General features: G+C 48.1%; 1 protein-coding gene across 1 annotated transcript; it reads left to right on the top strand.

Annotated features, from left to right (window-relative positions):
* The first annotated feature begins 15,887 nt into the window (after positions 1-15,887).
* Positions 15,888-41,812, top strand: FGF9 (fibroblast growth factor 9). Its single transcript, XM_027116792.1, has 3 exons — positions 15,888-16,369; positions 24,350-24,453; positions 41,027-41,812. Exons 1-3 carry the CDS (start codon positions 16,093-16,095, stop codon positions 41,270-41,272), a joined length of 627 nt encoding a protein of 208 aa, XP_026972593.1. The 5' UTR covers positions 15,888-16,092; the 3' UTR covers positions 41,273-41,812.
* The last annotated feature ends 29,382 nt before the right edge of the window (positions 41,813-71,194 follow it).

Here is a 71,194-nt window from a genome sequence, read left to right as displayed (position 1 = left end):
GTAACATTATGCACACGATTGAAAATGAAAGCCTGTGAACTAGAACACAAACACTCGGCAAGTTCAAGATCGTAACAAGCAGGGCCTGGCATTCCGTTTGTCCGCCAGGCTTCCCTCCTGAGCCCCTACCCCATTCAAACGTGGGTTTGTATGGTGGGGATCACACTGTATTACAAGGATTTTTGTTTTTTTGCTTTTCCCTTTGTTATTACCTAGTCTCCATAAATATCATTTCCTCTTTATCTTTCCTTTGTTGAAAATAGCTTTACTGTTTATGTAAAATTAATTTCTGCTCATTAATAAGACGTACTTTTATTGAGCCTCTTTTAGGTATCAGGCATTTTACATGGTCTCTCTGTTTTTATTCTCAAAACAAGTACGGGGCAAATATTATTATCGTCCTCACTGTACAGATGAGGAAATTGGTCTTAGGACCATTAAAGAGCTTGTCTCGTCTGCCAGGTGGCAGGGTTCTGAACTGTCCTCTTTCTACTTTGCTATAGTGTCTTGTTTTGCTTATTTGACTTTATCTTTCCTTTTGTGGATACAGGGGTTTGTGAATTGTGGGGGGACATCCCTTTGCATATTGTTCTGTGGAAAAGCGTATGTCAGAGATTCAGGCTCTGATTCCATAGTTTGTCATGTAGTGTAAGTGGTTTTCTACAACTCAGCAAAGGGGAGCACACCTTTCTGTAGGTGCGTGAATATTGATGTTTACTTCAATTTATGTTTGCAAATTTAGTTCACATTCCAATAATTTTTACAGAGGAAAAAGCCATAGTTTTTAGGTTTGGGGTCAGTCACTGGTAACTATCCCATTCGAAATCCACATAATCACATACGTACTTGAAACCGACAGAAAAAGTGCTACATGAGCATCCGACCCAACTGGAAAGACAGAAAGTAAAATAAATAAGTAAAATTCAGCTATCGTTAAAGAAATGTTCAAAGATTAAGAATGGGCACTATCACATGGATCTCCTTGTAGTTTTTCACATGAGAACTGATTCAAAATATAGCATTCTCTCCATATTAGGGTATACTTAGAAATACTAAGAACTTTTTATTGTCCTTTCCCTGTGTGTATTAATGTATTGAAGTAAATGATGCCATACTAAAGGAAACACCCCAAATGTGGGCGGTTGATTAAAATACGTACGTGAACAAATTACAGCACTGTGGAGAAGGGAACATCACCACTGCTGGTGTTTAAAACATGCTTTCAGAGAAAAAACAAATACCGTATGCTAACACATATATATGGAATCTAAAAAAAAGGTTCTGAAGAACCTAGGGGCAGGACAGGAATAAAGGCGCAGACGTAGAGGATGGACTTGAGGACACAGGGTGGGAAGGGAAAGCTGGGACGAAGCGAGAGAGTGGCATGGACATATATACACTACCAAGCGTAAAATGGATGGCTAGTGGGAAGCTGCTTCATAGCACAGGGAGATCAATTTGATGCTTTGTGACCACCTAGAGGGGTGGGATAGGGAGGGTGGGAGGGAGGCTTAAGAGGGTGGGGCTATTGGGATATATGTATACGTATAGCTGATTCACTTTGTTATACAGCAGAAACTAACACACCATTGTAAAGCAATTATACTCCAAAAAGATATATTAAAAAAAAAATGATTACAGAAAGAAAAAAAACCACTTTCACTTCCTTTGCCCTCAAGTTGCTCCTGTATATTGCAAATAAGAACGCCTCACCAACGTTAACTGTCTACCGTGATGTAGTGTTCTGGGTGTCTCTGTATTTTCTTGCTTTTCTTTAAGCCCATGCTATTTAATTATTCTGTATAAATGCTCACACACCACTTGATACTAACGGTGTCTTCTGGGTCTGGCTAGTTCATGAATAAGACTCCCTCTCTTTTCCCCTCTGATTTTGTTGTTGTTGTTGTTTGGTTTTAATTGCAGTAGTGTGAGGGGAGAAGTTTTGGGCAGAGAGACTTTCTGGATTTCGTTCAGAGGCTACTGCAGAAATCCTGCGCACCACCATGCTGAGGACCAGCTCTGAGGACAGCTGGAGGCTGTCCAGGAGCAGCCGCTGTGCCCCAGGAAAAGGGCTTTGTGGAATTGGCCAAGATATCTACAAGAAGATGCTTAAAGATGCTGTGCTTTCCACTTTCTTGCAAGGTTAGCTTGGTAAAGTTCTCTAGAGAGATTGTAAGGATAAACAATATTCTCTCTGTTTTATAATATCGAGAAGCCAGCATAGTTATCTAGAGGTGAGTTTACATACCAACGTAATTCATGAAATTAATGTGCCAGGAGGTTCATATAGGGTACAATTTTACTGCCATACATATATCCTTAGACAAATTTGGAATGTAATTTTTGATTTTGTGTTTTCTCTGTTCAGTAACTCAGTGGAAAATGCTGGTTGAGGTGATTGTTTCATGAATGTTGTAAAGCTGCCTTTATGAAGACCTAAGAAGGTAATTCACTGATGACCTTAACCTTCACCTTGAACCTGTCTGCATTCATGCAGTCTTATAAATGAAGGCTGGCAAGACTAAGTTAGTTGTTGAAGGCTATGCTTTTAGCCTAGTGAATAACCTCTCATTTATTTTTATGTCCTTAAATTAGCATCAGTGCAGACAAGCTAGGTCTTGGAAGAACTTGGACAAGCCCTCTTGGCTTTTCTCATGGACAGTCATGCCCAGGGGGTAGGACTTCAGTGACTCCTCTGAGGCAGGTGCCCAGGTTTATCCATGTCCCAGACTTGGGAAAAGGTTCAGTTGAGATAGTGGATGTGTAAGATCTTTGAAAAGTGGAAGACACTATGAAATAGACGGTAGAATCCTTGAAATAATAATTCACCACTATTTTTAGATAGCAGGTGGTTGGTTGAGGCAGGACAGTCGTCCTACTGCAGCTAGGAAAAACTGGAGAAATTACAAAAATGATATCTTTAAAGACACAGAACGTTGTGGAAGAAACTAGATGGAACTAAAATTACAGAGCAGGGACATTGTTCCAAGGTAAGCTGGTGATTTATATATATATATATATATATATATATATATATATTTATATATATGTATTTTTTATAAATTTATTTATTTATTTTTGGCTGTGTTGGGTCCTCATTGCTGTGCGTGGGCTTTCTCTAGTTGCGGCGAGTGGGGGCTACTCTTTGTTGACGTGCACAGGCTTCTCAGTGTCGTGGCTTCTCTTGTTGCGGAGCACGGGCTCTAGGCGCGTGGGCTCAGTAGTTGTGGCGCACGGGCTCAGTAGTTGTGGCTCGCGGGCTCTAGAGCACAGGCTCAGTAGTTGTGGTGCACGGGTTTAGTTGCTCTGCAGCATGTGGGATCTTCCCGGGCCAGTGCTCGAACCCGTATCCCCTGCATTGGCAGGCAGATTCTTAACCACTGCGCCGCCAGGGAAGCCCTAAGCTGGTGATTGACAGCTGTTTTTGGCCCCGGCGTACTCGTTGATTTTGGACACAGGTTGAGGCTCAGACTTGGCTCAGGCAGAGGGTCCTTGTGAAGGAAAGAGAAACTGGCAAAGCTTTAGCACCCATGGGACAAACTGGAAACTTGAGCGGCTTCAGACTCAGAAACTTTCTGGGGCCAGGAGGCTGGAGAGCTGGTTTTAATACCTCTGAAGGGTAGAGAGAGATTTCCCATAATCTTTCAGGGTTGAGGAGACTGATACCCACCAGCCTGCCCTTCAGAAGCATGGGGTCAGGGGGCTACACCAAGGAGCAGCGATGAACCACAGGTCCAGAGTCTGCCTAAAAGTGCAACCCAGCACCAACCTAACTCAATTCCTGGTTGGATTAAGGTGATCAGCCCCTCACCCAGTCCTTCCAAAAGAATGGAATTCAGCATCGTCAGGATCCTCCCATTTTTTATATATAACATCTGGCCTACAATCAACAACATCTAGACATGCAAAGAAGCAAGAAAATGTAAATGATGATAAAGAGATAAAAACCAGACAGCGGAAGCAGACCACTTGCTAAAACTAATGGAGTTAATAGATAAGAACTTTAAAATAATATTCAAGAATATATATATATACACACATGTATATAGGGGGATGGAAATAACAGATGAAAGTATGGTAATTTCACCAAAGAATGGGAATCTATTTAAAAAAATTCAAACGGACATTTTAGAACTGACAAAACCATTACCTGAAATTAAGCACTTGGTGAGTGGTTTAATAGCAGAATGGACTCAGTAGAAAATGGGATTAGTGAATTGGAAGAGAGACCATTAGAAAATACTCAAACTGAAGTACAAAGAGAAAAGGAATGGGAAACAAAACAAAAAATGTCTAACATACACATACCTGTAGTCCCAGAAAAGAGAGAACAGGGAAGAAGCAATATTCAAAAACATGACCAAGAGTTTTCCAAAACTGGAGGTCATCAATTAGAGATTTAAGAAGCTCAGTAAATCCCTAGCAGAGTAAACACACACAAAATTGTGTCTAAGCACAACGTATTAATGCTTCTGAAAAGCCAAAGACAAAAAGAAAGATATTAAAAACATCTCGAGGTAGAAGACACATTACCTGCAAAGTATCGACAATAAGACTTACAGATGACTTCTCCACTGAAATTACAGAAGCTATAAGACAAGAAAATGAAAGGACTGTGAATCAGGAGTTCTATACCCAATGAAAATATCTGAAAAGATGACAGTGCAATGAACACATTTTCCAACAAACAAAAACTGAAGGAATCTGTGGCCTATAGGCTTCACTGAAAGAAAAACCACAGAGAGTTATTTAGGTAGAAGGAAAATGTTCCCAGACGAAAGCAGGGAAATGCAGGAGAAAATAAAGGAAAAGAAAAATGTAAATGAATAGGGACTGTATAAAAACAAAAGAGAGGAAGAATCCTGTCGTTTTTGTATGCATGTCCCGAACAAACTCTAGTACAATGTCTTGTACAAAATATGTTCTGAATAATATTTTTCTGGATATTTTCTCCTACTCTAAAAAATTCTGATGTAATTGGAAAAGCAATTCTTTAATGAAGTATGAAGTTTTTGCTAGCAGATAGATAGTGGAAGTTAGATGCCCTTACTTTCTTTGTTAATAGTTTTCTCTTTACCCTTCCTTTCTTTTTCACTCATCCTTCACCACGTTTGATACATGGCTTCTAGAAATTTAAGTCACACCTCTAATACTGTTTTCTCCTTAGTATAATCCATGCTTTTATAGTTTTTCTATTCTTCCTATGTCTTATGTTTTTAGGTACTTGTTATAAAAATGGTGACTTGGTAATCACCGGTTGAATCACGAAGAAGCACAGGACAGTGAGGCAGATAGATGTTCCCTTAAGCTCAGCATCCTATTAGAGAGCCAAGGTGGAAAAAATGGAGCAGAGAATATGGACAGATGACTCAGTGGGTTCCTGGTTACAAATTAAGCTTAAGCTGGGGAGAAGTGGGAGTGGAGAAACCAGGGGGAAAATATAGTCTTGGGAAAGAATAAGGAGTTACAGGAAGTATTGGGAAAGATAAAGACTGATTATAATGAGAGTTAATAAAATTCCAGAGGACTTTCATTGTGTTTTTAAACACCGCTCAGCGTTTGTTATGTTTGAAAAGTGAAGTAACTGCACTGTGTTGTCCATTGTGTGGACCCTTTCGAGGGAATCACTATCAGTCACAATGGTCGTTCATCACACCTGGAATGACGCCCAACTCCTCAGCAAGGTTCCCCAGGTTCTGTAAGATCCGGCCCATCTCTCCCTCGTCTGACACGACTCCAGCCTGCACTTATGCTGCTGCCGCCATTGGCCTCTCTTCCTTAGTCATTTCACTCTCATTCTTGCTGTGGCCTCTGTACAGCTGGAATTCTCCTCACTCAGGTCTTAGCAAGGTCAGCTCCTTTCTGTCATTTTCTTAGAAAGAAGAGCTTCCAGGCACCTCTGCAGGACTCTTATTTTCTGATAGCTCACGATACTCTCTAGAATCACCTTCTTTACTTGTTTGTTCTCTGCTTCTCTGTATGGAATGTAAGCTTCACGACAGCAAGGGCCTTGTCTATTTTGTTTATTGTAAACATATTGGCCAGTAATGATTATTGTGACAAAAACTAATGACAGTGGGTGACAGAAGCGCTGTTTTAGGTAGAGTGACCAAGGAACTTCTCCCTAAGAGGACGGCAATTCCATGGAGACCTCCACAAAGCCATGGGGTGTTTGAGAAAAGTGTTCCGAGCAGAATGTCAGCCAGAAGATGGAAACGTACTCGGCACCTTAGGGAAACTCAGGGAGCCGGCTTTGGGGAAGTAGAGGGACCATGTGGGAAGTAGGAGATGATGTCGGGAAGAAGTCGGGGCTCAGGCGCTCACAGGTGTTGTAGGTAATTAGGTGTAAGGGCGACGGGGGAGTGACAGGATCTGACGTGTTGATGTGGCCTGGATGACACACTGAAGCAGAGGAACCAGAGGGGCAGGCATTGCAGCATGTGGGGAGATGCTGGTGTGAAGCCAAAGTGGCATCAGTGAAGACGGTGACAGGTGGCTGGGTTTGGGATGTGTCTTGAAAGTAGAACTGTTAGGGTTTGGATGAAGGGTGACTCGCGTTTGGGGTCTGAGCAGCTGAGTGAACGCCGGTGCCTCGGACTGAGACAGGATATACCTGGGTGCCCAGATTTCCGGGGGGAGTGGTAGTGTAGGGTGTTGGAGGCCCCCTGGACAGTCAGGCGGAGGTGGCAGGGAGGGGGCTGGTTACACATTATTATTTAGGGGAGAGGGAGGTCCAGAGAGGTAATTTGGGACGTCTCAGTTCCTGGACCGTATTTAGAGATCTGGGAGGAAATGAAATCGTCTAGGAAGGGAGTATAGAGAACGGCTCTGGACGCTCCAAGTGTTGGATGCTGAGAAGCAGAGGGGGATGCGGCAAAGGAAACCGAGAAACTGAGAAAGTGATGCTGGAGGAGGAGGAAACCGAGGATGTTCATAGTCGTGGAAGACGCGAGACAAGTGTGTGCAAGCCGAGTGCCATTAGCTCTGTCAGGTCCAGCAGGGTCAGTGCAGAAGGCTGAGGACCTCATTCATTTCAGAAGAATTTGGGTGGCACCAATGAGACCAATGGGTAGTGATTTGCTACTTGTTTCTAACCATCCTTGGAGAATACTAGGTACGTTCCATCAACTATAAAGGAAGAAGCAAATATTGAAGAGGCCTTTAGAGAAAAAGGGAAGCTTTTTTTCACCTAATTGGTCGAATGGAAGAATCCCTAAGTTAGCTATTTAAAAGGACCCCACCCCCGCCTCAGTTTTAAGTTATTGTTAAATTTCACGAGATATTAAAGGAGAAGAAAACTCAAGATTTGGTGTTGGAAGGTCTATGTTAGAATCCTCTCCCTCACTTAGCTGTGTGACTTCAGTCAGGTGTCTTAACCTCTCTAAGCCTCAGTTTCCTCCACCTTAACAGACAGATAATAATGTCTGAGTCACACTGTAATGAAGTTTAAATGAAATAATGTATGTGAAGTTCTTTCTGTAAATATATATCTCTATAAATATTAACTTTCTATAAATATGTTTTATACATATTATTGTTTTGTTGTTGTTATTGTTTGACCTCCATCTGTATTCTAAAATTTAGGGAAATAGGCAAGAAAAGTTAAAATGGGCTACGCTGGACTGACCAAAATGAAAGTGAAGAAAATTGGAGTTAAAGAGGCAAACAAGAAGGGGAGACCCTGTGAGGAGGCTGGCAGCTTGCTGGCCACGAGGATGCCCGCGGAGTGGGAGGTGGGCAGCACAGTGATGTAACGTTGGGACAATTGTAAGTGAAGAAAGTCCCCGGCTTTGTCAGCCACGTTTTGTGACAGGAGAAATAGGGACAGGCAGGAAGGCAAGATGCGCAGGAAGAGAGCTGAGCACGGCTAAGGAAAGACAGGCACTGCAGTGGAAGAGGCAGGGAGGAGAAGCCACCCACAGAGCTGCCCTGGAGCCTGAGGGGTTAGACGTTGTCACGTTTCCAGAGATGTGTCAGTTCACGCTCCTGGGGTTGTGTGTGGGAACGTGGTCCCTAATCACAGCATCTTCTGCGGTTGCTCCCAAGATCTTTGCATCAGGCTCTGTGCTTCCACCCCTTTGAAGGAGGGAAATGTAATTATTAAAAAAATTAAACCGGGCTTATGCCTTTGTAAATAGATACTATATTCACGTGGTTCAAAAAGGTAAGAAGGGTATATAGTGAGAATTCTCCCTCCTACCTCTTATCCCTCAGCTATACAATTTCTTTTCCTGGAGGCAACCAAAGAGATTGCATGTATTTATAGAGATATTACTTACATGTATAAATAGAAAAGCTTTCTTTTTAGGACACAAATGATGGCATAACATATGCACTGTTCTGCACTGTACTGTTTTCCTTCACAATATTCTTTGGAGATTAGTTCATAGCATATACAAAAAGCTTCCCTTTTTTTTTCCTTTAACAAACTGCTCAAGAGTTTACTTTATGGATTTATTATAATTCATATGACCAGTCATTCATGATGGACATTCTTGATGGGCTGTTTCCAATCTTTTGCTACCACGAGTAGTGCTTCAGTGAGGAATCTTCTACACACACGATTCTGCACATGTGCCCATAGACATCTAAGATAAATTTCCAGAAGAGAGATTGTCGAGTCAAAGGACCTGGGTATTTGTAATTTTAGTAAATATTACTGAAGTAATAAATGCTGTCTCAATTTCATCTCCACAGTAATGTATGAAAGTGCCTGAATCCCCAAGACTCTAACACCAGTTCATATTATTTTTAATATTTGTCAAATTTATAGGTAAGAAATGGTATATCAGCACAGTTTTTTTTTGTTCCTTTTTGTTATGAATGGAGTTGAGCATATTTACTAATGTTTAAGAACCATTTGCATTTCTTTTCTTGTAAACTGACTATTTTATCCTGTTGTTCGTATTTTTCTTTTTTCTTTCAACACTTTAAATATTTCATTCCACTCTTTTCTTGCTTGCATGGTTTCTGAAGACAAGTCTGATGTAATTCTACCCTTGTTCCTCTATAGATAGGATATTTTTTTCCCTCTCTGGCCCTTTTCAAGATTTTCTCTTTGTCTTTGGTTGTCTACATTGTAGACATGGAATATGATATGTTGAATATGATATACAGCATAGATTTTTTTTTTTTTTTTTTTTGGTACGTGGGCCTCTCACTGTTGTGGCCTCTCCTGTTGCAGAGCACAGGCTCCAGACACGCAGGCTCAGCGGCCATGGCTCATGGGCCCAGCCGCTCTGCTGCATGTGGGATCTTCCCGGACCGGGGCACGAACCCGTGTCCCCTGCATCGGCAGGCGGACTCTCAACCACTGCGCCACCAGGGAAGCCCAACAGCATAGATATTTTGGGGTATTTTTCCTACTTAGTATCTCTGAGCTTCCTAGATCTGTGGCTTAGAGTCTGTCATCAATTTTGGAGACGTCTTAACTGTTATCAATTCAAATGTTTCTTCTGTTTTTATTCTTTTTTCTTCTCTCTTTCTTCTCCTTCTGATCTTCCCATTATGTGTATGTTATACCTTTTGTAATTGTCCCACAGTTATTGGCTATTCTGTTCCAGTGTTCCTTTCTTTCTTTTAATCTTTGCATTTCAGCTTGAGAAATTTCTATTCACATATGTTCAAACTCACTGGTTCTTTACTTGGCTGTGTCCAGTCTATGGATGAGTCCATCAAAGGCATTCTTCATTCTGTTAGAGTGTTTCTGATGTCTAGTATTTCCTTTAGAGCCTTTCCTTTAATCTTGATCTCTCTGCTTACACTACCTGCCTATTCTTGCATGCTGTCCACTTTTTCCAGTAGAGCCCTTAGCGTAGGATCATGGTTATTTCAAATTCCTGGTGTGATAATGCCAAAATCTCTGTCATATATGAGTCTGTCTAAGTCTGGTTCTGGTGCTTGCTTGTCTCTTCATACTCTGGTTTATTTGTTTTTTTAAGCTGTTAGCATGCCTTGTAATTTTTTGTTGAAAGCTAGTTTGATGTATTGGGTAAAACTTGCTGAGGTAGATAGTCCTTTAGTGTGAAGTTTTATGTTTATCTGGCGAGGAGCTAGTCTGTTTTTACTGTTTGCAGTAGCTATGGTGTCAAGGGCTAAAATTTCTTCCGGTGTTCTTGTTTCTGTCTCCCCTGTTGTCTTTGGGTTTCCCTGGAGACTCCTTAAATAGGGTCTGCGTCTTGCAGTTCTTTTAGCTCTAATCCCTGTTATTACATGGAAGCCCTGTGGATGTGGTGGTGAGGTGGGGACACGGAAATGTTCTGTGGTCCCATGACTAGGTCTCCGTCTTTCCGTGAGCCTGGGTCCGGTGTTTCCCTTCCCCACATTGAAGGCTGGAGTGGGCTGGAGTTGGATATTCCCCTGCCCCCAGGTGGGTTGGGTCCTGGTAAAATAGGTCCCCTTGAAGGCAGGCTTTGCTAAGGAGAACAGAGAACTCTGGGCGTGTTTCAAAATGATTACTTCCTCCCTCTTCCTGAGGGAAGCAGGAGGGGATTTTTCTCAGATCTCCTCAGTGAGAACCTGATGGGGCTTCTGGAGGTAAATCTCAGGAGAGTGTGAGGACCCATCTAAGACTGGGCCTCTTCTGGGTTTTTCAGCTTGTCCACACTGAGCTCCCAGCAATTCATCAGTTACAGTTTAAAGTGTTCCTACTGATACTGGTTCCAGCTGTGGGCTTCTGCTTCAGTAAGAATTCTCTGTATCTGTCTGTCTTATCTCTCCAGTTTCCAGACCAGCAGTTTGTCCTGTGACCTCAATTCTTTGATGGATCTAAGAAGTGTTGTTGACTTTCAGTCTGTTCAACTTTTTTCTTTTTGTGAGCAGAGGGGACCTCCAAGTTCTGCATGTCAGACTGGAAACCAGAAGTCATATTTTTCTTACTGATGTGTGGGAGCTCTTAATATATTAGGGAAATTAGTCCTTTATCTTGATATGAGATGCCCATGTTTTTCTATTTTGTCATTTATCTCTTAAATTTGTGTTTTCCCCTGCGCAGTTAAACAAATGTTTTGTGTGTGGTTGAATTTATCATTACTCCCTTTTAGATGTTTTGATTCTGTGATACAATTCCTAAGGCCTTCACAACTCAGATTATAAAGGAATTCTTCTGTTATTTCTTTTAGTACTTGTTATGGCTTTATTTTTTATATTTAAATAATTGTTCCATTTAGATTTTACCCTCATGTAGAGTGTGAAGAATAGGTACTACTGCTTTTTTTCTAGTTGTCTATTCAGTTGTTTCAAAACTACTTACTCAATAGTTCATTTTCCCCCCATTGATTATCATGTATTAAATTCCAATATGTATTTGAGTTTATTTCTATAATTCCTATTCTGTGTTATTGCTTTATCTCTTTATTCATATGCTAATATGAATAAGTCATAGGATAATACTACTCTGTTTTAATTAGTACAGCTTTCAAATATTTAAAATATTGTATGGCTAGTTACCCTTTTATTTTTCTTGTTAATTTCAAACTTTTTTTTCTCAAGTTAAATTTAATTTTGTATATTAACTCTGGCAATCGGTTCTTCTAATAAAAAAACACTTATTGGTGTTTTTATTATGATGTTAAGTGTTGTTTAGAGTAATTGCACATTTATGAAATTGAGTTTTTCTATCTAAGAACATTGTGTGCCTTTCCATTTGTTCATGTTTTCTTTTGTGTCCCTAGAGAGCTTTAAACACATTTATTCATATAAATCTTGCACATTTTTGTTCATTGTTTTCCCTAGAAATCTTATCTTTCTTTTCCTATTGTAAGTGTGGTCTTTATTTCTTAATTATGCATTTTAACTGGTTGTTTATACATGTATATAAGCTGTTTATTCCTATATGTTTATTTTATGGAAACACACTGTTTCTGAATGTTTAGAAGCATATGCGCAGTATAACAGAGGGCAGCTGGGGGTCTGCACCGTGGGGCTCTGAGGTCTATGGACTTGGCCCCGGGGCACTGCACCTCTTACTCAACCTTTATAAGCCAGTTTCCTCATGTGTAAAATGGGACGATAGCAGTACCTACCTTGTAAGGTAGTTTTGAGGATTAAAAAGATAAAGCAGGAAAGCACTTAGTCGAACCTCTGGAGCACAGTAAGCCATAGATTAATGTTGGCTACAGTGGTTCTGTCCTCTTAACCACTGAAGCTCAAACCTAGTCAGACATGGGGGTCAGACTGGGAACAGACTTGAACCTCCCAACCAGTACTCCCACGCACCACTCCTCAGAGCTCCCACACCAAAGCCCGCCAGTAGACAAAAGGCCGTGGGGTGGGAGGATGGGGGAAGTGGACACAGAAGGACCCTCACCTGACTGTTGTAGGAAAGGAAGGAAAGGGTTCTGTGGTGGTCTGCATGTGGGGGGTCCAGGGAAATCAAAGGAGGAGACACATGCTAATGAAGTAGTGGAGGTGGACACGGCACTTTTCCCCAGTGGTCACCTTGGATCACCAGGCCGTTTCTACACACAGGCATCCTAGACCCGTCTTTGCGTCCGCTCAGCAGTTCCGTGAGGGGGGAACGGGCAATCACAGGGGGTGGGTGGGATGGGGGAAGCCGGGTCCAGACGTGCAGACCCCTATCCAAGTGTGCATTGCCCTCCGGATCTCTCTTCACTTCCCTTGTTACTTCTCCTATTTGGGTCTCAGTCCCAAATTATCAGTAGGGAAGACAGGTGACAAACTGGAAAAAGGAGAAACAAGAGGGATTAATATGCTGGGAAGAGGTAGCCTAAGGGACCGTTGGGGTTCAAATCAATAATACCATTTGCTAAATACCCCACGGGCAGCAGAAATCCACAGAGCTATATTAGGAGTAGTGCACTAATAGCTACCGTGTCTTAAGTGTCTATTGTGTGCTGCCTGTTTCATGGGCATTTTTTCTTTTATTGCTAAGAAGTCTTCCAAGGCGGTGTTATTAAGCCAATTACACCACCTGTCTCTAGGAAGCAAGGCCTCAGTCCTCCTGGAGCTTAGCGTTTGTGTACTAACTGAAGAGTACTTGTGAGCGGAGCTCTCGACCACGGCGGGGCTGGGCAAGATCTTGAGGGAGTCAGCCCTGGGCAGTGGGTGAGGTCCGGAGAAACGGGATGTGATCGGTGAAAGGAAGGATACCGTGCCTATTACTGTAAGAGGAAAGCTCGACCCGAGAGAAGCAGGGGGAGAAGCCCGATGGGCAAGTTCAAGGGGCGAGGGAGCAGCACAGGCTTCCTGCAGCTGGAGTTGGAGCCGCGAGGAAACGCGGGCTAAGCAACTGCAGTGGGCAAGAGGCGCCCGAGGAGGCAGCTTCCAGCCGGGAAAGTGCTCCATCAGCTCCCAGCCCGCTCGCCCACTGCTGCATCGCTTTTAAAGGGACAGTCACCGGGCTGCCGAGACTTCGGAAGCGGAAATGGTCTCTGCTCACTGGCTGACGGTCTAAATTCAGACCGAAAGAATGTGCTTGGAGACAGCTGGTGGAAACTGTCCCAGGCCTGTCTTCAGTGGACATGTCCACGTGCTGCTCGTCTTGCCCTGTCAAGCGTCTCCCTCTCTCCATCGCGCCCTCCGTCTGCCTGCCTGTCTTTCTTCATTAGGCTTTACAAAAAAGTAACCAACCCCACGCCTTGTACCCAAGCAGTCCAGTAACGCCTGCGTGATGAATGCGAGCTACTCGGGTGCTTTATGAGAAGTGACACTTCCTCCCCAGCTTCTTGTATCTGCCACTGAGCAGTTAAGGTGAAAGCCCACCGCCGACGTGACTGCTGTAAATACCACGGGGCAGGGCTCTGGAGCTCACTAAACGCGTAAGCGAGACGCACGAGGCAGCCTCGGACGCCCCATGACCCGGGACTGCGGCAAAGGGTGTGGGAACGGAGAGGGAGGACACTGCGCCCCCTCCTTCCTCCCGGCGGGCCACGCACACCTTCCCGCCCGGGGGGCAGGGGCAGGTCGCTCCAGGTCGCCGGCACCTCCGGCGCCCGAGAAATCTGCAAATTCATTGCTCCCTTTCATCTTCCGGCGAAAGCCTTCCGTCCCTAGTAGGGCCAGCCCCATCCTTCGCCGCCAGCCTCGAGCTGACCGCCGAGGCGGATCCGACTTCTCCCCATAAAAAGGCTCCGGTTCCCTTTCCCCGCGCAGGGGTCCTAGGCTGCTTTCGACTTTGCTTCTCACTCGCAAGTCCCGCGGTCTGGAGCGGTGCTCAGTCTCGGCAACTTTCACCAGCTCGCCCCGGGAGTCGGGCCCTTTCTAAGACAATGTGAACAAAGAGGAGCAGGGGCGAGCGGGGCGCGCGGGCAGGCTGGGGGCGAGCGTCGGGGCGCCGCGCTCCAGCCGGCCCCGCGGGGATCGGGCGCAGAGAGCGCCGCGCGGCTCCCGGGCGGCTCGGGCGGCGGGTTTCTTTGTCCCAGCCCCGGGCCGGGCGCGAAGGCCGCCGGCCGCGAGCAGAAGCGCGAGCCGGGCTCGGGGCTCAGGCTTCCACATGCGCCCCGCGGGGGCAGAGCAGGAAGCAGCGGCCGCGACCCCGTGCGCGACCCGCGCCGGGCTCCCCCGGTTCGGCGGCGGCTTCGGGCCGTGGGGGACTCGGGGACCTTGCCTCTCGCGTCCCCGAGGGCAGGCCCTGCTCGCCCTCGGAGCGCGGTTCGGGGTAGGGAGCCCCCGGCGCGCGCTCCTGCACCCGGACTCTCCGCAGACGCGCGCCAGGCGAGCTCGGGGACAGAGGCGGTGCTCTGGCGCCCCCCAGCCGGCCGCACCGCGGGGCGGGACCTAAACGCAGCGCCGGCCCGAGATGCCCAGGAAGCCCCGAACCAGACCGGGAGCGCGGCCACAGCGGCCTGTGTGTGCGCGTGGGAGGGGGCTGGGTGCACGCCCCCGTCTCACCTGCCGCACAGCTTGCGCCTGTGTGTCTGCAGGAGGAAGGAGAGAGGAACTGCGGTGTCTGTTCAAGCTCATTAGACCAACCCCCTTCCCTCCAACTCTCAGCTAAGTTTTATTTCATAACGCAAAGTAGCATCAGAGCCCAAGTGAAAACTAGTTTCCCGATTTCAGTCTGCACCTCCGCCACCGCATCGACCGAGGGTTCGGTTCCCGGCTTCGACTCCGCAGGAGAGCGGCCGCCCGGGAGTCCCGGGGCTCCGGCCTCGCGCTCCCTTTGTGAGGCCCAGGCTCGGGGCGCCCCCGGTCCCGCGCTCGGGCACGCGGCGCGGGGCCTGCCGCAGCGCGGCGGGCGCGGCGGGCGCTAGGACCGCGGGGAGCGCGGGCGGCGCGGCGCTACCTTAAACCCAGCCCAATGCCGCTGCCTGCGCCACTCTGCGCGCCGCGGGGCTGCGCAGGAGGAGCGCTCGCCGGCCACCTCGCCCCGCGCCCGCGGCGACACCTGTTCGCGGCCGCCGGCGGCACGCGGGTCCCGCCGCGGCGCCCCTCGCTCCCGCCGCCGCCCGCCGCCCGCGCTAAGCCAATGGACGCCTGCCGAGCCCCTGGAGAATTCTGGATACCAGCTTTGGACGCCTAAAGTTTTTCCTTCTTTTTGTTTTATTACCATTATTCTCATTTTTGGAGGGAGGACGGGGGCAGATTTGTCGCCGCCACCAACGTGAGATTTTTTTTTTCCTCTTGAAGGATTCCTGCTGATATCTGCAGAGTCGGTTAGAGTGAAAACGGCGCATGCCTTCCTGGATCCGTAAATTCTGACGTAGCCCGTGCATCTTAAAACCCCCTATAATAACGCCTAGGCATTTAAGTTGCTATGGTCATTCTGATCTCAAACCAAATGGAGAAACTACGGATTTTTTTTCCTTATTACGGTCGGATGGGATGAAGACCTTCCTGCCTGCTGAGAGCCGGGGAATCTATCTGTAGAGATACATAGATACGTTTATCAATATGTCAGTGTGTGAGTATAAAGTGGTGGCTTCTTAGACTATCCGTGGTTTGACCTTGAACCTGTGCCAGTGAAGCAGCAGATGACTTTTATTTATCCATTTAATGGATTGAAGAAAAGGACCTTTTTTCTCTCTCTGCAACTGCAGTAAGGGAGGGGAGTTGGATATACCTCGCCTAATAGCTCCTGGGTTGGCACCATCATTATTGTTTATCGCTGTGCTCCGAAAGCCGAGTCTTCTGATGGCTCCCCTAGGTGAAGTTGGGAACTATTTCGGTGTGCAGGATGCGGCACCGTTTGGGAATGTGCCCGTGTTGCCGGCGGACAGCCCGGTTTTGTTAAGTGACCACCTGGGTCAGTCCGAAGCAGGGGGGCTTCCCAGGGGACCTGCAGTCACGGACTTGGATCATTTAAAGGGGATTCTCAGGCGGAGGCAGCTCTACTGCAGGACTGGATTTCACTTAGAAATCTTCCCCAATGGTACTATCCAGGGAACCAGGAAAGACCACAGCCGATTTGGTAGGTACACCATTAACCCTTTACTGTCCGTGCTGGCATGTTCGGATTGTAACTACCGAGAAGGTGGCTGGGCGGGGGATGCGGGAAGGGGTCTCTCCCTCTCTCTGTCTCCGTCTGTCTCTGTCTTGCTAGCTCAAGGGGGGGGTGGGGGGAGGGAAGCCTCCGGAATTGCAGATCTGCCGCTGGCACTGATGCGGGTCTACATTGAAAGGCCTTTTTTTTTTTCTTTGTAAAGGAGGGCGTGATTTATAAATATAACACAAGCCCCTAGTTCTTTTGCATCAGATACACGGGAAGATCGGGTTTAGGAAGTTTCTTTTGAATGGACTGATTCCACGAGTTTAAAGCTTTAATGATTAACTACTGAGAACTTAAAATGCATTTTCCTGAAGGCAGTTATCATCTTGTGTCAAATGAAGTTTTTGCCCCTTCCCTTTTTTCCTCCAATAAGTATCCTGCTTGAATTTTAAATTAAGCGTATTGCTTACTCCCACCGTGAGGGTCTGGAACCCTTTAGCCGAAGGTTGCTAATTGTTCTGTTGGGAAGAGGACTAAAGTCGTATTTTAGACTCTGGGCTGCAGAGGCACTGGGGGAAAATGACTCGGGAAGGGGCAGGGCGCTCACCAGGGGCGTTTGTCCATCCAGCCACGAGTTATTCCCTGTGCTTTGTAATTTCCATGGCGTGCAGCCCTGTGTGGCTCTGGTGTAAGTGTGTGCGCCCGTGCAAAAGCTGCGAGCTAATTTTAAAGGGCATTCCGAGGATTTCATTTCCCGAGGAGGGTATTTGTGACTCAGCATGGATAGCTGCAGACCCGAGGGCTGGTGACTGCCCCCTTTAATGAGTGCACACACGTGTCTGCTGGGCCACCCTGAGCCCGACAGCAGCGACTCGGCGAGCACAGTCCCGGGGTGGGGGGAACTGATGGTGGAGGGGCGACTCGGGTTTTCTCCTTACTTACCAAAAAAAAAAAAAAAAAAAAAAAGAAAAAAAAAAAAAGAAAAAAAAAGGAGGGGGGCGTTTGGGCAACCAGACTGTTGGAAGGAGTTAACTTATTGAGTAAACCCACCTGACAACACTTAAACTAGGTCGTAAAAACAAAGTCCTGTGGTGACTTCTTTTCCTCAAGCTTTAACGCCAGATGTTGAACACGATCTAAACTATCTGTATAGGTTCGTGGGCCGCAGACGATGCAGGAGGTGAGGACGGTTCGGGCCTGAGACGGGGCTGGTCCCGGATGCACGAGCCCCGGGATTTTCTGCCTCGGCTCACCCCGCACTGAACCTACCGGCATGAACGGCGGGCTGCCTCCCTTCTCTGCTTTGCAGCTTTCAATTACGGAAACGTAGCCCAGAGAAGCGGAGGCAGCTCTGGCCGCTGCGGAGCGGGGACGAAACTTTCCTAAAGTGCTCTCTGCGGCCGCTCCCGGGGCTGCTGCAGGACCCGGGGCGGCCGTGGGCGGGGGCGCCGAGCCCAGACGGGTCCCCGGCGCGCCGGCCGGCAGGTGCCACTCGGCGGCCGCCGGCCAACTCCGCGCGGTCCTAGACGCGCTCGGGTTCGGCGGCTTGCCCCCGCCCCGCGCGCCCTCGGCTGCGGGGACCGCTGTGTCCCGGGCGCCCGGCCGGCTGGCGCGCTGCGGCCGCGCTTAGGGGTCGGGCTCCTTTTGCCTGAGCCGCGTCCCTTCGCGCTCGCCGCGTGTGAGTGCGGGTCCAGCGGATCCAGCCGCCGCCCGGGCAGCGCGGCCGCGCGCGGGGTGGGAGCTGCCGGAGGCGCGCGCGGCGGGGGACTCGGTGGCGGGGCCGAGGCCCCTGAGCCCCGTCCCGTCTCGGACCCTTCTCCCTCCTTCGACGCTCACAGCCGGGTCTCGGGAGCGGTGGGCTCGCGCCGCCGGAGGTGGGTCGGGCCGGCCGGCAGGGCGGGAGCCGCGGGGAAGGGAGGGGGACAAAGGGCGGCGCAGGCGGCGGGGGCCGCGTGCCATTGTTACCGCTGCCGAGCGGGGCCCCGCGCCCCTCTCCGCGCCCTGCGTGGCTGGGCCCCGGCCCGGGGAGCCCGCGGTGGGCGCCCGAGTGCGGCCGGCGGCCTGGTGTGCAGTCGAGCCCGGGCCGGGAGCGCCCGGGACCCGCGTAGAGTGGGGGGGGGGAAGCTCCGGTTGGGGCTCCTCCACCCCGCCCCCACCGTGGGTGTTTTTTTTTTTTAAACGCAGTCACCTTTCGTGTAGGACGTTCGCTACACGCAGCCGAGTCATTAGGAATCCGGTGACTCCGCCACGGGGACAGAGAGGGACCAGGGTGGATGAAGGGGACCGGGGACCGGAAAGCGGGGAGCCGAGAGGCGCGCTCTGGGGTCAGCCGGCAAGGACGCTGGCACGGTGGCTGAACAGAGACCGTAAAACAAAAACCCGGCCTCGGCACCCCACCTCCGACCCCGGAGATGACACGTCCACTCCTTGTCCGCCCGGCACTGCCGGCGGGCTGGTAGGCGCAGTGCTGGGTGGGAGGCCGGGCAGCGGAAGCCCGGCCGGGGGTGGGGTGGGGTGGGGTGGGGGCCCGGCCCGAGCTCGGGGGTCGGCCGGGAGCTGGCTGCGGGGGAGGGGCGCGCCCGGCGCTCGCCGCGCCCTCACCCGGGTTTGGATGCGGCTGAGTGGGTGGTGTGCGCAGTGGGGGCGGGGAAGGAGGGCGAGGCGGGAGGCTTATTTCAGCTTCCATCCGGTGGCAGGGAGGAGCGCCCCCGGGGTGACAGCAGTGCCGCGGTCTCCCGCTGCGGCAGGTCCCAATATTAGCAACCTCTGCAGCGCCGCGCCGCCGAGCCTCCCACCCTGCCTCCCGGCCCCGCCCGGGGCGCCGGAGGGGGCGGGCGGGCGCTAGGACCCGGGTCGGGGCTGCGGCCGTCGCACCTGGCGCTCCCGCCCCCGCCCCCCCCGCCTCACCTTGGGCCCTCCCCCTCCCCCGCGTGCGCCCCCCTCCTCGCCCGCTGCGCTCTGGGGACTTCGAATGCAATCCCGGTTTCTCTTCCGAGTCCATAGGAAAGAGTAGCTGTGGGTAGGGGCGAGGGGGGTTTGCACCCTGATTAAAACAGAAGGTGCCTTTTCTACCTGAAACGGAAAGGCAGGAGGAAGCGTGCGGGGAAAATGACGTGCTACCCCCCGCAGCTGCAGGTGACCGCAGCTGCTGGCAAGCGTGGCGGTGGCACTGCGGCGGCGGTGCGGGTCGTGGGGGGGGGGAACCTTACTGCTGTCCCAGCAGGAGCCGCGCGGTGACAACTTAGGTGGGACCTAGAGGGAGCTCTTTGTTTTCCTTTCGGGGGTGCTGGCGTGGAGCTGAGGCCCAGCCTGGAGAAAGGGAACCGGCACTCGTATCTCTGGGTGATAGGCCAGGGGAGCCAGACGGTTCGTTTCCTTTTTTTTTTTTTTCCTCTTTAGAGCACTTGCTAGACGGAAAAAGTGAGCAGAAAATCAATTGAGGAAATGGTAATGTGGAATAATAAAAAAGTGAGCGTCGGGCCTGATCCGTTATTTGACTTGGCACGAGGAGCCTGAGCGGGGTGACCCCGGCCTGGTGCGGAGATGCCTGCGTCCCTGCCGGGCGTCTTCCGGCCCTAGTGCAGCTCCGCCAGGCCGCCTGCATCAGGACCAGGGCTCCCGGCTGGGGCTGCCGGGTCCAGGGGTCAGGTGAAGTTGTACCAGGGCGGAGAAACATGATAACAGTACACTTTAAAAAGAAAGAGGTTCAAAAAAATCTTACTTCCAGGGTTTCGCACTTGAAACAATGCCGTTCTGGGTATCTGGCTCTTCAATATCTCAGTAAGGGAAAGGCTGCCTATTTAAGGAGCTGTTTCAGGATAGGTTCAGATTCTCGAAAAATCGGTGGGGTTATGGCTCCCATTCAGCTAGTCATTTCCCACATGAACTCTGGGATTTGCTCAAGTTGCTGCAGACTCGGGCTTGCTGGGATTGGGGCTCTGAGCTGATTGATTTGGCAACCCTGGTGCGGGATTCTCCTGGCCAGCAGGGAGCTCTGTGTGTGTGTGTGGGGGGGCGGGCCGGTTAATCTATTTTCGAAAGCCTGTGTCAGGCCTCTCTCCACAGCCTGCACACATTCTTGTCCTCTGAAGAATGCAGCTCTGTTAAGTGTTGGGGGCTTTTAGGCTGGAGGGTTGTTTAACACGGGCCAGAGTGGAGCTGCTTGGGCTGGCCCTCCCACTTCCCATGGCCAGCGTGGAGGTGAGGCCCATGCAGAGGGGCTCTTGGGAGTTGGGCCAGCTTTGGGGTCATGGTCCACGTGAACAGAGCTTGGGGGCTGAGCACTGCTACCTAGTGGGTCCGGGGCGAGGATGATGCTCTGCTGAGGTCATTTTCCTGCAGTGGTCCCAGGAACTGACCTGGCCTCTTGCGGATCACAGATGACCGTGGACCCCACCAGACCCCGTCAGGCTTCCTGGGCCCAGTGAGTGCATCCTCACTGGAACTGTTGCCTGCCGTGAAAGGGAATCGCCAGGTGCCACTCGTCACTGACCTCATGCTTCCCAGGCCACTCCATCACTGTCCATTGCTGTGGCCCTTCTGACCTGCCTAAGAGAGCTGGGCCACCCTGGGACACATGTGAGGGCCACACTTCAATCTCAGGCACAGCCCCACCATTCCCTCCCTCCCTTTCCTCCTTCTTCTCTTCCTAGCTCTTTCCTTCACTCCGTTCCTCTCCTGTGGATGGTGAAGCCTGTCACCGTTTCTACCCAGAAGCCTTCTTCTGGGCTTTTCCCGAGCCTCACGCCCACGTGAACAGCCACTGGGGGAGCGGCCCCGCTCAGACCAGTGCGGTTGGGATCACTTGCTCGGCAGTGGCTCAGGCCCAGGGAGAGGTTAGCTGACCTGGTTGAGGTTCTAGAGTTCATGGTGGACATGATGGTAGCAGGGATGATAAGGATTGCAGTCTGCGGGGGGCGGGAGCTGGTTCAGGTGGTCAGGGCTTTCTGGCCTTGCAGCTTTGGCCCCCTCTGCACGTGAGGGAACGGCTGTGACTCAGGCGTTCTGAGTTCTGCTTGCCCTCGGATCGTGAGGTGACCCCATAAAAAGCTGGGCTGCTCTTTCGAGGTCTCTGCTTCTCAAGGAGCTGCAGAGATAGGGGTGCTGGTTTGAGATGATGAAACCTTTTCCACCTGGGGTCCCTAGATGTAGCCCCTTCTCATGTGGAGCACGCCTGGGAGGCTTGTCTCGGCCCGATTCCTTTTAGGAAGCCCCTCTGGCTCTCCTGGTCCAGCCTGAGTGAGCCGCCCAGAGTGTACCCTGAACACCTGCCTCTCACCGCATTTCGCACATTGTTATTACATTTATCTGGTTATTTGTCCTTCCTCCCACTAGACAGGAAGCTCTTTGAGGGTGTAGGCTAGACCTTGTTCATCTCCATACCCTCAGCAAAGGGCATGGTGCTCGGCTTACAATACAGTCACTCCTTAGTTTGCTGACTGAATGAGTGAGTGCATATCTTGCTGATGCCAGGAAGAGATAACAAGATAGATGTCTTACTACCTTCATTTCCAAAATGTATAATAATCGTTTCGGACCTTAAGTCCTTTAAAAAGAAAAAAACCCATGTGCACAAAGAACAACGTGTGAAGAGTGTGCACACACAGGTGCCCACCTTCCCAAGTCCTGTGTGATGAGAGCACGGTCCCAGGAGCTCATGTGTCCCTCACTTCCTCTGCTTCTAGTCCTGTGCAGAGTCTCACCTGGGTAACATCTTCCAGTCACTAGTGAGGGACTAACTATATAAAAGTGGTACAGAAATCACGGATCCGTGAGAAAAGGTAAAAGTGATGGGAAGGTGTACCTAGTCAGTAAGGACCTAGGCTTTGGAGTCTGATCGCTTGGGGGCAAGTTATCCTTGAACCTACTGTCCCCACGTGTCATCTGGAGATTAGCGTATGGTAATGCCTAGGGCTGTTCTGAGGGCTGAATGACATCAGGCCTCTCACTGGGCACAGACTAGATGCTCGAGGAGTCCAGTTGTTAGGATTGTCACTGTTGATATTATTACTTCTGATGTTCTGCTGACCAGCCAGTTACATGGTTTTGCGAGATCACATGCACTTATTTTTTCTTAGGTCTGATGGGCAATGTCAGTTAATAGTCTCAGAGCTGCCTCCTGCTTAGGGAAAAGAGAAAGATCATCAGATACCCTCTTAGAAGGTGCAAGTATTGTTTATTTTAGTTTTATGACTTTCAGTTTTATTGACATGGTGTATTAAATCGGTCAGATGCAAAGGGGCCAAATGCTTTCATTTTACAATGAAAGTTGGACATTAATGAATTCCTTATACTATTTCAGGATAACAATGACTTATATTGTGTGTTTTCAGGTAGCTAAGAGATTCACATGTGTGTGACTCCTATGGTAATAAAATGCTACAACGTAAGTTATTTTTAATCATAAGAGTTAGACGTAGTATAATGAAATAAAATGATTCATCAATAAGGATGTGCATCTCACAAGAAATGACTCTCATGGAACTACTGCCTTATTTGTCTTTCCATTAGGTTTGTGAGGTAGGGATGGCTGGTAATGAACTTATTTCACATGTATTTTTCACTAGAGAGTCACAGGTTATCAGATCCAGAACTCAATTTGTAACTTCTCTTTATATTTATTCACACACTATTTCACATTCTGTTAAAATACATAGTTTTGCAGGTCCAGATAGACATTCTGTAAACTGTCAGCTCAAAATATCTGTTGCGTTTTGTGCTGATAACAGAATTAGGCATACCTCTTCATAAGGAATCTCTTTCCCTTTGTCCGTCACCTTGGAACCTTTGCTTAATTAGATTTATGTAGTTCACGTCTTCTTGTGATTGCAACACAGTCTATTTTGCGAGAGTTGCAAAATTAATTGTTTAAAACTACATGTAAGTGCTTTTCTATGAGTCACGTGAGACTGACTCTAGCCCAGGGTTACCCTTAGTTTCTTTCTAAATTCTTAAATGTAAGTAAGTTTTTTAATATTTGGAGATATTTTAAACAACTCAGTATTTGGTATGTGTTCATACAAGGTTTACACAACGTGTAGCACTTTAAGACAAAATGGAAAAAATGGTCGAGCATGAGTGATATTAGCATCGTCCCAATATACCATTGGGTAATCATGTTAAAACAACAATATGGTTATAGAACCTGGAACTGCTGTTGTATGACCACAAAATTCTGGGTTTATGCCCAGCTTAGGTATTGTTATTCTTAGTGAGGTAAGCAAGGTGAAAGAAGGAAATAAAAGAAGATCGTTATGTTGATCTGATTTTGGGATATAGTATTCCACGCCTATTTTAAATCAAGAGCATTTTTGGAATCAGCATTTTTTTCCCCCAGAATATTGTGTTATCTTAATTGCTTAACTGTCTCTTTGGGGCTTAGATAAGCACAGTGAAAATCAATACTTTGTTTAAGCAGAAATATTTGGGATATGTGTGGGCTTTTTAGTTTTCCAGATGGAGCTCAATACAGTTATACAATAGAGAGCTGGATAACTTTCGGTGTAAACCAGGCAAGTCTTTGGTTGTCATCTCCTATTCTTATTATGAGGGGCATAGACCCTTCTCTGAATAGAATTTTGTTTTTCCAATCCATGGCCATACACAGATACTTAATTTCACATTTTTAAAGTGGAAGTAAGTTTTCTCATACATTATACTCTTTTAAGTTAATTAGAACACGTGCATTGGTTTACTGACATGTCACTTCTCACCATATCTATGTAAATGCTAGCTTTTTTACTTAAAAAATATTTTGTTACGTGTTGTGTTGATAAGTTTTTTTGTCTCATTACTGTAAGATAAAATTTAGTTGAAAAATCAATTCTTTGGGGCAGTGGTTTTAAGAGAAGACACTTCTCGAGTGAAGGTGCGGCCTTCCTCTTAGATGCTCCCAGGGATGTGGACGCTCCAGGGGAGATGCTCTGTGCTCTGACCTGTCTCCCTCTGCTGTTGGTCTCGCAGGCATCCTGGAGTTTATCAGTATAGCGGTGGGCCTGGTCAGCATTCGAGGCGTGGACAGCGGACTCTACCTCGGCATGAATGAGAAAGGGGAGCTGTACGGATCAGTAAGTACCGTAGAGACCTTGCCAGCCTTCCTGACTCACGTTTGCCGGAAACTGCTCTTTCTCTAGCTTATAAATAGAAATGAAACAGTGGTGGGAAGGGGAGTGTAGGTTTTCACTTTTTGAAGAAAACCACTTCATTTTTATTAATAGATATCAGCCCTGGATCTTCACGAGACCAAAGTTTCTAAGCAAATGCTTTATTTATATGCCAAGCCATTTTCATTGTCAAGGAAATAAAAAATTCACAACTGTGAAAAATCCCATCTTCTTGTATTGAATGGGAGTTATTTTTGAAACGAATTGAAATGATCTTCCAAGCTTTGCCAAGCATTGTAATTAAAACTAGAAATAGACCATGCAGTGAGTATAAACCCTTTCTCTGAGCTGCATAAAATTTTCATTATGTAGAGAGAGAAGGGAGATGGAAATTATTGTCAGATATTCTTGTATGTGAATAAGAATATAAAAATATAATAATTATTTGCAAGTGTTAGGAGTTTCTTCCTTCCCCGGTCTTACTTCCTATCTCCACTGGGTCGTAAGCTCCTTGGGTGAGGCAAAGAAGAGCGCTCACTGTAGCCCGCCAGGCACGGCTCTAGGTGCCAGGGTTGGGAGGGCAGAAATGAACGAGAGTCCCCCGCTTCTGCTTTGAGAGGAGGGGCAGACTTTGTATCTCTTTACTGCACAGTAGGAACTGGACACATTTCTGCTAAAGGTATGAGTGTGAATACTAGGTTATCAGTTACTGTATATAACTTGAGTTTTCAACAAAAGATTTGTAGTGAAGTTAGCCTTCGGTTTCTTGTTGCCATTATTGGTGGTCAAATGGGGATTTAATCCATGTTATCTGCAATATGAGAACTTTGACTAGAATCTACAAAAAGTTGAAAATTAAAAGACGCTCAGAATGGGAGAAGTTCTGGAGTCCTCTGTTGGCAGAAGTGAAGGCCATTTTTATGTAGAATCAGGAGAAATTTTTTCTAGATATCCTTTTTTTTAATCCATATACTAGTAAATACACACACACACACACACACACACACACACACAAGGGTTGGGAGTAGTATCCAACTTTTACTCAGAAACTCCAGGAGACAATAAATGGTATAGTTTGAATATAACACCCACCATTTTTCATGACACAAGGATGGTTTTTCTGCTTTGGTAAAATTTGAATGTAAGATTGATTGCTTTTGTTAGACATTTGTCTTTTTAAAAAAGTGCTTCCTCGAGAGAGTGGCTTATTTTAAAATAGGTTTTTAAGCATAGGATTGAGTTTAGTTTTTTAAACACAGTTCTTGGTCTAGATGAAGTTATTTACTTCCTAAATTATCTTCGTCAACGCTTTTAAGTGCAAAGATTCAAGATGTAAGGAAGCTTTTAGATTTTTAAAACATTCAGTGATGTTCTCCTTTTGTCACCCCTCACTTTTTCCTTCACTTTTAGGTCCATAATATGGATTTAATTCAGTCAGTCATAGGTGGGCTCAGTAGAAGGCTTTCTGTGTTGGGTCGCAGTCTGACCTTCTGTGGCTGGGGGGGTGGAAGGGACTGTAGTTTATCACCGTGGTCTCCAGATGTTTTGAGTGTGGATTTCAACACTGCATCTTAAATTATTTGAAAATTGCATATGGAACGCATAGTTCGTATATGTTACGTTATTTTATAAAACACGCCTTAAGGCAAAGTGTTTGGAAGGCAGCGATGAGTGAGCAGACAGAGGCCATGCTGCTTGTCCTCAGCCCTCGGGCCACGCGGACAGCCGATGGCCTTGCGTCCGTGAGGCCCCGGCCTGGCGCAGGGGCGCTTCCGGGGGCCGCCGGCCCCCTCCCTAATGCCGCCCTCCTCCCTGTGGCCCCATCTGAGCCCCGCTGGGACGAGACCCGCTGACAGCGGGGTGGCAGCCAGGCCGGGAGGCCGTCTCCTGGGAGGCAGGGAAGCCGGACTGGAGGCCCTGCTGCCTGATTTAGGCCTTTCAAGCCCCGCCTGCACCCAGCAGAGCTGGGACAGGGCCCTCTCCCTATCCGTCCCTTCTCACCCGAGGGCCCTGCTGGGAGGCCGGCGTGACCGGGCCGCTTCCGCGCCGTGGGAAAGCGTCTCAGGCGGCTCCACTGCTCCAGCCTCTCCCGCCTCCACGCTCGTCCCCTTCCCCACCCCAATGGGAGGGTCCCTTCAGACCCAGACACGGGCCACTTCCCGCTCGGATCCCTCAAGCCTCTGCAGGCCGAGCCCCCCGTCTTGCTGTGTCCTCTCCCCGAACCACGCTGCTGGTCCGCTTTGCTGTGTCGCCTGTGTCCCTGTCCCTGTGTAGGCTGCGTCCGCCTCGTTGCGCTTCTGCGGACACTGGCGGGCTGCTGGGCCGCGCCGTCAGGTCCCCCACCCCCAACCCCCGGCCCCGGCCCCGGCCCTGCCGTCCCCTCCCCCCTGTGCCCGCGGAGGCAGCCTTCTTTCTTTCAGATTCCGTGAAGATGCTGCCTTTTCTGCAAAACCTTCCCTACGCCCCTAACTCGGACCCTAGTTTCTGGTCAGCGTTTCTTGTGTTGGCCTCTGGGCCCCGGGGATGCTTTGTTTGTGTTTCCGTCCTCACGCGAGGAATGTACACTTCCGGTGTGGCCGCGTCCCCAGCGTGTCGAGGGCCTGGGCTGCAGCTTTCTTTTGAATATCGCCCCCCCGCCCCGCCACAGCCCGAGCCCCGCACATGTTGGGTTGAAGGCGATCGAAGTCGGGGTTCATTCGTGGCTTCACTGGCCCTGGAGGTGCAGCCCTTGAGGTCATTGTGTCCCTAGGGCCCTGCTGGAGGGAGGAGTCCCTCCCGGCCACCCTCGTGCTGAGCTGGGCTGTAACGCGTCGTCCGAATGTCCAGCCCCAGGGGGCGTGGCCGAGTCTGGAGAAGGTGGTGTCTGGGGTAGAATGGGGACGGGCATCAGGACATCAGTGGGTGCCCTGCCTGTTCCTTGCATCCGCGAAACCAAGGGCTGGACTTACGTGGCCCGAATGCTCCTGCTCTGGATCTCAGGACTCTGCAGGCTTCGCTCCCGAGTCTTGCCTGCCTGGCCCACAGGGTGCTCTACGGCATGATGTTATGCAGCAGGACCATCTGTTCCCAGCAGCCGGCCTGGTTTGCCCGCGGCCCGTACCTCATGCAGGTGTGCGGAGGCGTGGGGGAGGCCATCTCCTCGGGGGCCAGGAATCACTTTCCACTGCGTTTGTGCTTGTCATCCTGGCGTGGCAGTGAGAATGGGGGGGACACCCACATGTCCCCTTTTCATCCTGATGAGATGGAGAGAAGGAAAGAGAGAAACAGGCAATGACACTGTTATTAAATACGCTGGAAACTAGCCCGAGGAGTTTGCTTGTATGAAGCTGTGTGAAGCTCCGTAAAGTGGAAAAGGTGTGTTTCTAAACATTGGGGAAAACTTGAAAAGACTGATCTCATTGGGAAAGAAGGTAAATAGATTTGGGGAAACAGCCATCACTTTTATAAAGTAAGTGAATGTGTAAATGTAGCAAAAGTTAATCTAAAATGTATTTTGGGGATTATTTTTCTCTTTTCATCTATGTAGATCTTTTGTTTCCAAGTTTACATTAGGATTAGATCTAAAAGGCCAGAGGTGAATGGGGTAATACTTCTTCAGAAAAACATGTGGGATTGTGACATCCTATTAGATTGTGGAAATAGGAAAAACTCTATTGCTGGTGTGTATCATTATATGATTCAAGGAAAACCTGAGTTGTTCTACTTCTGGGATGGAGTTTGATTATTGTATTCATGTGTTCATTCATCCATGCCTCCATTCATTTGCTCATTTGTTCACAAACATTTATACCTACGATGTGCCCAGCATTGTACTAAGTGCATGACAGTGCAACAAATATCTCAAAATCTGGTAGGAGAGATACAAATAATTCAGTGCAATGTGATATGCACTGTATTAGAGGAATCACAAGTATCTTGGGAGTCCAGAAGAGTGTTTAAATAACTCCTTGGGGAAATTGGATGGGAGCACTTAATTGGGTCTTGAGGGATGAATAGGAGTCTCAGAAAAGGGAGGGCAGACAAGGAAGGGCACATAATGTTTCAAATGTAAAGATTAGAATATCCTGCCTGGGTGAAATTTAGGGAGGGTATTAGATCTCTCACATACACACTCATTTGGGTGCACACTTGGGCAGAGGATTAGAGTATTAGTTTACATTTGTCACTTTCGTTCTTATCAAAGAGACTAGAAGTAAGGCTCAGTTACTTTTAGGGTCTTAGTCTTAATTATCCGAGTATCATCAAGATACTTCAGTGTGTCAAGAATAATTGACTGTAATAAATATCTCATTAAAAAAGAATGCCTTGAAAAAAAGTTAATCTGTTTCAAGGAGCCGGCATTTCATGAGAGATATTGACCTTTTCATTAAAAAAAGGTAGCACAGTCACTAAAATTCTAATGATACAGGAAAGCAAGCATGGGATCTGTAAACATGGTGAAAAGGATGACATGGATTTCTGGTTTGTATCCCTGTTAGCACTTACTGTATTCTGTCCAGAGTTTTCATTCCCCGTTGGTCTTTCCCGCTGGATTAAGTTCTTAGGAGACAGACTCTGTCTTTACAGTCTGTATGTTTCCTGAAGGCTCTGCATGAGCAGCTGGCACATAGGGTTTGTCACCCCAGCTATCCAGCCGGTCATGCCCTCGTGGACAGCGCTGCCCAGGATGTCGCTGCCCACCTGACCGTCCTGGACTTCCACAGGCGGGACCGTGCTTAACTGTCACGGCTGAAGGGTAGGGGGTGGGGTGACTTGCTCCGAGGCTGGAGCTCGGGGGCCGGTGGGCCAGAGCGAGGACTCAGACCAGCTCTAGGGGGCCTGGCCACCGCGCTGACAGAGGTGCTGCTGTTTGTTGTTCCGTTTCCAGAGACACAGCTGGGCCCGATTCGGTTTCTGTGAGTCCGTGTAATCAGTAACCAAGGTGTGATGGATTTGGACTGTGTTTCCAGTGCACAGGAACTTAAAAAAGCCCAAAGCATTGGGGCAGTTGTGGACTGGGTGAACGTGTGTGAGCCAGAGCCGTCCCTTGTGCGGTGTTTCCACGTGTGCAGTGTTTCCACGTGTGCGGTGTTTCCACGTGTGCGGTGTTTCCACAGTGGGCGCAGCAGCAGGGGGCCCAGGATGAAGGAGTATGTCTACCTCTGTAAGAGGAAAACGGTGAAGTATCTCAGATCCTCAGAACCCCATTTGCCTTAGATTATTTTTATTATCTTATTTGAATATGTACAAACACGAACCCCTTATGCCTCTTTGGCAACTGCAATTCAAAACATATTTATATTAAAATTCACACTGGACTATAAGACCAATAGACTCTGAAGCAGTAGGGTGGATCTGATGTGATGGCTGAGATGCTGCCTCAGTGTCTGGGCTTTGAGCTTGGCACACCTGTCCCCCAGGGCTTCTGGGGGAGGAGGTCCTCCCCCTGTGTCTTCCGGGGCGAATTACTGGGAAGCCAGGTGTCACCTGACCTTCACCGACGTTCCCAGGATGTCGTTTCTCTTCCCGGTAGCCCTGATGGTGAGAGTTGTACTGCTTAGCGCTGAAGGTAACTTCAGACATGCGCACATTCTTGGGCGGCAGTATGTGGTTATGCGCGGTCATCTGGAAGGTCTAGAGTGGCCTTAAAATGACCCCTTTACTTTTTCATGAAATGAAGGGTCAGAGAAAACGCTCTTCCAGGAAGCTTGTTGCCCCCAGATTTGGTCCTTTATCCTCCTGGGATCCGTAGGTGCCAGTTGTGAAAATGCCTGGGGCTGGGAGGCCCTGGCAGGGAGGGTCCCTGTTGTTTGCATTAGGTGCTGCGGTGCCCTTGTGAGGGGCTTTGGAACAAGCAGAGTGAACGTGTGTGTTACGGAACAGGACACCGTACCCGATGGCCTGTCCACACTGGACTTAGCAGTTTGTCGTTTTGCTGTGTCAGTTCAGATGACTTTGATGGTGGATGGTGAGGCGTGTCCTGTAGGTCGAGTCTCTAAGGAATGTCATTCCTGTAAAGGGTCATTTGTGCAGTAATCTCCTTGATGGCGGGCGTGCTCTGGAAGTGGGCGGTTTTAAATAGATACTTCGGGTGATAGAGCAAGGCCTTCAATTGCTAGTGTAGTTGCCAGCGTTCAGAGGATCAGGTGGTGACTTTGAAGACAGGAGGGCAGCGCCTCAGAAGAGCATCTGCTGTGTGAGCTGATTTCGTTCATAGTGTCCTTGTTCTAGAGGTGACGGGAATGAGAGTTTAGTGGCTTAGCGACTGAGTCAAGGTAACAGAGTACGTAAGGACTTACTATTTGAACATAGGTGAATTAGTAAATCTTGCCTGGTACATATGCATGAGTGGCCAGCCGTTTTTGTGAATAAAAGATATATGTATATATATATATATATTATTTTTTTTTTTTTGCCAGAAATAACCCCGTATTAGAGCAGGATTGTAGTCTCCCCTTCACAGATAGGACTTTGAAACAATTGTCTCTTTCTAGTACTAGTTTCTATTTAGTGGTTCATTTGTTTCCTTAGCATCTATACTCCTGGCCGTTAATTAGTGGAAAATCATCTTTTAAAATCATACCTTCTTATTTGAGTTTACATACGTTTACGTTGTGAAGCATGGGAGCTGCCTCCCCTGACGGTCTGAGGTGCGTGGAAAACCTCGCAAGTTAGTGGTGGCTGGAGTCACCCAGCACAGGTCTTCGTGGGCTTCGGGAAGGACCCGGTTTAATGGTCGAAGCTCACGGGCGGGGCCCTCTCCGTGTGGCAGGAGAGGCGGGCAGGGGATGGTTCCAGGACCCGGGGCTGTGCTCAGTGCGCAGGGAGGGTCTGTCTTTAGGGTCCGGGGTCTCCGGCCCGCCCCTCCCTGCACCCCGCGCACATCGCGCCTCTTTGCAGAGGGTCGTCTGTCGGGCACGCAGAGCCAGGCCGCTGCTTGGATGCTGGGGACGCGGGGCTTCCGCTTCTGCTTCCCACCTCCCCGCACGCTCCCCGCCACACTCGGCTGCCCTCGCTCGCACACTCGTTTGCTTTCGCAAAGCCAGGGGACGTGACCGTGTCGCTGCTCACACGGGCCGGCCCTTCCGTAGGTGCCAGGAGCACAGGTGGCCCTCGTGACCGCAGGCTGCGTGCGCGCACGTTTGTCTGCCGGCTGCGGTTGCCGCGTGACCCTGCAGTCGTGTCGCTCGCCGGCCTGCACAGAGGGGCAGAAGCCGCGTCTCGAGGGGGCAGCTCCCACTGGGCAAGCGCCCCTTCTGCCACGGGTCTCACGTTTTTTGTGCTTTTGGTGGTGGTTTTGCTGGTTAGAATGCCCCCGGGGCCGAGTGCTGAGATGCTGTTTGGTGTCCCAAGTGCCGGAGGCTGGGCGAGCCTCACGGAGGATACGCGGACCTCAGAGGAGCCTCCGTCGGCCTGAGTCACTGCCTGCGTCCACGGCTAATGAGCCAGCACTATTAACTTGAAACACAAGCAGGCGTAAAACAAGGTTATGTATTGATTTGTTGACAAAAATGTCACGAGCAAAGGCTCACAGGACCCTAACCCTGTGTTTCCCCGGGAGCCGCGGTTCGGGGCCCCGATCCACACACAATACTCTGCGCAGGTAAGTGCTGTTTTCTCCTGGGGTGACCTTGCAGCTTCGGGGGGCAGTCAGACGTGCACACCAAGGCTTATAATTTGGTGCGACTGGTGTTGTGACAGAACTGTATACAGAAAGGCCTTGGGGAGCATGGGGGAGGGAGCTCCATCCCTGGCCTGGGAGGAGACGTCAGGATTACTCACAGAGGAGATGGAGAAAAGTAGGCAGGTGGTCTCGGGGAGGGAAAGGCTGGCGTGAAAGCAGCTTCAGGGCCGCAGGCTTTGGAGCCGTGGCTGCCGGGAGGAGCCTGATTCTGCCATCTTTACTCCCCCTCCAGCCCCAGTGGTCCTGGCTCTGCTTCTGTTTCTCTCAGCTGCTGCCAGAGGCCACGACACTGACATTTGGAGGGTCCTCCACTGTCATCATCACTGCCATCTGGGGGTGCTGCAGCCTGGCTGCTCCCGTGTCCTGGCCCGGGAGACACCCCCTCCCAGAGAAAGCCCCACCCGCTCGCCCCAGGGCTGCCCCCCTCCTGCCCCCTGCCAGGACTGGCTTGTCCGCTGCGTGTCCATCGACCTGGGCGTCCCGCAGCATCCTTGCAGGCGGCTGAGAAGAGTGTCTGCCTTCCCAGCACCCCGCCGCCGAGGCTCCCCAAGGACGGAGAGGTTCTGGCTTGGAGTGGAGCCCCACAAAGGGCTCCATGAATGCTTTCAGTCCTGACATAAATGCATCCCCTCCTTCCTCAGTCTTTTGTTGTGACTTTTCAGAGAGCTCTCTGCTGCAGTCTGCTTTTCCTCTGTGGGGAACCGCCCACGGCTCAGTGCAGTGTTCTGAGCTCGGACTTGCCAAGGTCATGCCAAGGGCACCCTCCCCGGTGCGTGCTGGGCTGGCTCTGCTGTGGCCGGGAGTGGCTCTGTCCGTGTGGCTGCCACACTGCCCTGCACGTGTGCACGCTTGCTGTCCACTCCCAGCCCGAGGCTCCTCTCTGCCCTCCCTCCCTCTCTTCCATTTTCCTTGTGAGTCGCTGTGTGGCAGGTCGTTTTCTCTGGACCCTCTGGGGTGGCTTGTATTCCTTTTCTTTCTCTCGCTGTCCTTTGAGTAGATTTTCAGTTTGCTGTGTTTCGATGGAAGGTTCAAGCCTGTACTTGCATCCTGAAGGGTTTGAACGTGGAGATGCAGTGACGAGTAAGGGCAGCGCAGGGCCTGGGCCGCTAGCTCCATGGCTCGTGGGCTGTGCAGCCTTGGGCGACCTCCTCAGGCCGGCTGGGCTGGGACTAGGAACCAGGGTAACGAGGACAGTGGAGACGGGGCCCAGGATGGGGCCGGCGCTGTCCTGGCCCCCGGGGCTGTGCAGCTGCTGCTTCGCCTCCTTCAGGGATAAGTGTGGTCCCAGAAGGAGACGCCTGCACGGAGGCGCACGGAAACTGTGCTTCTTGCAAGTCTGAATTCAGAAGTTCAGATTGAGGACACAGTCTGTGAAAGTAAATAAACATTCCCCTTCAGATCGAACTGTGGCGCCCCTTGCATTACACTTGAAAATGTTAACCGTAGAGCTTCGTCTGCTGAGGTTAACTTTATACATCTTCTCCTCAAGTGCAGCACGTTACTATTGTACCCACTTAATTAAACGGAAAAGTTGGACTGCGTTTTGGGGGCTTAGCTCCCATCGTGGTGGTGGCGAACATGACTTCTCACGCCCGCGTGTCGGTGCAGTCACTACGCTGTGGCAGCGCTGCCCTGGCCTCCCCCGGACTCGGCGTTTCAGGGTGAAGGTGCTGTTGTGGAAGCAGCCCACGTTGGTGTGTGGCTCCGGTGCCTCGGGGAAGCAGGCCGACTGGCCGACGGTGTGAGCTGGGATTCGTCCTGGAAGGGGGCCATTTGCAGAGGGGCCCCGAGAGAATGGGACAGCCACCCACGTGTGAGGAAGGGACAGCAGCACCGGTCACTTTCCACGAGCGTGGGGCCATTTCTCTAGCGCTAGGCGGGGGCTGGGAGGAAGAGTCTGGTTCCAGAGAAATCTGGGCTGACGCGAGTCCAGCTGGAGCTGGTGGCGGGCAGTAGGGGGGGCCCCGGGGAGTCGAGAGGTGCCGGAGACACGCATGTGCTCGTGAGCCCACTCGGGGTTCCTCTGTGCACCTCGGAGGGGGTGTGACTGGGTGTCTGAGAAATTCTGGAGCCCTGGTGTCGCTTCTCTCCAACATTGCCTTTTATCTGTCTTGTGCACACGTCCAACCTTGCCTCCAGCTCTGGGCACTCTGTGACTTTGATAACTTCTTGTTTTCCTCCAGGATTTGGTTTTTCTTCCCAGTAAGTCCTCTGCGGGCAGCTGATGACGTAGGGTTTGTTGGTCAGGCAGACGTTCATTTGTGAGCTGTGTTTTGTGAGGCCAACACCGGGGGACATCCTATCGGTCTCCCAGGGAGGGAAGGAGGGGCCCCTTGTGCCGAAGCTGTGTCTTCTTCCCCGAAACAGCAGCCTCCCCGCTTGGCTGCTTCTGGAAGCATTACTTAGCTGTCCGTCTCTGCAGAGGTAACGGAGGCTGAACGTTTGGGCGTGTTTCTTCCCCTATCTTCCAGCAGCTTCTTTTCCGTTTCCTGGTCAGCGCGTCCTTCCCAAGTCGTTGTGGGTGGCTAGGCCTCCACACTGGATGCTCTAAGGCCGGGTCACTCGGCCTTAGACTCAGAGAGACCGTGGACATCCCTGAGTCCAGTCTCCTGTCTTCACAGAGAAGGAACTTGAGGCCCAGGGTGGCTAATCAACCCCACTGTGTGTGTCTGTAGGAGGCTGACATTCCTTTACCATAGAAATTCCGTGAATCTCCTAGTTCTTCAGAAATTGCCTTTGCGCTTACTTTGCCGTCATCTTTGTTAATCTTTCAGTTGGTCTAATTTTATTTCTGCACTCAAGGCCTGAATTCAGCCTGCTTTGTCTACCGTAGAAGATCTCTGGTACGTGTTTCTGTTTCGATTCTCCCTCCTGCGGTGCGCCTGCAGACGCGGTGGTTGGGTTCCAATGTCTCTGCCTGGTGTCCTTAATAACAGGAATTATTTCCTTCATTCCACCTCCCAGCCTTGAAGCTGTCCACTTCCCCTCCATGGTCTGTCCTTCGACTTTCGGTTTTTACAAAGAGTAATATTTAGCTTGAAGTGTTTTCAGCTTTTGCAAATCTCTGATGTGCATTTTAAGTGGTCACTGAATGACTTACTTCTCTTATCAGATGATCATTTATGATAAGAAATGTTACCTGTGCTCTAGGACCCTAAGAGAAACTTCACAAACTTTTCCTGTAGGGCTCTCGGCAGAAGCACCAAATGTGCACAGTCTACCCATTGGCAGAAGCAAAAATATTTCATAAAGTGAGTATTAAACTTCTCTGCTTGAATTCTGTTCAACCTTGGGCAGGATTTTCTTTCCCCTGTGGGGCTCCACCTCTGAACATATATCGCAAGTTTATGAGCTCACTTGATTTGCTAAACAAATGTCCGTTTCTAGGGTGGCTGCTAAGGACAGAATCTAAGTTGTCTGGTCTGCTCCGTGGTACACGCGGCGGGCGCTGTCCTTGGCTGTGTGGTGGGTACCATGTGGCTGGTGAGCCCACACCATAGGAGATGTCCAAGGCCGGATCAGATTCAGACTGGGCCCTACCTTTGAGTCCACAGGTACATCTAAGTACGCAGCTTCTTGAGCGAAGCTGAATTCTGTCTTGTTCTGTCTGGTTTGGTGGGGGAGGAGTGGAGAGAACGTAGGAATTCTTACCTTTTTGTGTATTAGACGAGACAGACGTTGCCCGCCCACTTGCTTCGTTTGTGTACGTTGACCAGACACAACTGATTCAACCGTTCCCACAATTCCAGTGGCAGTTTTGATGGCCAGGATCATGGGTATGAAAGCAGGCCCGTGGGAATGGTAGGGATTTTAAAGAGGTTTTGAAAAATGGGCCTTGAGTGAGGCATGTTGAGGGCTTAAGGGGGCTGGATCCGAAGGGAGCTTCTAATAAAATGAGAAATAGTGCCTTGCTGCCTGTTCTGTGTGTTTGTGGCTTTCCGTTTGGGGACTTCTCCCAGGAGAGAAGCGTTAAAATACCTAGCTTCTTATTAATGATCCTTTCGTCATTATATTTAATCACCGCAATGCTTGCAACAATTCCCATGAAGACTTTACTGCTAGATTATTAATGAGGAAGGTACATCTCTACGAGTAATTGTAGTTAAGGGAGGTTTAAATACCATGACTGGGGTAAACGGTAGGCAGAGAACAAGCGATTACATCAAATCAGTAACTTACAAAAGGTTCGGGAACTCTATCAAGGCAGTTTCTGACCTTGGGCTTTATGTGTTGTGAGTTTATGCAGGGAGGTCAAACAACCCGTTGAGTTGAACACAAACAACCATTTGGATGGTGTGGTTAAAGCTACACCATATGTTTATATGTATGGCAGCATAAGTCTATACATTTTCAAGGAGGACTCTTGAATCTCAAATTCTGAAAACTTTTGATTTCAGTTTTTAAATGGGTACAGATAGGAGTCAGGCATGGTAACGCCCATGTGGATTACACATTTTCCAATTGTCAAATAGTTAAGATTAGTGTCCATATGAGTTGATGTCGTATAACATTCCTAAACATTCTCTGGGGTATACTATAATTTTCACATTATTATCTCATACTTTGGTTTTAATAGGATTTTGGTAAAAGTTTTGAAGTTTTAATTTCAGTTTTTCCCACTGCTCAGAATTTGATGATATAAAATGAAAAGGGGTTTCCATAGCTGCTCACATTCACCAGATTTTGTTCCAAAGCATGGGCTTTAGGAGACTTTTGAATTAAATCCACATTCTCCACCCAAGCTGAGTGACATAATCCAGCAGTTCAAAGATAGGTATGCCATAAACAGCTATAGTTAAATAATCCCCCCAAAATATTAAAACATGGAAATACAATAAAAGAAGAATTGATCACTTTATAGTGGAATACTCTATAAACTGTCTGCATTGGAAACATGTGGTGAGTTTTAAAACATCTGAGTTTTATAATTCTAAAGTGTATAGTTTATTTGAAGGCAGAAACTGTTTTTTCTCCTCTGTGTATATATAAGAATACAGCTTAATGTATATTTTTTGCCGTCGCAGTTTGCATTCACTTTCTTATTTTTAATTTAGAGAAATCACTTTGGAGTACAAATATGTAACATAAATATATTCACCTCAACTAAATATTTTATCGCTAAGTACTAAAGTCTAATCATAAAGATTAATTCTGTAAATCTTGTTGCTTTGTCTACCTTTGTCTGAAACAAAAATCACAAATAGCAAGAAGAAATTATTTGAAAGCATATACATGGTATAGAAAGGTATCAGGGTCTTTAATTTTTATGATCATTTAAATTAAATTTTTTTTTTAAGGTCTGCAGGTTTTTCTGAGTGGCGTTATACCCCTTGTGTAATAATTACAGGACTGAACTGGATCAGGGGTTTTGCAAGGTAATGTCTGCACGGCCTCATTTAACTAGTTAACTGAGGTTATCCAACCCTCCCGTGAAGGAGAGGACTGAACTCTTAACCATCACAAAAGCTGCTGTCTGTAGATGACAGTGTCCTACGTGGAACAGTCACTTCATTTTCCGCATTGCCTAGAGCATTATATTGTGTGTGTAAAGGATGTTACAACAGCCTCATAAGGGGAACAGAGCCATGTTTGCTGAGCAGTGAAAAGGTTAGTTCAGTTTCTTACCTCGTTCAACTTTTTTAAAAAGGTTTTTTTTTTTTCCCCCCGCAAACTGACAGTACCCCCAAAACATGTGAATTGAGGCTCATCTTCAATACTGGACTCATGAGTGTTTCAGTCTTAGCATGCAGTGTCCTTCCCACTGCAGAATTCTGTGCATACGCTCTGTTTTCTCTCCACCTCCACCCGTTCCTCCTGCAAAATGAATAGTGTTTTTAAAAAATTGCATTTTGAGGTAAAGAAGAAAGGCAGCACGTGTGATTGTCAGAATCAGAGGGGCTGCACCGAGTTGTGGAACGTGGTCCGTGGACCCCCCTCCCGGCCCTTTGGAAGGGGCCTCGGAAGTCCCTGGACGGACGGGGTGTCTGGAGGAACCCTCCATTAGTGAGAAGTGGAAGGTGCGGGGTCTGGGGCAGGTGACCTTCCTTCCAGGCCCCCCTGTCTCGGGCATTTTCCGGGGAAGGTTGCAATACCTTTTGGCTGAGGTTGGCTCGAGTTCTGAGAGGTTCTGAACTCATGGTTCTGACATGCCCCCACGGTGACTGGGGGCGTGTCCTGGCTCCGGGTGCCGATCGCCGGCCATGCACCTGTGATGGCCTCGCCTCAGGTGTGACACTGACCTGCTCCAGGTGAGGCTGCCGGAGCAGGGGCTGTTGCTCCAAAGCCAGGCCCCTCATGGTGTGCAGACCCTGCAGGTGCGACTTGTATACAAAGCAGATAGAAGCTGGGGCAGACCTTGGGATCCAGAAGGAGGAGGGAGAGCCTTATTATTATTATTTTTTTTGCGGTACGCGGGCCTCTCACTGTTGTGGCTTCTCCCGTTGCGGAGCACAGGCTCCCGACGCGCAGGCTCAGCGGCCATGACTCACGGGCCCAGCCGCTCCGCGGCATGTGGGATCTTCGCGGACCGGGGCACGAACCCGTGTCCCCTGCGTCGGCAGGTGGACTCTCAACCACTGCACCACCAGGGAAGCCCGAGCCTTATTTTTTAAACCAAGTATCTGTCAGGTAAAGTGATTTCCTGCTGAGAAAAAGAAAGCTTAATTTGAATTCTTTTTTCATCTCCTTGGTAGAACTGAAGGCTCTACAATTCCCTACTTCCGTCCACCTTTATAAGTAGAAAATAAATGAACATTGCTTGTTTAGAAAATTTACTTACTCACTGCAAACTCAAACCAGACATTTTAAGCCAGGAATAATCTTGTCTGTGGGGAGAATATTTATTGTACAGATGGAAGTAAAGTCTGAAATAGCTGTTAAAATCTTTAACACACTATTTTTATTTTGTCCGCTTTAATGGAGACGAAACAGAAATCACGTTCAGCCTGGTCTCCCCAGCATAGGGGGTTTCCTCTAGGTTTGCTCGTGGAGGGAGGTGAGGGGCTTCTCTGCTAGCGCCCAGGTGAGGGGAGCTGCAGGTGCCACTCGCCCCCTGCGACGCACCTTGTCCCTATAAACCCGGCATCAGGTGCCCGGAGTTTCCCCATCATCCTGTCCTGCTCGATGCTTTTGGTTGCTTTTGTTGCTTTCCCTTGTTCCAGCTCACTTAGCAGAGACTGGTCCAAGGAGATAAGATTTTGTTACCAACCTGCTCAGTACATTTTGATCACCTAGAGCAGCGGTCCCCAACCTTTTTGGCACCAGGGACCAGTTTCGTGGAAGACAGTTTTTCCACGGATTGGGCGGGGCGATGGTTCGGGAGGTGATGCGAGCGAGGGGGGTGGGGGGGGCGGGGGGCGCGATGGGCAGCGGCAGATGAAGCTTCGCTCGTTGCCCACCGCTCGCCTCCTGCTGTGCAGCCTGGCTCCTGACAGGCCGCGGACCAGTACCGGTATCGGTCGGTGGCCGGGGGTTGGGGACTCCTCACCTAGAAGAGCAGCTCCCAGGAGGTACAGGTCCCCTGTGTTTCTGGGTGGTTCAAGCCTTCCGTGAACGGAGGAGTGACGTGGGGAAACCAGCTCACGCTGGCCGCGGGCTTTCAGCATCCTCAGCTTGACACGCCCCCTGTCCCCACCCTCGCTCTCCCGACGCGACCACGGCAGCTGGAGATGATGCCTTCTGCCGGGCTGGCTGTGAATCAGTGCACTAGGTTGTGTCCTCAAGTGTGTAACTGCGTGGACATGTATTTGTAGGTTTTCTTATTTACATAAGGGGCCAGGTGGGCAAGAGCAAGGGGAATGTTTTCAGAAGCCGTTTTAGTGTTTATTTTTTAACTGCCATCTGGGAAGGCGCTGATGTTAAAGTTTCAGCGTGGTGAGAAGAAGAACAAGGAGCTGATCCACCCCACTGCCTCGCTTCTCCAGGCGCGGCTAGAAGCACGTGTTTGTGCCTGGAATGCGTTCACGGTTTGGGGCGTGATGTATGCAGCGCTTCTGGTCCTTACTGCCCTCGAGACACGCGGCTGCAGGGGCCCTAGGTTATGGGGTCCCAGGGAACCCAGGCTCTCATAAAGCTCTGGTGGAGGGTGAAGGGTAATACATTTATGAGATGTGGAACCTTTCTGCTTTTAAACTGGGGGGAGTGTGTGGTGGTTCTTCTAAGTTCAAGGAAACAGGAGGGCTGGGATGTTTGTCTTTACTTCTTTGTACTCAGGAAGACCCAGACCTGATAGAAAGCATCGTATCTCAAAATGTGGACTCCGGCTGCATCGGAATTACACAAGGCCTGTTGGAAATGCGTACTTCCAGACTTTCTGGATCAGAATTTTAAAAGGTTGGGGATTGGAAATTTACACTTAAAAAAAGCATCCCAAAGTGATTCTTCTGCACACTGAAGTCTGAAAACCACTCTTCTAGTGTAATGAATAACCTCCACTGCTTCAGAGGGCAGCAGATCTCTGACGTCGCTGGTGATGTTGGTCTGTGTGGCGAGGACTTTATGAAAAGTACGCTGAAGATGAAGCGGCCGTCTGAGACTCTTTCTTCGAAAAGGCCCTCCCCCCAGGATGGTCACCATCCTAATTGCTGTGGTGAAAATGGGAACAGCTCATGGCGTTAGCTGCCTTTGCCTACTGACTCATTCAGATAATTGGCATGTGGAAAAGTTTAACTAGAAAAAAATTAGACTCTTTTGTGCTTTAATCATTATGAAAAAAAATTAGGAGGTAGTTACATTTATAGAGGTAAGCAGTTTTTGCAAAGTGCACTTAAAGTGGGTTAAAATTGGTATTTTGTCACCAGTTATGTTATGTAGCAATTGCTTTCAGTACGGAAAGTAGCTAATTTTTGCAAAATATTTGCTTTTGTTTTTCAACAGGAAAAACTAACCCAAGAGTGTGTATTCAGAGAACAGTTTGAAGAAAACTGGTATAACACGTACTCCTCGAATCTGTATAAACACGTGGACACTGGAAGGCGGTTCTATGTCGCGTTAAATAAGGACGGGACCCCCAGAGAAGGAACGAGGACTAAACGGCACCAGAAATTCACACATTTTTTACCCAGACCAGTGGACCCCGACAAAGTACCCGAACTCTATAAGGGTATCCTAAGCCAAAGTTGACAAAGACCGTTTCTTCACTTGAGCCCTTAAAAAGTAACCACTATAAAGGTTTCACGCGGTGGGTTCTTATTGATTTGCTGTGTCATCACATCAGCTCCACTGTTGCCAAACTTTGTCGCATGCATAGTCTGACGGAGGCGTGGAGGGGACATACTGATTTTGTTCTCCAGGCTCGTCCTCTCTCGGGACCCCCTGCCCACTGCTGCCGGGTGGGTGGTGAGCAGAGGGCAGGAGGCTGCAGGGTGAGGGGGTGAGTGGGGCTGCAGAGAGGAGGGAGCAGAGAGGACCAGCCGATGCATGTGGGGATAGATGCGCTTTCCCGTCCGATCTCTTGTCCTTCATCCTCATCAGCAGAGCTGCCACACCTGGACGCATCGGGATCTGGCTGGCGGCCCGAGGGGGGCCCCGCTGCATTTTCACAGGCAGGAGGGTGCGGTCTGACCGACGAGACTTTCTCGGTTCATTGTCACGGGTGTCATCCCAGTGAATTTAAAGCAAAGACCTCTTAGTTAAAAAAAAAAAAGAAAAAAAAAGAAAAAAAGTTAAATTTATTTATAGAAATTCCAAAGGCAACATTTTATTTATTTTATATATTTATTTATTCTATAGAGTTTATTTTTAATGAAATATGTACAGGCCAGATAGGCACTTTGGAAGCTTTAGGCTCTGTAGGCATTAAATGGCAACGTCCGCTACAAACCTGTGGCATATTCATGAAGCGAACGTGGCGTGCATGGATGTGAGACACTCAGATGGCCCTAGTGTCCTAAAGGCGACAATCGCTTTTGTGCCCATGTTATTGTAAACTGATGCATACCGTTCATGACACTGAGTGTCCACTCTTCAGACTGCTTGTTCCATAGCTTATCCCAGAGGATTAAAGATAAACTGGGTCTCAAATTTTATTCTGTGTCTGTAATATTTTCTCTCTCATAAGTTACTTCCTCCCTCATTGTAACTTCACGGTTGGAAAATATAAGGGTTGGTATATATTCTACTTGTCTAAATGTATCGCAGAATATACCAAAGCTAAACGATAACTGTGCTTTTATTTTAGTCGATCTCCAGAACAACAGGACTCGTATCAAACATTGTACTGGTTTAGAATTCTCAAAAAGGAAAAAAAAAAAAAAAAAAGCTTACTTGGCCCAGATTTTTCTTTGTTTTTAGGGGACAAGAATCAGAGTCAGAACAACAGGGTAATTCTTATAAACTTTTTATTTGTGCACTTGGCTCTCAAATATGAAGTTACACAAGTACCATAGGGGTTATTGTAACACCTTTTATAGAAAATTGCTCTCGGTGTGACCTGTCCTGATACCTGGTGAAAGCACCCTTCAAGTAAAACTTGCAAAATGCAACATAACTCTCCATCGATCATGACAATGAGGGGGAAAGTATATATTTGTTGACTGTGTTTTGTTTTTTAAAATGGTCTTCACAAGCACTCAGTTTTTTTAGAGGGGAGGTTACTCTATAGGTTATCTTTTACAAGGCTTTTATAACATTTGATGCTGAACAGCATAAGAATACATATTTGTTTAGTAGCAATAATTTTGAAACTTGCCCTTGGGCAAGGGAGACTATTTCTTACTATATACTAAGGAGAAAAGAGCCAAATTCTTAAAGCAATATTTAAGAAAAAGAAATTTATAACAAATTCTCATACCACCTATAACACTTTCTAGCCATTTGTGTGGGAAATGGAAAGTGACAGTTAAAAAATGTGTTGGGATTTATGTAACTAATGTTAAAATTTAATATTCCAACTTTGTTTTGCTCTGATGCACATTCTCTGTGAAAAATAGAAGTGTGCCACTGGTGGGTCAAAGCTGTTTCGAAGTAGAAGCGCCTGGCTGGTTGTCATGAGCGCGGGGGCCCATCTCTGGTCCAAAGGGCAGAAAGGACAGGGCCTCCTGTGGATGTGCATTAAAGAAAAACTAAGTCCAACATTCGGAATTAAGAAATATGCTGGGCGGGGGGGGAGGGGACAGAAGCAATGTAAAATAGCTGATTTGTGGTAAAAGTCAGAATGTCCTCTTCATTTATTTTCTTGTTTCTTTTTTTTAAAACTTTCTTAACGGAAACTGCATTTAATTCCAAGAGGTAGTATTCTTATTTATTATTTAACCCTTTGCTGCTGCTAAAATGTGCACATATTCAGGCTTTAGTTTTTCCAAAAGGCATTTAATCTTGTTGACTGAAAAACATTAAACATCTGATCACAGGGAAGAATCAAGTTTCTAGGATGTCAGAGGTACAATATTTAGCACCGAAGAAATTGATTTTAGGAAATAGCCAAAAGTAATCTTAAAGTAGCATGAGATGCTAGATTAATCAGCCTAAAAGAAAGAAAACGATTTGTGAAAAAGACTAAACTCTCCAAGCATTCCTAGAAAATGCTACTTTAACGTCGACTTTTGGAGTTATTTTGTTTTGGTTACTTTTTTTTTTTAAAAAAAGAAAAACAAAATGTTATATGCTTTTGGCAATTGATATGATAAACTGTAATGGTCTGTAAATAAATAAATACTGACTTATGCAATTTCTGTCCATAAGTGTTCTGGGAGAGTAGATGGCTCAGGGTTTTGTTGCGGGCGCTGTCCTGCTGGGCTGCAGAGCGAGTCGCCCCCAGCTCCTGGCTTTGCAACTGGTTCTTGTCATAAGGGACCCAAGGCTGTGGCTGGCTGCTCAAACCTCTGTGGAATGATGGGTCCAGTTTTCACAAACACAAGCCCGGCCAGCCAAACCGCTATGTCGTTTGTGCCAACACTGCACCTTGGTCACAGACTTAACAGGCACGGACTGACCCACCCCCCCATCTGTCATGAGAATGTCCCCAGGCGGTGCCGACGTGCCAGGTCACCTTGGGGCACCTGCCCCTGCCAGGTCCTGTTCTGTGGATAAGTGGACGGCTTCCGTTTATGGTTTTCATTCGATTTCATCTCATTAACACAACATTGTGTTATTTACTTGATAATCTGTAATTGTATGTAAATACATAAAGGATTATGTAATTTGTGTAAATACATAATTACAGACTTTGGAAAACTGGTATTTTTTACTTGATGTCCATGTTGGAGCTGCTTCCGATTCTGTGCCTACGTGAACCGATGGAATTTTAAAAACACGATCTCCTTGCTCTTACAGCTGTTGCGTGTGTGTTGAGGGACGAGGGGGTTTGTGGCGATGATGGGGGGGAAGAGACGCATCCAGATGTCCTTTCTTTTCTGTAAGCGTTAGATGAGGGAGCGCGGAAGCTTCTGGGATAAAGATTGATGAACTTGCATCAAGCAAAACGCAGTGTGTACGCACGTTGACGTGGATGGTGAGTGGACAGAGGCATATTGTCCGAGGTCAAATTCTGTTTGCTGCATCGTTTGACCTCGAAATGTGCCGGATTTAGATCCACTGTTTGTGGTCACTTGCATGAAAGAGCAATGAAGCGGCGGGGGTCGGGGAATACGCCAGATGGATTCAAAAGATGCGTTCGCCAAGCCCCTGTCTGCGTGTGTGTGTGTGTGTGTGTGTGTGATACACGCGATGTAATACCCACAGGCATCCATAGACATTTCACATTTGAAAATTGATACTTTATTGTTGCAGGTGGGGTGGGAGGAATTACGTGTCGGTCAGTAAGTAGCCCTGCGTTCCGGGCTTTGGGTGTGGAGGGCGGGCCTGACTGCGGGCGAGAGCCGCGCCGCACGTGGCTCCCCGCTCTACCTGCCCCGCCCCTTGGCAGCCGCCTCCCTTAGGTCTTCAGAAGAATTTTTCTTGTGACGTCTTCTTCACCGGGGGGAGCGTGCAGAAATGAGAAACGGCCTCTTCTATAATTTTCTCTGGAAAGAAATGATGACGAGTGTTCTTCACGTGTGTGTGTGTTCTACGTCTCGGCGCTGCACCAGCTCGTACTCGGCAGGTTCGTGGACGCCGGCTGTAAGGTCGGACGGTGTTGTGAGGGCCACCAGTGAGGCAAAGAAAACACCGAGGAGAGGCCTCTTTGCTACTTTGGTTGGTCGTCAAAGAGAAAATTCATACTTAGGTTTCTCATTTCTCTCCAACTCTATTCTGGCATATATCTTGGAAAACATTTTTAAAACAACTTTAATGAAAACGAGTTGTAGGCATCCCTGATATCTCAGTACCTCTTGGCCAGATGTGCTAGTAACTGGCTCTTGTTTTTTCCCATCCCCTTCTGAAGATGCTTCTGTTTGCGGTTTTGGTGATGATTCCTGTTGTCATTAGTGGACTTAGCTGGGAACATTTGATCCTGGGAACGAAAGAGTTAAAAGACAACGTGTAAAGGGGACATTCAGAGCTGAGCATCTGAGTCTGCCCTCCGCACACAGTGGAAGCGCAAGTATTACTGACAACGTTCACGGCCCGGCTTGGAGAAACTTATCGGAAACACACTCACGCAGGCTTTTTCCTAAGCATTTTGTGGGACGTGGCAAAGCATTCTGTAAACTCCACCCGGCTGTCGCCTCTCGCTTCTAGTGTCTGCGGGTGTACAGGGTTGGTCCATGACAGCTTTGGGAGATTTCTGTTTCTGATTCATAAAAAGAGGGCTTTTCCTAGTCCATGAAGATGTTAGCATTATAGCTGCTCTTTCAGAAGGAAGCGGTACTCCGAACATCTCTTCACTCCATGGCTGACCAAATCCTGCCCCCTCCCTCCCTTCCTGTTTTTCTTTTCCTCACTCCTTCCCTCCTTCCTTTGTCATATTGTGGAGCTGGCATCAGCAGCAAAAGGACAGGCATGGTCTCTGATGGTACACGGAACTTAAACCACAGGCATCCTGAGGTGGTGTGAGGGACCCTGGGATGGGAGGGTACCGGGGGCCGTGGGACATCCGTGCATCCCATATGGACTATTGAGGGCCTGAGGTCGTCATGTCTGAGCTGAGATGTGAAAGAGCAGGAGGTACAAGAGGGAGAGCTTATAGTCACTGGCTTTCTAACCGTGTCAAGATTAAGTGCTTTGTTCTTGGAGAATCTGGGCTCATTGGATCTTTTACTGACGTTTCCTGGGTGCCTGTGATGGACCCTGAGGATATGAAAAGTGCTGGCCAATTGGCCAGCATCGGTCGTGGCTTTGCTTCCTGGAGATGAAGGGGACCAGTCTTTAGTCAGACCATCTCTGCTGCCCTGTGCCTACCGGGGCCACGCTCAGAATGCTCTTTGGCTACTTTCGATTGCTATTCAGAGGAAGGTGACTCTACTGGTTTTTGTTAATATTACTCACTTTAATTTTCCCCTTCCACATTTACCTCATGTCACAGGCAAAATTCACAACAGACTAGCAGTGAAAATATAGGGTAACAAAAGAGGTGAAAATATGATCTTTAAAATACCCACTTCATTCCTTCAATAAATATGTACTGAGCAGCTGCTATATGACATGGAACAGTGCTAAGGATATTGTAGAGGAAAAAAAGACAATATTTTGATCTTGCTACTTAATACCAGGCTGGGTTCTATGTCAATTGTTATATCAACATGCAGGTTAAGATACTGTAGGACTGGGATGCCCACGTTATAAGGCAATTAGGATAATGTTGACAATTTTCCATGGACTTCACCTGTCTTCAGCTAGGTATTCAATTTACATGAATATATAAGAACCCAGTTAGGTGCAGACCCATTCAAGTCCTATTGTTTTAAGTAGGACAGCGTTTTCTATTTTGTTTACTTTTTAAAATATTCTTTTCCATTACGGTTTATCACAGGATACTGAATATAGTTCCCTGTGCTCTACAGTAGGACCTTGTTGTTTATCCATCCTATATATAATAGTTTGCATCTGCTAATCCCAACCTCCCACTCCATCCCTCCCCCACCCCCGGGACAGCGTTTTAAAAATGTGTCCTCAAATTTGATGATACAGATTCTTTCAGTAGATGATCTCCTCCTTGGCAGTAAATGAGTTCCTTTTGAAATAGAGACCATCCCATTTTTCCTTCCTTGGGAAAATCCAAAGGAAAAGGAACCGCAATTCCAAAAGTTTATCAATTACACATTTGGCTGTCTTTTAAGGATACCAGGACTCTGAAGCTACAAGAACCAATGAAGCTTTGGAAAATACCTCATCTCCCTTACAACCCACCTCACTGAAATATAAATGGGCGTGTAACAGTAGCTTTTATACCACAGAGATGAAATTATACATCTCGGTTAGAGGGATAAAACTTTTCATTTTGTCTTCACCAGAATTAAAAATCTGCAGTTAATCAGCTTCCGGCTTCCCCTGTGGCTTCGGTTTCCTCTTCTAGTTGTAGGGGTGTCCTGGCTTCCCACTCTCTTGGGTCTTCCCCTCTCTGTCCTACATTTGAAGAGTAGAGATGCTTCGGTGCCTGTTACAGAATAAGTAGAACAGGTGGGATGTGATGGGTGGTCTTTAGAATTTCTCCAGAAGAGTTTTATGATGTTGAGTTTGGTTTAGGGAACGAGGGCTAGTTGAATTAGAGCAGCATTCAAAGCAGGACATATTGGCAAGAAAAGAAACTCTCTGTCCTTCAGGAGATATGCTGTGACTGTCCCTGGATGGAGAAACCTAAGAGCAGAACATTTCCCTGACGCTGCCATTCACCCAATGCCGTACCACCAAGAGATCAGTCTGAGTTATGAATGCTACTTTGGTAGATGGGTGCAAAGTTTGAAATCAGACTATTTCTTCTGATGATCTGCTTCAAAGAAGCAATTTAAAATTTTGTGGTGACTCTAATGTGCCTATACCCATGCTTCCTGTTTCTTCCTCTGGCCTATTTCCTATTCAAGAAGGCTGGATTCTACTAGTCTCATCTCAGAGCTTTCATTTGGTTCCAGATGCAAAGTGCTATTTCTTTTAAAATGTAGATTATTAACAATGCTTCCTGCTGAAGTACATGAATTAACTTACCTGAAAATACAGTCTAGTCACGTCAAGTCCTTTTCCATGAGCCATTGCCCCATTCTGCATTCCACATGGTCCTAAACGTGTTCCCAAATGCATCAGTTCCTTGAGATGGCCAGACTTCTCTCAGACGAGCTGTTCTGTTTCCTAATTAGCTGGTTGCTATAGACACTTGGGTCATGTTTTTTTTCAAATAGTAGGAGCTCAAATTATAGGAAAACTAAAAATAAAATAGAAAGAATAAATATTATTATTGTAGTTGGGATAAATAAAAGTTATTTTTTTGTAGTCACGGGTCACATTTGATTCTTTAAATTTTTTAAACCGTTTAAAATTGGTCAACTATTGAGTTTTATTCTTAGAGAAACCCATGATTTTCAACATGTCTATATAATACCCAGTGGATTATTTAGAACCTGACCAAAATTTAAGTGAAGGGAACTTTTCCCTGAAGCTCATTAACTCATTAAGCAAGCAAATGTTGATATATACCATATTCTGGGGATTATAAAGTAAAACAGAATTATTAAAATTTGTCTTCATACGCAATGTGAATATGTATTGACTCACTTAGCGTGTGCCTACCTCTTGTGAAAGTGTCATGATTTTATCGTCATAATTTTCTTCTTGTCTCCTTTATATAAAATATCACTTCTCCCTGGAGAAGACGACTGGGATGTGGTTTAAACCAGAGTGTCATCTCCTTAAAGCAGGTACTTTATACTGTAACGGACTTGTGCCATTTGGAGATCTTCTTTTGGTTCCCATTCAACTGGATGCTTGCAATTGTTCTCAAAGGAATTCCCTCTTGGTTTGACTTTGAACTGAAAAATGTCTCTGAAAAATAAAACGTGCATAAAGTCAACATGATGTAACTTAGCATATTTTTTGGTCATGTTTTATAATGATTAGTCTCTATTTGTAGCTCAGAACAGTAATTAAGTTTCCAAATTCCTGTGTGACTGTTTTTATCTCAGAAACATGTGATGGCTTGTCATGAGGCTGTCTTATTTGGGGACCACACCTGATGGTTCTGAGCACACTCAAGGAACTATATTAAGGAGCATGTGACAAATGTATGAACAATTTGTAAATACATTTGATTAGTAATTGCTCTCTAGAAAGGGGCTGTGTAGTGATTAGTACATGAATATAAGGAGATTAGGTGAGGACAGGAAAGAACCACCCTAAAGGATGAGAGGTAACAGTACTGGGCGCTCCCAAAGGGTGAGGAACAGTGCCTCTTCCTACCAGACAGACTAGAAAACCTCAAGATTCATAGAGAATTAGGTAGAGAACACAGAAGGGCCTTACCTCAACTGTGGAGAATAATTCGCCTTAGACTAAACGCTGTTCCAATTCTACCTAACATATTTTAAAAGAAAGGATCAAACTACTTTCAAGTGAACTTAGCTTTATCCCAGAACAAAACTCCGTAATATTTATGGGAATAAAGAATACCAAGCAACCAGCAAGATAAAATACACAATGTTTGGCATCCAATCAAAAATCACCAGACATGGGCTTCCCTGCTGGCGCAGTGGTTGAGAGTCCGCCTGCCGATGCAGGGGACACGGGTTCGTGCCCCGGTCCGGGAAGATCCCACATGCCGCGGAGCGGCTGGGCCCGTGAGCCATGGCCGCTGAGCCTGCGCATCCGGAGCCTGTGCTCCGCAACGGGAGAGGCCACGACAGTGAGAGGCCCGCGTACCACAAAATAAATAAATAAATAAATAAAAAATCACCAGACATGCAAAGAGGCAGGAAACTACAACCCAAAACGAGGATAAAAAAGCTTTCAATTCAAGCTGACCCAGAACTGACCAGGATGTTAGAATGAGCAGAAAAATACATTGAAACAGTTATTATAACTACATTCTGTAATTTAAAATAGTGTGAGACAAGAAAAGATACAAGAAAAAATTCAAATTTGACTTCTAGAGATGAAAAGTACAATGTGTGAGATGAAAAATACGTTGGATAGATTTAATGGCAGTTTAGACATTGCAGAAGAAAAGATGCAGATACTCAAAATTACAGTAATAGAAACTATCTAAGATGGAAGACAGAGAGAAAATGGAATCAAGAAAAATTGAACAGAGCGTTAGTGAGTTGTGGGAAAACTTCAATAAGCTTAATATACATGTAACTGGAGTCCCCAAAAAAGAAGAGAGAGGAGACAAAAAAATTTAAATAAATAATGACCAGAAAGTTTCTAAACTTGATAAAAACTATAAATACAAAGACCCAAGATGCTCACTGCACCTAAAACGTAAGAAACATGAAAAAAATAACCTATACCAAGGCACATCATAATCAAATTGCTGACCAACAGTGGTAAGAGGAAATCTTAAAAGCAGCCAGTTAAAAAAAACAAACGTATATTACATACAGAGGAACACAGTTAAGAACGACAGAAGATTTCTTGTCAGAAATGATGTGAACAAGAAGACAATGAAATAATACCCTTAAAGTACTGAAAAAACAAATCTGTCAAACTGGAATTATATACCCACCAATGATATATTTTATTTATTTATTTTTAAAATTTATTTATTTATTCATTTATTTAATTTTTGGCTGCATTGGGTCTTCACTGCTGCTCGTGCCTTTTCGCTGGTTGCTGAGAGTGGGGGCTACTCTTTGTTGTGGTGCGCGGGCTTCTCATTGTGGTGGCTTCTCTTGTTGCGGAGCACGGGTTCTAGGTGCGCGGGCTTCAGCAGTTGTGGCACATGGGCTCAGTAGTTGTGGCTCGCGGGCTGTAGAGCACAGGCTCAGTAGCTGTGGCGCATGGGCTTAGTTGCTCTGTGGCATGTGGGATCTCCCCGGGCCAGGGCTCGAACCTGTGTCCCTTGCATTGGCAGGCGGATTCTTAACCACTGTGCCACCAGGGAAGCCCCAATAATATATTTTAAAGACAAGGGTGAAGTGAAGACTTCTTTCTGGCATACACAGGCTGTAAGAATTCATCATCAGCTGGCTCATACTATAGGAAATGTTAAGATTATAAGTATTAATTGCTAATGTTAAAACCTTAAAATCCTTCAGGCAGAAGGAGAAAGATACCACATGGAAATAGGAATGCATACAAAAGAATGAAGAGTACCAGAAATGATAACTACATGAGTAAATGTAAGATTTTTTCTTACTTAAATCTCTTTAAAAGATGATGGATGTTAAACAAAAACAATAACAATGCACTGTGAGATTTATCACATTTGTAATAGTAAAACATATGACAATAATAACACAAACTTGGAAGTGGAGAAATGGAAGTACATTATTGTAAGGTTCTTATACTATAGGTGGAGTGGTATAACACCATAATAAGTTGAAGATGTGTGGTATAAACTCTAAACCAATCACTAAGATAATAAAATGAAGAGTTATGACAAGATGATAGATTTAAACCTGTCTATACTAAATGTCACATTAAAAGTAAATGGTCTAGGGAATTCCCTGGTGGTCCAGTGGTTAGGACTCAGTGCTTTCATTGTTGGGGCCCAGGTTCAATCCCTGGTCGGGGAACTAAGATCCCACATGCTGTGCAGTGCGGCCAAAAAAAAAAAAAAAAAGCAAATGGTCTAAACACCACAAGACAGAGATAGATTGGATTATAAAAGCACAATTCAACTGTATACTCTCTACAAGAAACACACTTTAAACATAAAAACACAAATAGGTTAAAAGTAAAAGGATGAGAAAATATATACTTTGATAATATTCTACAAAAAAAAAAAGCTGGAGTGGCTATATTAGAATCAGGCAAACTTAATTTCATAGCAAAAAATGTTACCAGGGATAAAGAAGGTCATTTCTTAATGATAAAGGGGTCAATTCATTAAAAGAACAGAAAAATCCAACCTGTGTGCCTAATGAACAGAGCTTCAATATACACGAAGTGAAACGTGATAAAATTGCAAAAGGAGAAATAGCCAAATTCCCAATCATAATTTCAGGTTTCAAGAACCTTCTTTCAATAATTGATACAACAAGTAGACAGAAAATCATTAAGAATATAGAATGCTTAAACAATACTTCCAACCAGTTTGACTTAATCGACATTTTAATTTTATTATTATTTTTTAATTTAATTTAAGTTTTTTTAAGATTTTTTTTTTTTGATGTGGACCATTTTCAAAATCTCCATTGAATTTGTTACAATATTGCTTCCATTTCACGCCTTGGTTTCTCGGCTGTGAGGCATGTGGGATCCTAGCTCTCCGACCAGGGATCGAACCCACACGCCCCACATTGGAATGTGATGTCCCACCGCTGGGCCCCCTGTGAAGTCCCCCTAACTGACATTTTTAGAACACTCCACCTAACGATAGCAGAATATATATTCTTTTCAAGTGCACAAGGAACATTTACCAAGATATTCTGAGTCATACAATTAATCTCAATAGAGTTAAAAGGGTTCAAGTCGTACAAAGTATGTTTTCTAACCAAAATAGAAACCAACTAGCAGAAAGTTCTCTGGATAATCCACAAATACTGAAAACTAAACAACATACTTCTAAATGTTCTAACTTTGAACCCATGGTTCAAAGAAGAAGTCAAGTGAAATTATAAAGTAGTTTGAACTAAATAAAAATTAAAATACAACAGATCAAAAACTGTGGAACACTGCTAAGTTAATACTTAGGGAGAAATTGATATTTACTAAATTCCTTTATTAGAAAAGAAGAAAGTTCTCAAATCAATGATCTGAACTTCTATTTTATGAAACTAGAAAAAGAAGAGAAAATTTAGCCTAAAGTGAGAAGAACAAAAGACATATAAAGGTCATAGTAGAAATGAATGAAATAGAAAATATAGAAACAATAGGAAAAAATTAATGAAACAACAACAAAAAAACCTGTTTTTTTGACAAGATCAATGAAATTGATAAACCTTTAGGCAAACTGATCAGGAAAAAAGTAAGAAGACACAAGTTACAGATATAAAAACGGAGAGGTTACAGTACTACACATTCTACAGATGTTAAAATAAGGGGATACTAGGGACAATTGATGCTACGGTTTAATAGTGAATAAAACGTTTATACTAAATGGACAAATTACTTGAAAAACATAAAGGGCCAAACACCAAAGCTGACTCAAAAAGAAGTAGATAATAACACGAATAGCCTTATTTCTGCTCATAGGGTTAATATTATTGCTATTAATATGTAAATGTTAAATATTAACATTAATATAATGAGGTATAGATATTAATATTAATTACAAAATTAATAATGAATTTGCAGTTAAAAACCTTCGCACAGGGCTTCTCTGGTGGCGCAGTGGTTGAGAGTCCGCCTGCCGATGCAGGGGACACGGGTTCGTGCCCCGGTCCGGGAAGATCCCACATGCCGCGGAGCGGCTGGGCCCGTGAGCCATGGCCGCTGAGCCTGCGCGTCCGGAGCCTGTGCTCTGCAACGGGAGAGGCCACAACGGTGAGAGGCCCGCGTACTGCAGAAAAACAAACAACAACAAAAAAACCTTCCCACAAATAAAAACTCTAGACTCAGAAGCATCACTGGGAAATTCTACCAATGTTTAAGGAGAAAGAAATATCATTTTAAGATAAACTGAGAAAATTGAAGAGAAGGAAATATTTTAAAATTTATCTTATAAATTAAGCCAGAGAAAGACTTCACAAGAAGAGAAAATGAGCAATCAATATCCATCATGAACATGGATTTAAAAATAAGAGCCAAACACTGGGAGAAACCCAGATGTGCCCTCCAGGTGAATGAACGAGCTCTGATATGCCCGGACAATGGAATACTGCTCTCCTATCAAGGTGAGTGAATTACTGAAACACTCTGCAGCATGGACGAATCTCAGAATAATTGTGCTGAATGGAGGAAGCTAGACAAAAGAGTACGTACTGTATGTTTCCATCTGAATAAGATGCTAGAAAATTAGATCTAACACACAGCTATAGAAAGTAGATCAGAGGTTTCCCGGAGATGTGCAGGAGAGGCAGGGGTGGGAGGAGGGACGACCAAGGGCCGTGAGGAGGCCTCTGGGTGATGGATTTGTTCATGATCTTGATTTACTCAGCGTGCAGATATGTCAAACTTATCACGTTCTACGTTTCTGTGCAGTTTATGGCATGGCAATTATACCACAGTGAAAAAATTTAGAAGCATTATATAAAATATAATATATATTATAATATAATATATAATATATACATTATATATAAAATCTATCTATATAAAGAGCTATCCTGTAGCTGAAATGAGATGATGGGGATGGTGTGATCCTGGCACATCAGTCTGCTCCCCTTACTTACAGCCACAGCCTGATGCCTTTCCGTCAGGGAAGAGGTCCTCACGTCTGCTACACAGCAGGGAAAGGAGCACCCAGAGGAAGGGAAACAGGGTGAGGGTATTTGTCCCTGATCACCATTTTCTAAAACTCAGTTTCTGGACTGGGGTGATCTTCCAGAGAGAGGCAGATGAATCTGGGGCAGGGGAGAGCAGCTCTCGATGGGCGATGGCCCAGAGAGCCCTCCCCCCCAATTCCAAACTAAACCTCCGTGTGGGGACAGCACACCGTCGGCAGGAGAGAGTGGCTTGACTTACAACATATAATGAAGGAGGCGTGCAAGCAGAAGGAAAAAACAACAGCAAGGCAATCGAGACATGTATGTAGTGTCAGATAGAATACCTTTCTGGGCTTGCTTTGTAATGATTAGTTCAGAACTAAAGGAGTTAAGTTTCAAAATTCCCGTTTAGCTCTTTTTATCTGGTGACAACTTGTCATGAGGCTAAATTGGGAACCACACCTGATGGTTCTGAGCACACTCAGGGAACTCTTTTAAGGGCCGTGTGACAAACGTATGTACAAACTCCTTCGATGAGCTACTGCTCTCTGGAGAGGGCTGAGCATTTGAAGCAAATGCCAGAACACCTACTGTGCTGTGAAGTTCACGAGAGATTAGAGGGAAGAATTAATACAACGTGTAATCCAGTGACTGAGTCGCCCATGCTTGGGACCGTAGGACTTATATTGAAGATAGATACAAAGGTCAAACCGTAGGATTTCAGATTAATGGTCTGAAAACAAGTTCTCTATAAAGGAGAGGAGGCCAATCAAAGCTTTGTTTCTACAACTACAGTGAGAACTTTGCTCTTGGAGGGCAGCAAAGAGGCCAGCTATGGTTTGTCTCAACAGAAATTAGGCCGGTTTGTGCCTACATTGAAGGGGAATCTACTGGACTTAACAATTACACATTCCCACCGTGCTGCCTAACTGTTTACAGAGGGATTGAACGCATGGAAATAGTAATTGTTTATACTGCCATTAATTCACCTTTGGGAGATGCCAGCTTATAAATATTTATTTGCGTCTTCACATGGGATGGAAGATCAATGAGGCTGATGGACATTTTCAAAAGAGTGGAAGTTACATGAGTGTCATTTGTCTGCATTTATTGAATACCCATTCTCCACCAAGCCGTTTAGCAGAGGTTTACAAGCATATGCTTTGCAGTCTGGTGGCCTGAATTTGAATCCGGGGACACGACCATGTTCCTCGCTGTGCTTTTGCTTGGTCCTCTAGCTCTGCCTCTGTAAGGGCTGTTGTCAGGATGAAATAAGTTTGTAAAGAATTGTGAATAGTGCCGGGCACACAGTAAGCGTGCAGCCGGATTTGGCTGTCCTTCCACACCTTATGTTCGAATCCTTAAAATAACACGAGGAGGAACTAATTATCTCTGTTTCACGGAAAACAAACTAGCTAGTTCATGCTAGTCCTGTGAGTGAACCTAGGCTCTCTGACCTTGGCCCCAGCTTTCCTCCTCATACTGTATCAGAGCATGGGAGTGGTGCTGCCCACCAGGAGCTCTACTTTTTGGAAACGCCCACCTAGCATTTTCCTTCAGTCGCGGTGGATTTCCGTGTGCACCTCCTGACTCTGCTTGGGCAGCCCGAACACGAGATCTATGGTCCTTTCAAGCGGCAGGGCATCCCGGACAGCAAAGCAGAGGGCGAGTGTGATCTCACCTACGTTTGCCACATTCCAGGGAGGAGAAGCCATGGCCCAGAGCTAGCTGCTGCTACTTCTGCTACTTCTGCTCCTACATCTTCTCCTCCTTCTTCTTTGGAATTGGAAACAAATGGGTTCTAGAGAAATGAAGTGACGTGATTTGGTTCGGTTTCCCCTGGGAGTGAGGGACCGTCTGCCTTAGAAGACCAGTGATCTAATTTTCACTTTAGTTACCCCAAAACATGGCTTCTCTTTCGGTTTATTTTGTCTTCATGCAGAGGAGACCTGGCAGGTAGTGGTCCAGGAGCCCCGAGACGTACCTGCCTGGGCTGCCCCTGTCACTGGGCTCGATGGGGGAAGGCCATGGGCTGTGATTCCTGGTCAACGCGTTCAGTAGCAGGTTTCCCTCCTGCCAGCTGCCTCAACATCCCTTGTAGCTGGGCTGGACCACCCAATTGATTTCTAGCCATGGAACAAGTGCAGAAGAGGTTTATGGCATTTTTAGACCTGGCCTCAAACGTCACACATCACCCGCCCCCCCACCTCTCTCCTTCCCACATGACCTTGAGACTCTGACCATGTAGACAAGCTCAATGTCTGAGGGGCTGGTGGGACAGCTCCTTAATCCTCCTCCTCTGGGCTGTTCAGAGGAAGCAAGTGCATCAGTGGCCCTCTGTCGTTTGGCCTCTTTGCCTCACCTCTACATCCCCTATCAGGGCGGGGCCTTAGCTGTCCACCTTCAGCAGGGTATTTTAAGTGAGTAACAAATCCTAAAGACAAAACCAGAAAACAGCCCGTAAGTTGCGCTACCATCTCCGTTCATGGAGTGAGACAAATTTGTCTCGTGGAAAATGGCTTTGCGATCTTTCGTAATTCCCCCGTGTATTTTCCACTCCCGAGCTACCCGTTTGAGCAAAGCCACCTCGTTAGTGGCTGTTGGCTACCTTGCTGGGCTTCCTCCCTGCTTGGGAATTTGGTGTTTTATCGCCAGAGGCCATACCTGCATTTTAGAAATGACTTTTGAAACCATTTCAGAGATTACCCAGAGAAGACGAAAAATACGTATAAGGAATCTAGCACTAGGAAAAGTGTGGTGGTGGAGGTATATGGGACTGTCTTAGTATTACATCTGCCAAACATAATAACAACTCAGCTCCGAGGGCGCTGTAGCTCCTCATGACACCAGTTTCAGGAGATGCACAAACACGCCCTCCCACCTCTATAACTCAACAGCGGGCCTCTGTTTTCTTGCTGTATGGTGCTGCTTGAACTGCGCCCGCAAGGTTCCCCTAATAACTGGTCTGTCTGGAGTTAGCGAAAGAGGACGTGGATGGAGACAACCACTGGGCCGTAGGGGAGGCTGTGTAAGGAGACCGGGCCCAAGGGGAGCCGCAGCTTCGGGGGCCAAGTCAGCTCAGGGAAGCAGGAGGAACGGACACCAGGGCAACTTGGGAGCCTTTTCTGTGCTTTCCTGCACCTGCCTCAACTGTGCGACCGACCTTATTTAGGGGGTTTCTGGAGAGCATGGCCAGACGTTCCCTGCCCTTCCCTCCTTGCTGGGCGGAAGATAATCTGAATGGCCTCTGCTCTGGCTCACTCTCTGAGATTTTGATTTACCACCATGCGATACCAAACGTCTCCCCGGGGCTGGTAGCTCGTGTTCCCAACTCCTTGCTGGATGCCTCTGTCTGATTGCTCATTGCGACTTCAAACTCAGCACATAGGTTCACGGGGAACCTATTATTTTAGCCCGAATCCTGCTCTGCTCCCTGTCAGTACCGCCTCAGAGGTGACACCACCGCCCACGCTGGCATCCAGGAGACTTGGGAGTCCTTGCTCCCGCCCTGTCCCAACCCTACCTCTCACCATCAGCAAATCCTGCCGATTTATCCCCAAACCGTTTCCTTCCCTCTATTCCTTCCAGCACGCCACAGTGCAGACCCTCCCTCACCGCCTGTATAGCTGAGCTGGTTCCTCACCTCCGTCACGGCCCCTCCCATCCATCCTCCCGGAGCTGCTGGAATGGTAAGCCCTGCAGCTCCGTGGCCCTGGGCCTGCTGTGTTCTGGAATGTTCTGGAGTTTGGCAAGGGGATACGGTACACGTACCCTGTATTAGGTGACACCCCAGCAGGGTCTGACGTAGCACCTCAAGTTCCAAAACATTAGTATTTCTGCTCAGAAAAATTGATCACATTAAGTGGTTAAAGTCCGTACATAGCTTCAGACCCGTGGAGGTCAGGCTTTGTGGCCTTAAGTTCAGACTTTGTCACCCGAAGTGTTAAACTTGCGCGCCGAACGTCTTGGGTTCCAGGTGTGAACCCTCCGCTGTTTCTCTGTCTTGCCCTCTCCACTTTGGGAACTGTTAGGGCCCCCGTGGGCCTTGGGACAGATTCGAGTAGAATTTCCCAGCTCCGTGGGGAGCACCTACCCTCCTCCCCCCACCAACGCCCCCATGCACCCAGCTGTTTCCCGTTCCTCCTGCCTGGGGTACCCCCAAGCTGTGCACGTGCTCGGACCCACTTCAGACCTCCTCCTTCAGGGTATCCTCCCAGGCACTGGTCGGTTGCGTGAGCCCCGGGCTCCTGAGTGGTGCTGGGCTCTATCCACAGTGCCCCCCCTTGCGCCCCCCATGTGCCCGGAGCCCAGGGGCAGCAGCAGCTCTGTGGAGTCAATCGAGAAATGGGTTCCCTCCGCTTGCTTTCTCCCTGAAGTGCATTTACTGTTTTATTTTGGGTGTTAATGGGGGAATTGGGATTCCACAGATGGACTTTGGGCTTTGAAGTTGACTTTTCCAGAAACAAATTTATGCATCAAGGGCTGTCTGGACTTTGCCTCCAAATTTCATAACTACAGCTCATCAACCTTGGCTAAATTGACAGAGAAAATCCTGCCCTCACCACAGATCTTGGCAGACCTGTGCCTGTAGTTTTGTTGGATGAGCTGCTGCAGAGAACTCTGGGGTGTGGCTGGGTAACCCCAGGAGGCGGCCCAGAGGGGTGGGATGCTCGGCAGGTGGCCTGTGTGGTTTCTGTCTTGAGATATTTAAGTTAAAGCCTCAGTCTCTGCCTTTGTAAATAACGAAACGGCCCCTGGGAAGCTCAGTAAACCCCTGAGCAGTTCTGGCTGAACTATGAACTGGGTGACCCAGGGCAGGTCACTCTACGTAATCAGCAAACGAGGTGCTGAGTTACACACAGGTTACAGCCAGGTGTGAGCAGTGGAGCAGATACTTCTGGATTCAAAATTTAAAAGCCGAGAAAGTGTTCGTGTGCACGTGGGACTGTGCTGGGCCCCGCGTGGGTCTCGGGAAGGGCCTCTCAGGACGGTCGGGGGTTATTCACTTTTTTGTTATAGTAGATCAGAGTGGCTTCGAGGTTTTCCGTGTGAGAATGTCCTTCTCACGCAGCTGCTTTCTGATAGGCATTTTCACGGTGGAGAGACAGGGATGGACATACACTAGTGTGCCGGAAATTGTGCAAAAACACAGGCGCACACGGGAGCTGGTTTGGGGAAAAAATTGAGAATCATTGAAATGTAAGATTTTTTTTTTTTTTTTGCGGTACGCGGGCCTCTCACTGCTGTGGCCTCTCCCGTTGTGGAGCACAGGCTCCGGACGCGCAGGCTCAACGGCCATGGCTCACGGGCCCAGCCGCTCCGCGGCACGTGGGATCTTCCCGGACCCGGGGCACGAACCCGTGTCCCCCGCATCAGCAGGTGGACCCTCAACCACTGCGCCACCAGGGGAGCCCTGAAATGTAAGATTTTTTAAAGGAAATTTTATTGACGTATAATTGGTTTACAGTGTTGTGTTAATTTCTGCTGTACAGCAAAGTGACTCAGTTATTCATATATACATTCTTTTTCATATTCTTTTCCATTATGGTTTATCACAGGATATGAAGATCGTTCCCTGTGCTATACAGTAGGACCTTGTTGTTTATCCATCCTATAGGAAATATAAGATTTTTACTGGCCCTTTTAATCTTAAAATTCTATACCTTACAATCCATAGCAGTGATCCTGCTAGGCCTTTGGTACCTTAACATTATTGTTACTAGATGTTGTTTTTGGTAATAAATGCTTTCTTTCATTTATTTCTTTGCACACTGGTCGTTCACCCGGCTTTCATTCCTCTGATACTTATGGGACGATGGCTATGAGATGGGCACTGCCTCAGGTGCTGGCAGCCACCAGTGAGCGAACCTGGTGCGTTTCCACTCTGCTAAGCTTGCCGTCTGTTGGGACAGCTTAGGGCTATAGCAGTTGGGGTAGGAGTCACGCAGGGTGAACTGGAAACCAGTAGGACTTAGAGAAGTAGGACTTCCTCCTGCCGGATTGGAACATTACTTCATAGTATCTTTAAATTCTCTGTCTCCATCTCTCTGCCTTAAAAAAAAAATGCCCACACAGCTTTCTGTACGTTCTTCATAAACTGTCCTTTCCTCCGTGCTACCCTCCTTTCTGGCTGTGCCTCCTGGTACCAGCTAAAGAGGCTTTCTGCGGCTGTGTGCATGCCTCCATTATTTATAGGCTGCTATGTTTTCCCTGGGCTCACCAGTCACCACCCAGACGTGCTGTACATAGTTAGTTATTTTAATCTTTCCCAGTAAATCAATTCTCCCTACCTCCCCATCATTTTTATTACTCGGCTCTGAACTCCCTTCAGCTTTTCTGCATCTTTATGGTATTGAAGTGCCCGGAATTTAATGTGATTTTCCAGGTGGGGTTTGGGAAAGGCTATTAAAGAGGGACTCTCACCTCTGTTCTCTGCTGATGAAACCATTGGGAACAAAGCCCAAAACTGCATTAGCCGTTTAGCTGCCGTATCAGCTTTACTAACTCGTATCTCATTTTCTTTTCACCATCACCCTGCCGCGGCAGCTGCTGACTGGACAGAATGGGCTTTGGTGCTCTTATGATGCTCTTACTAACTTCTAGCTTTTAGTCAGGCATCAGCACCAAAAATCGGAGGAGGAAAGAGGGAGAACAGAGCCCCAGAGAGCAGGTGTCGTAGTGTGATGAGTGACAGTGACAGTACCGCCACGGGGAGGGGGGTAGTGTGCGTGCTGGGGCTGCAGGACTTGCGTGTCTCGCATTCGAGACACATTCTGCTCACGCCACACATTCTCGCTCACGTCCTTCTGGCAAGGAGGCTGAGGAACAGGCCCAGAAACGCTGGGTAAGTAGCGGGAAGTCACCCAGCACAGCTGGGTTGAGTCGGGGCAGCTGGACCGTAAAGCCTTTGCTCTGGGGAATCGGCGCCTCTCACGAGGGGACGCGGGGCAGGTGGGGTGACGGTGCCGCCCGGAGCCCGAGGCACCAGGGCCGGGTGCTGGACCCAAGTCCCGTCTCTGCGTTACTCACCGAGGAGTCCCTGCCCGGGCCCCTTCCACATCGTCCTCTAGCGTGGAGGAGAGAGGACCACAGATCTTCTAGCAAGTGAGTGGAGGTTAAGTTCCTGGCCGTAGTGGACACTCAGAAAGCATCACCTCCCCCCACCTCCACTCCATCACCTGGAAAGCAGCTTCTGGACCAGAGTCAGGACACAAAGCGCAGCCAGGTGGACCCCGCAGAGCAGACCTTTCAGAACCAGCCAACTGCTGAGGACGTTTCTAAAAGGAACTTGACCTGCAGCGTCTTAAAGGCCCATCGCGGACCTCAGCAGCGGTACTGCTTCTTGGCACCACACTTTTGTTTCCTCCTCCTTTCTAGGTCAAAGTTCAAATGGAGTAATTCGACTTTATTTCTCCTGATGCTTATGTAAACCTTGATCAGGGGTCAATGAAACATGCAGTTTGACGGGGAAATGCGGGTGCAAATGGCATATTTAGTGTGCAGAAGTATGGCGTGGTTTTTTTTTTTTTTTTTTTTTTTTTTTGCGGTACGCGGGCCTCTCACTGTTGTGGCCTCTCCCATTGTGGAGCACAGGCTCTGGACACACAGGCTCAGCGGTCATGGCTCACGGGCCCAGCCGCTCCGCGGCATGTGGGATCCGCACGGACCGGGGCACGAACCCGTGTCCCCTGCATCGGCAGGCGGACTCTCAACCACTGCGCCACCAGGGAAGCCCAGTATGGCATTTTTTTGAGAAAAGACAAGAGTCCGTGCTCTGAAACCATGGCTGCGTTGGAAGCGTGTCGCTGGGCTGCCCCTCCCTCTACCCGTTAGCCCTCGAAGGCTCATTTGCAGGGCAGCCTGGTGCTGTGGAAAAGGCCTTGCAGCTGGGCTTATGCAGATCTGGGTCCCAGGCACTGTCATTACTTAGTTTTATAAAATCAGGCAAGTCATTTAATTTATTTGAGCCTGATTTGTCTCATCTTTAAGTTAGGATTTCTACCAGTGAGTTGTTGCAAGGTATGAATGAGATAATAGTTGTGCTTGGTGGGCTGGTGTCCCGCAGCTGCTCCACAGGTGTTGGCTTTCACTTCTTCTCGTCTCTACCTCTTATTCCCCTTGAGAGGCCCTGAGCATGTGGTTTGCCAGGTGACCCACATGACAGTGAATACTTCTAAGTTATCTACTGTATGTTCAGAACGGTATGATGTATACTATCCTCCCCACCACCACCACCATCATCACCATCAACCCGCTATCACCATGCCACTGTCACCATCACTGCCACCATTACTGCCACCATCACCATCACCACCATCATCACAGCACCGTCACCACCATCACCACTATCACCATCAGCGCCACCACCACCACCATCACTACCAATCACCACCAGCAACAACAGCACCAGCAAAATCACCACCATCAACACTACTATCACCATCACCTCCATCACCATCACCATCGCCAGCACCACTATCACCACCACCACTATCACTAGCAGTTCCACCACCAGCATCACCATCACCACCACCACCATCACCACCATTACTATTACCACCGTCACCACCAGAATCACCTCCACCACCATCATCACTATCAACAACGCTACTAACACCACCACCACCACCACCATCACCGCCAGCGTCACCAGCACTGCCATCACCGCCTCCAGCACTGCTTACTGAGCGCTCACAGTGTGCCACGCACTATGCTAAGCACTTTGCAGACGTGTTCTCGTTTATTCTTCAGAACTACCCTTAAAGTAGGTACTATGGTTACTCCAGATTTAAAAACAAGAATACTGATGCTTTGAGAGGTTAAATAGCTTATTCAAGGTCGTACAGGACATGAGAGATAAAAGACACATGAGGCACGAGCCCTGCCCCGAGGAAGTGTAGGATTGGTGGGAAGCAAAATTAAAGCATATGCAAAACTAGTGACCTTCAGAGACATTGTGCAGTAAGTGTCACATTGCATGGTTCAGGCTGGAAATGCTGCAGATGTTCAGGGAACAGCGGCTGGTGAGGCTCACTGTGTGTGGATGGTTCTTTTGTTTTATGGGATTAACACCTATTCAGATTCCCTTAAGTACTGTAGGGATACAGGGAAACAGGAATGTCTGTGATCAGACTTCATAAGAATCCAGGAAGCGCTCAGCACACTGGGTTCTTAGGGAAAGCAGAGATTGAGTTAGACCTGGCCCTGTAGCAAGTGGGCTCGGGAAGCTGCCCTGGACCCAGGTCTGCTCTGCTGACAGGGCTGCCTCGTGGCCTGGCAGCTGCAGGACTTCGGGCCCCTTCCGTAAGGCTCTGCTGTTAAGGAAACTTGCCCACTTGCAGATGTGTGCAGCCCCGCTCCTACAGGCGCGCGCTCTCTCCCGCCCGGATTGCGAAGCGCGGGACTCTCGTGGCTCTGCGCGCTCTTCATCCTGCTCTAAGCAGAGCTTCTGCACCTGCCCTGTCACACTCGGCAGCCGCCGGCCAGCCCACGACCGTCGGCCTAGGTTAGGAGCCCATTCTCATCCAATCAGCTCTGGCCAGAGAGTCTTAGTCGTACAGGAGCCGGTCACCTACGGGGTAGCAGGAGCCCCCCAGCAGGGATGTGTCACCAGGACTGGGTCCCACAGGTGCCTGTCGCAGGAGCTCTGGCGTGGCCATCCCCTTCCCTGGCCTGTTGACTGCAGCCGAGGAAGCCTCCATGGAGGGGCGGGACCCGGTGGGCCAGACCTTTAGGAGAGGCACGGAGGGTGGACGGAAGTGAACTTCTGGCAGCAGAGGACACAGGAGAGGACCAGCCACGTCCGCCCGCTGGGGGCCTTGTGAGCGGAGCAGAAACATTTGGACAAGTTTGGAGGCCCTAGGGCGCCATCTGGGGTGTGGGAGACGGTGCTGAAGAAGGCCAGAGTCGGGGATTCCCGTCAGGAGGGGCTTACCCTCTTCCGGAAGCGTGGCCAGAGACAGGAAAACAGAGACTCCTCTGCAGGGAGATTCTATTTTCTTACGCTTAGGCACCTTTTGGGGATTTCTAGCCCTTCCGCAGACTCAGGCAATTAACATGTTCACATGACACTCTGTTTATAAGATAACTCACACAGTCCGGTTTGAACAACAGCAAAAGGCCTAAATGAACTCAAATCATAGAGTCGGTTGGTAATGAGTCACAAGTTGTTTTAAAAATAGCTACTTTGTTTACTGAATCCACCTGCTTGCTGGATTCCTGAGCCAAACCTCCATACCTCTTGCTCTCAGATTTTCTCTCCTATATTCTCTGTTTTCAGACTTTTGAAGAACTCCCCTCTCAGTTTCTACAGAGGCCACCTCGATTTTTATTCTTTAATTTTTATGCCTTCTTTTGAGCTGCTACCAGAACACACCCAGCGCTCCACCTGCTCCCCTGTGGTCCCTCCAGGAAACACACGGCACCCAATGCATAAGAGAGCTCGATCAGCTTTTATTCAAGAAAATCCTTCTGAGTCTAAAAGCTTCCGTAGTAGACGAGATTTAGAAACGAGACAAACAGACGACACACCACGTTGCTTGTGCTCCCTCTGAAGTAACATGAACCATTTGATTTTCCATTGTATTTTGAACACATTCAGCATATTACAAAAAAATGCAAGAACCTTCGTAAGATACTTCCTAGATTTAGAGAGGTGAAAAATTAATGCGGACAAAATAGATGCGTAAAATGTGAAAAGAAGGCGTCTGAGACTCGGTGAGTTAGGATGGGTCACGAGAACCTCTTGAGTCGTGTGTTCAAATGGGAGGCAGACCCGTGGGAGCCTTAATTCTAGGCCAAACCCTAACCTTAATCTTAACCTGAAGGCTACCTAACCCCACAGCTAACCTAACCTTAACCCAAGCTTATCCTCTTCCTCTTGTCCACTCAGCTGATTACTCAAGTCTGTTAATTCATGTTTGAGATGACTTCCTAGTTGCCTTATTTTGGGCTGCCATTAACAAAAGACCGCAGACTGGGTGGTCTAAACAACAAGCATTGATTTCTCACAGTTTTGAAGGCTGAGAGTCCAAGATCAAGGTGCCGGCAGGTTGGCGTCTGGGGAGCAGATGGCTGACCTCTGATTCTCACTGTCCTCACGTGGCAGAGAGAGCAGAGGGGAAGCAGGCTGTCTGCCATCTCTTCTTCTCAGGGCACCAATCCCCTCGCGAGGGCCCCACTCTCATGACCTCATCAGCTCCCTGGACCCACCCCCTGACCCCATCACACTGGGGGTTGAGACTTCAGCACATGAGTTTGGGGAGGACACAGAAACACAGTCCATGATGCCAGCTGCTTCCCTGGCTTCCCAGGGACCTCATCCCGGTCTGCCTGGCCTCTTAGGCCAGCCTTGTGTCTCTGCCTCTTGTCCCACCCTCTTCCGTCCTTCCCTGTTGAAGCTGTTTGTCTTTCTAAGATGAAAATCTCATGCCAGTTTTCTGTTTAGCAGTTTCTGTCCTCTACCTGGAACGTGCTTTTTTTCCTTCTTTGCCTGGCAAAGACCTAGCTCATATGTCATCTTTGTGACCTCTTTTGTGACACCACCAATAATTTTTGTTGCTGTGTCCTCGTAGACTCCTGTTAGCACTCTGTCCAGGAATAAGAGTGTGGTCTGGCGTTGGGAGGAGATAAAACTAGGGCATGTGAGGGTCAGTGCTGGTAACAGGCGAGAAGGAAATGTCCCATCTGTGGTCTCCCAGTAGGGCTCTGGGAGATTATTGAAGACCAAGAGCTATGGTTCCTGAGAGATTCAGGTGAGAGCCCACGGGTGTTGGGAGGCTGGGACACGGAACATGTGCCTGGCTGAAGGGCTGATAAGATTGGTTCCCTCCCTGGGCTCTTTTCTTGGGTTCTCTGTCTGGATCAGCTCTGGATCTGAGGTCACAGGTCAAATCTGCTTGCTGACTGTTTTTGTAAATAAAGTTTTATTGGGGGACAGACATGCTCATTTGTTTGTGTGTTGTCCACTGCCGCTTCCACACTCCAACAACGGCAGCAAGTCTCTGTGACAGAGACCACATGGCCTGCAAAGACCGAGCACGTTTCCTCTCTGGCCCTCGGCAGAGAAAGTCTGCTGACGCCAGGCCTGAGACACCTCAGAGGCACAGTCCTGTGGTGCAGGCTCTTTAAGCAGTCACTTCTTGTCCCCACTAAAAAAAAACGGAAGTAAAAGATGAAACAAATGTTAATAAAAATAAAGACGAAGTTAAAAGTAACACATAAAAAGAAAGAAAAAAAAAAGCAGTAAAAACAAAGGACTGGTTAAAAAACAACAGACCCAAGGTCCAAGCCAAGGTCTTTGTCTGAATGAGTCCCTCTGAAAGTGCCTGGAAAATGCTCTGTGTCTGTAGTGAGAGTGCAGTCGCCGGGACCAGAGGCCTTGAGGGCTGAGAGTGCCACGGGCAGGCTGGCCTTCGGGCGTGCGGGGAACTTGTTTCGTAACTTAGGGAGACTGAGCCCTCTCCATCCCCCCGTCCCCTGCCCTTCCTCCCGGCTCAGCCCTGTCCCAGCGGACAGGAATCTCTGGCACCCGGCCTGTGACACGGACACTCTCCTGCCTTTCTGTCTGTGGTCCCCTGGGTGCTAACCTGTGTGCTTAGGAAACCCAGGATGTACAGTGGGGAGGACAGAAGCCGGGCCAAGAAGCCTCTCTTTTCAGAAGTGGTGCAGGTCAGCTGAAGGGCCGCGCCCTTCCTTACGGAACGTATGTCGCCCAGGAGAGAGGCGAACATGGGCTCATTGGAAGGGAGCCTCTGGTTCCTGGTGGGCACAGTCTCAGAAGCTGGGGGTCGGGGAGAGAGGGCATTTCTGTCTCCTTTCCCAGCTGCCTTCTTTCCTGTTTGTGGTCAAACGTCCTCCTTTATCAAAGGTCTCTGGTGGTGACAAGGGGTAAAGGGGGGTCTCATGTGAGCAGCTCACAGGCACACAGCCCGGCCCCCGGATAAGCTGGTGTGTGGCTTGCCTCCAACAGGGCCGTATGTCACCTAACCCTAACCTGGACCTCTGCCAATCCCTGCTGTCATTCAGAGGCGGGTTCCAGAAGACAATCCAGGGCTCGTGGACCTTAGGGGCAGCGGAGGCTACGCCCAAGTCAGAAGGCGCAAAGCGCGCTCCTGGTCCAATAGAAAGACAACGGCCCGTTGATCAGTGGTGACGTCAGGACCATCCTCGGGAAGGAGCCAGGCAGAGGGAGAGCCAGCGGCAAAGTGCGGTGACTCGATGCAAGTCCTCGGTCCCTAGACTTGGGGGTGACGTGGCTCTGAGGGGTGACGTGGAGATGGCCCTGTCTGCTGGTGCCTCAGGCAGCACGTCGAGCTCACATGCAGACAGAACCTCCCCACGACCCCGGCGTTGTCCCCAGCATCCCGAGGCCTGTGAGGGGACTCCCTCCGCCCACACCTTTAGCCCGTTTGTTGTTCTCTTGCTGGTGACTTTCCTCCTCAAGTCAATGAAACGCATTGTGTCACAGACCCGCTGTTCCACAGGTATCGGGCAGCGACGTTTGGGCACACAGCTGGCTGTGTGTGCACGCGTGTGTGTGTACTGTATTAGGATAAGTGTGATGCAAGAGGAAGTGAGAGAGGAATAAGTGAGAAGCTGATGGGATTTAGAGAGAGAAATCGTGTGCTATTTGGGGGATGAAGAATGATTTGATGGAAGTGAAATACGAGATTTGAGAGGGTCTTGGGAGAGGGATGGAATTTCATCAAGAGAAAAGCCATCGAGATGAAGCATGAGGAAGGGCAGAGGTAGGAAAGCAGATGCATTTCGGGGAACAGCACGTAGCTTAGTTTGGGTGATGGCTGGGATATGGTTTGGGGAGTGGGAAGAGGTATGTTAGGTGGGATCGGTGTTAGCAAGGATGAGGTTTGGCTGAGAGAGACAGAAAACCAAGGGGAGTGATGGCTTAGACAAGATAAACACACGTGGTCCCCAGGGCTGGCACAGTGCCACGCTGTGTCCCAGACCCATACTCGTCATGTTAGTCCACAGCGTGGGCCCTTAGATGATGGTCTCAGATTGCAGCGTCATGTCCTAGAGTCGGGATGCAGAAAGGGACAAAGAGGAAGGGGTGAGAGGCATGTGTTCATCTCTTAGAGGAGGTTCCCAGAGACGACTACCAGGACTTCATGCTCATTCCGTTGTTGAGAACTTGCCATGTGCCCACACCTAGCTGCAAGGGATGCTGGGAAATATACTCCTGTTTAGGGGCCCATGTTCCTGGCAAACTACCGGGGGTCCTGCTGCCACAGGAGGAGGAGAGAACAGCTGTTAAAGGACAACTGGTTGTACCCGCCCCAGGTCACTGGGGACCTCAAATGCCAGGCTGAGAAGTGCATATGGAACTTCAGAGACTATCAGAGGCTGTGAAGCTTGGAGGAGGGGAGTTACCTGAAAAGGAGCATTTTTAGGAAGATTAACCAGCCCGTAGCGCATAGATGGATTAAGATGGAGATGAAGTGAAGCTGGGAGGCCAGTGAGTCTACAGCAGTGTCGCAGCAGAGAATTCATGGTGACAAGGGGATAAAAGGGGGATTTAGATTCAAGACCTGCTGCAAAGGTAACAGAGCAGAGCTGGCCAGCTGAGAGAAAAGGGACGAAAACGTTGACGCGGATGTGGAGGCTTCACACCTGGGCGCTCGGGAGAGCGGGGTTGGTGATGTCTGAGTTACAGACCACTGAGAGGAGCTGGTTTGGGGGAGGTTATGGTGGGTCTGAATATGTTACTTTTGAGGGTCCAGAGAGGCTTTCGAATGAGGCTGAAAATGAGCAGGTGGACTTGTGGGTCTGGAATTTTGCATAAATAGTTGCTCACAGGTCACGTCTGCTTCCAGGTGTGGCTTGTTTGCCCTGTATGGGTTTCACCCGCACCATTAAAAAATGAATTAGTTGTTCATTAATTGCTTACAAAAATCTGCACTTCTGACTTCTTTTGAAAAATCTTAAGATTTGGAGCACCAAGCGCTCATTCTCCCAAGACAACAGTCAGCTGCAGTTGGGAGTGAGTGTGTGCTCCCACTTTGCTGCAGTCCCCACGGCTCCCTACCGCCCCCCTGTCCAGCCTGTAAGAGTTATTTATACCACCCACCTGGCCCCTGTAGGTACTGGGGTGTTCAGCCCCTATTCTGGGGTTTGGAGAAGATGTCAGGGCCACAGAGGCAGATTTGGGAGGTGTGATTTGAGAGAGATGAGTCGAGGCGTGGACATGAGTGAGACTTACAAGGGGGAGAGCGTCGAAGGTGAAGCAGCGGGGGGTGGGGGGAGCCCACGTGTGTGAATCAGGAGGACAAGGGGCCCGTGATGGAGCCTAGGGATTCGAAGGTCTGCAGAGTTTCCGTGCAGCGGGAGGGCCCAGGTCACGTGCAAGTGCTGCTTGATGTGTGTAACAATTTGAGTTCATCTGCACAGAGACACTGTGGTGCGGAGGACGGCGGGCACACCTGGGACTGGCCTTGCTCTAAATTTCTCCCTCGCCTGGTGAGAGCGCAGGTCAGGGCTAGGCAGGAGGCGAGCAGGCTGTCCTCCGGGGGGAGGGGGTGTCTTGAGTTCCACACCCACTCAGGGCCGGGCGCCCATTTAATCCTCACGACAACCTTGGCAGTGGGCCTTGTTATTTGCATTTCTACAGATGAGGAAACTAAAGCTTACAGAGGTTTGAGATGTGCTCAAGTGACTGAAAGAGTGACAGAGCTTAGAGTGAGGATTTGAACGTGGTCTCTCTCATCCCCGTTCCTCTCACACACCAGCCACTTACCCCGCCTGGGGTGGTTCTCGGGCACTTAATCCCTGCCTGGGTCACCCCTCCAGTGGGCGGGAGACCTTTCTCACTGCTCCTCAGCGCTGTTCCGGCCAGCAGTCACGTCTTGCTCTGAAATGGCTAAAGGACATTAAGTTCTTTTTTAGATGTTGAGGGTAGGCGTTTATTAATTAATTAATTTATTTTGGCTGTGTTGGGTCTTCGTTTCTGTGTGAGGGCTTTCTCTAGTTGTGGCGAGCGGGGGCCACTCTTCATCGCGGTGCGCGGGCCTCTCACTATCGCGGCCTCTCTTGTTGCGGAGCACAGGCTCCAGACGCGCAGGCTCAGTAGTTGTGGCTCACGGGCCTAGTTGCTCCGCGGCACGTGGGATCTTCCCAGACCAGGGCTCAACCCCGTGTCCCCTGCATTGGCAGGCAGATTCTCAACCACTGCGCCACCAGGGAAGCGCAACATTAAGTTTTAAAGAGAAAATAACTTGTTTTGAATCTTGTCATATTGCTCAGTACATGAAAGGCCTTTGCTTTGTCCCAATTACACTAACCTCTCCTAGGGCTCAGTTTATTTCTGAAAATTGTGTGTCATGAGTAACATCCACATTATCACCATGAAAAACGAAAATGGTCTGTGTTCCGCGATCAGGCGATCAGTGCTCTGGACTTAGCTCATTATCATCTTCCAGTACAGGTCAAAGCACTGACCAAAACCCATTTCATGAGAGGGGGACAGAGTCACAATACCTCCTCATAAGACATGAGGCCCTCCAAACACATTTGAATGAATGAAGGTGCTCTCGTGGAAAATCACAGCTCTGCACTTGTCCATCTACCCTGCATCTTCTGGCTTCGGGGAGATGAAGACAGAGTTCAGAGTCAACATTCTCAAAATCCTCCCATTTCCCTTACCTTTTTTCCCTTTGGGGAGTCATCAACATCTAGCATAATAAGACCTACTATT

This window comes from Aethalodelphis obliquidens, unplaced genomic scaffold, assembly GCF_003676395.1.
Source record: "Aethalodelphis obliquidens isolate GAN/ISIS:26980383/991018 unplaced genomic scaffold, ASM367639v1 scaffold16, whole genome shotgun sequence".
Classification (NCBI taxonomy): Eukaryota; Metazoa; Chordata; class Mammalia; order Artiodactyla; family Delphinidae; genus Aethalodelphis; species Aethalodelphis obliquidens.
Note: the sequence above shows the minus strand (reverse complement) of the source record. Positions and strands in the feature narration are given on the sequence as shown.

What these genes read in the sequence shown, in the direction of transcription:
- FGF9 (XM_027116792.1), top strand. Translation starts at nt 16,093, where the DNA reads ATGGCTCCCCTAGGTGAAGTTGGGAACTATTTCGGTGTGCAGGATGCG. An exon ending in GAAAGACCACAGCCGATTTG is followed by an intron (nt 16,370 to 24,349) that starts GTAGGTACACCA and finishes TTGGTCTCGCAG; the next exon opens with GCATCCTGGAGTTTATCAGT. An exon ending in AAGGGGAGCTGTACGGATCA is followed by an intron (nt 24,454 to 41,026) that starts GTAAGTACCGTA and finishes GTTTTTCAACAG; the next exon opens with GAAAAACTAACCCAAGAGTG.